General features: G+C 37.5%; 2 protein-coding genes across 3 annotated transcripts in view; one reads left to right on the top strand and one right to left on the bottom strand.

The window, feature by feature from the left end:
- The first annotated feature begins 767 nt into the window (after positions 1–767).
- Positions 768–40,956, top strand: LOC121369417 (dynamin-1-like protein). 2 transcript variants are annotated; one of them, XM_041494517.1, is made up of 12 exons: positions 768–911; positions 3,085–3,189; positions 4,750–4,863; positions 7,209–7,300; positions 11,578–11,698; positions 15,105–15,251; positions 21,071–21,163; positions 21,852–22,022; positions 32,248–32,433; positions 33,178–33,235; positions 34,785–34,993; positions 35,366–40,956. In XM_041494517.1, the coding sequence occupies exons 1-12, from the start codon at positions 801–803 to the stop codon at positions 35,420–35,422; spliced, it is 1,464 nt and encodes a 487-aa protein (XP_041350451.1). In that variant the 5' UTR covers positions 768–800; the 3' UTR covers positions 35,423–40,956. The 2 variants fall into 2 exon arrangements, with proteins under 2 accessions (XP_041350451.1, XP_041350452.1); XM_041494518.1 differs by lacking the exons at positions 34,785–34,993; positions 35,366–40,956 and adding an exon at positions 34,355–34,416.
- A 6,510-nt stretch (positions 40,957–47,466) lies between these two features.
- The window catches only part of LOC121367145 (solute carrier family 26 member 6-like), a 75,427-nt gene continuing 61,394 nt past the window's right edge, over positions 47,467–61,499 (bottom strand). The window contains exons 15-19 of the mRNA XM_041491290.1: positions 59,953–60,144; positions 55,100–55,154; positions 52,134–52,255; positions 48,582–48,671; positions 47,467–47,645 (exon numbers count right to left, since the gene is read on the bottom strand). Coding sequence (XP_041347224.1) covers positions 48,585–48,671; positions 52,134–52,255; positions 55,100–55,154; positions 59,953–60,144 — 456 coding nt within the window. The 3' untranslated portion in view covers positions 47,467–47,645; positions 48,582–48,584. The remainder of the gene's footprint in view (positions 47,646–48,581; positions 48,672–52,133; positions 52,256–55,099; positions 55,155–59,952; positions 60,145–61,499) is intronic.

Here is a 61,499-nt window from a genome sequence, read left to right as displayed (position 1 = left end):
GTTATGTTACAGATGTGATTAAAGGGACATTCCTGAGTTTGCTGCATGTTTTAAGATGTTATCGACTAACAAAGACTTTTTAACGATTGTAATTACATATCAAATATATTTTTCTGCATAAAATATTAGTGGCTGTATATTAAACATGTTTCTGATCATTCTAATATTTGTACTAACTTTATGTTAAATTTCATTTTATTTCCAAAAATATAATTTTTTCTTACATATGAAATTATTTGAAGACAAAATCCAGTTTGGGCTTCTTACAAATATTAAGATGACCAGAAACACATTGACTATACAGACACTGATATTCTAAACAAGAAAATATATTTAATATGCAAGTTTAATCTTAGAAAGATTGTATTAGTCGAAAACATCTTATAATGCATTTTATAATGTCCCTTTAAAGGCCCTTCACAATTATGTGCTTCCATCTTATAATGTCCCTTTAAAGGCCCTTCACAATTATGTTCTTCCATGGTTTGCATCAAAGATCGACAAAACAAAAATATATTTATATGTCTGGTTTCAAGAGGTTTCATTGTGATGTACTAAAATGATTAAGTACCATGAATCATCAGGAACCCATGTCACATTGTACATCATCCATCAATAACATGTTTTGTTTGTTCTGTTTCAGTGTTTGTAATGAGTATATTGGTCACTTGGTAATGTTCAAATGTTAGTAATGATAAATATAAATTAAAAGTGAATTGTTTGATGTCACCTTTGACGCTTGTTTTGTTGATTGTTTGTCAGGCCGTCGAACCCTTGCTGTGATTACGAAGCTTGACCTGATGGATGCTGGGACTGACGCGGTGGATGTGCTGTGTGGACGGATCATCCCGGTGAAACTCGGAATCATCGGCGTCATCAACAGAAGTCAGGCCGATATCAACAACAAAAAGGTTTTAACTATAGTCCGTCTCAGCCTCCTACCAAAATGTTTCTTGTATATAGTTTAAGTTTGATTTGAAGTAAGAAGAAAAGTCAAAGTGTTTTGGAAATTTAAGAAAAAAACACCACCTATTTTTTTTTGCACTTTAGAAAACAATCGGCTGAGAAATTATTAACTTGTAGTACAAATATCATGTGGGAAGGACTATAAGTTTGTTGTCATCCGGCTTCACATGTTGCAGCTGATATTAACAATAGAATCGTTTTACTGCCTTGCTCTGTTGCAGTCGAAAGGCGAGATATTATGTTACTTTTTCGATGATGGCATCAACTTTTGTATCACAAATTGAGTTTTACCATCAGAGCAGAAATGGTGAAACGGGTATTTGATTCTGTAAAACTTATCATTGACATACACCAGTGGTCATGTACAACAAGTTATTCAATTATTTTTTATGTTTTTATATATAAATAATTTAAAAACTCAGTTCATTAACAATTTAATTTAATGTATAATTCTATTGAGTTGAACATCTATGAGTGACACTAATGTATCTAGATATGTTGATACTATCACATTGATAATTACATTCAATTTCATAACTGCTTCATAGGTTTATCAATCAATGATGTATCCATTACACCATAGGTTTATCAATAAATGATGTATCCATTACACCCTAGGTTTATCAATAAATGATATATCCATTACACCCTAGGTTTATCAATAAATGATGTATCCATTACACCCTAGGTATATCAATAAATGATGTATCCATTACACCCTAGGTTTATCAATAAATGATGTATCCAGTACATCCTAGGTTTATCAATAAATGATGTATTCATTACACCCTAGGTTTATCAATAAATGATGTATCCATTACACTCAAGGTTTATCAATAAATGATGTATCCATTACACCCTAGGTTTATCAATAAATTATGTATTCAGTACACCATAGGTTTATCAATAAATGATGTATTTAGTACACCATAGGTTTATCAATAAATGATGTATCCATTACACCATAGGTTTATCAATAAATGATGTATCCATTACACCCTAGGTTTATCAATAAATGATGATGTATCCATTACACCCTAGGTTTATCAATAAATGATGTATCCAGTACACCCTAGGTTTATCAATAAATGATGTATCCATTACACCATAGGTTTATCAATAAATGATGTATCCATTACACCATAGGTTTATCAATAAATGATGTATCCATTACACCCTAGGTTTATCAATAAATGATGTATCCATTACACCCTAGGTTTATCAATAAATGATATATCCATTACACCCTAGGTTTATCAATAAATGATGTATCCATTAGGTTTATCAGTAAATGATGTATCCATTACACCCTAGGTATATCAATAAATGATGTATCCATTACACCCTAGGTTTATCAATAAATGATGTATCCAGTACATCCTAGGTTTATCAATAAATGATGTATTCAGTACACCCTAGGTTTATCAATAAATGATGTATCCATTACACTCTAGGTTTATCAATAAATGATGTATCCATTACACCCTAGGTTTATCAATAAATGATGTATCCATTACACCCTAGGTTTATCAATAAATGATGTATTTAGTACACCATAGATTTATCAATAAATTATGTGTTTAGTACACCATAGGTTTATCAATAAATTATGTATTCAGTACACCATAGGTTTATCAATAAATGATGTATTTAGTACACCATAGGTTTATCAATAAATGATGTATCCATTACACCATAGGTTTATCAATAAATGATGTATCCATTACACCCTAGGTTTATCAATAAATGATGATGTATCCATTACACCCTAGGTTTATCAATAAATGATGTATCCAGTACACCCTAGGTTTATCAATAAATGATGTATCCATTACACCATAGGTTTATCAATAAATGGTGTATCCATTACACCATAGGTTTATCAATAAATGATGTATCCATTACACCCTAGGTTTATCAATAAATGATGTATCCATTACACCCTAGGTTTATCAATAAATGATGTATCCATGCAAATAATAGCAGAAACATTACAGTGCATTGATAAGAAGTCTGGGGCCACTTTATATTGTGTTTACTGTGTGTTATGTCCCCATTTAATTCATGGTATTCATAGCAGTGTATATTTATAAATATAATATTTTTGTTTTCTTTAAGGAACTGTCGGCAGCCTTGAAAGATGAAGCGACATTTTTACAGAAGAAATATCCATCAATAGCTAATAGAGCTGGAACCCCATTTCTTGCCAAAACACTTAACAGAGTAAGTTGAGTTATCACAATACACTTAACAGAGTAAGTTGAGTTATCACAATACACTCACTTAACAGAGTAAGTTGAGTTATCACAATAACTTAAGATAGTAAGTTGAGTTATCCTAATACACTTAGCATAGTAAGTTGAGTTATCACAAAAACACTTAACAAAGTAAGTTGAGTTATCACAATACACTTAACAGAGTAAGTTGAGTTATCACAATAACTTAAGATAGTAAGTTGAGTTATCACAAAAACACTTAACAAAGTAAGTTGAGTTATCACAATGCACTTAACAGAGTAAGTTGAGTTATCACAATAACTTAAGATAGTAAGTTGAGTTATCCCAATACACTTAGCATAGTAAGTTGAGTTATCACAAAAACACTTAACAAAGTAAGTTGAGTTATCACAAAAACACTTAAAGGGTCACTGACACAAGGTTTTGGAAATCTTGTATTTATGTTTTGGAAAAGCTATGGAAACTCATGTCTTCACATCTGTATGAACCATGAGTCTTTTGTGTTGGAAAGATGCTAATCAGGACCACCAACACATACTGACACTTTAAGAAATGAAAAACATGTAATTTTAGAATTAATTAAAAACTGATATTCCTGCTAACTGGGGGCAGCTATTTACAGTTTTTGTATTAAATTTCTTTAAAGAAAACAATCTGAATTGAAAAAAAAGCAAAAATAATCAATTTTAAATCACCAATGAATTAAATGATGAGGTATGTATGTGCACATCAGTTTTACGGTTCATACTTGCATGAACCAAAAATTAATTGCTGTCAGTTCTTAAATATTTAGTGATTTTCATTGTTGGTAAAACGGTCCGATGTATTATCAAATTAGCTGTCACAATCGGCTATCAATTCCTCAAAATGACCATGACATCTCATGTTTTGTAGTTTATTTTGTTTAACGAGCACATTGATTAATCAGTTATCGGCTTACCAATTACACTTTTCCATTTGTAGCAAGGGATCTTTTATATGCACTGTCCCACAGACAGGAAAGCACGGCCTTTGACAATTTGTGGTGCACTGGTTGGAAAGGGAAAAAAAAACAATTAGTTGAATTGATCCACCAAGGTGGTTCTATCCTATGACACATACACCTCAGGCAAGCACTCAAACAACTGAGCTAAATCTTGCCTTGCCATTGCTGTCAAGTGAAAATATGTGTGAAAAACTCTATTTTCAATGACAAATTACCAGGTAATTCTCACAGAAAACCAATAAACATAAAGCAGCCACTCTATGAAGCTATTTCTTAATCTGTTATTATTTCTGGCCAGTCGTGCATGCAACATGGTGGGAAATATCACTAAATTAATGCACTGCTTGTGGTATACAATGTGCCGTCTCCCCTGCAGCAGTCGGAGGTTACACTGTTTTCTAATAACAATGTTTTTATGTACAATATTTCAAAAAGCAATTTGTAATTATTTCCATTTTCTGCAGTTTTAGACAACAAGTTTTGTATAAATTCTTAATTGTACATATATTGCCTTAACATAGTTTGTTTCTACATTGCTATAAGTGCATTTTGTTTTGTTAGTTGCTGATGCATCACATTCGAGATTGTTTACCGGAGTTGAAGACAAGAGTTAATGTTCTAATAGCTCAGTTCCAGTCATTGCTGTCATCATTTGGGGAACCAGTCGAGGATAAAGTGAGTAATTGTTTAGTAGACTGGTACCAGTCATTGCTGTCATTGTTTGGGGAACCAGTCGAGGATAAAGTGAGTAATTGTTTAGTAGACTGGTACCAGTCATTGCTGTCATCGTTTGGGGAACCAGTCGAGGATAAAGTGAGTAATTGTTTAGTAGACTGGTACCAGTCATCGTTTGGGGAACCAGTCGAGGATAAAGTGAGTAATTGTTTAGTAGACTGGTACCAGTCATTGCTGTCATTGTTTGGGGAACCAGTCGAGGATAAAGTGAGTAATTGTTTAGTAGACTGGTACCAGTCATTGCTGTCATTGTTTGGGGAACCAGTCGAGGATAAAGTGAGTAATTGTTTAGTAGACTGTTACCAGTCATTGCTGTCATCGTTTGGGGAACCAGTCGAGGATAAAGTCAGTAACAGTTTAGTAGACTGGTACCAGTCATTGCTGTCACCATTTGGGGAACCAGTCGAGGATAAAGACAGTAATTGTTTTGTAGACTGGTACCAGTTATTGCTGTCATTGTTTGGGGAACCAGTCGAGGATAAAGTGAGTAATTGTTTAGTAGACTGGTACCAGTCATTGTTGTCATCGTTTGGGGAACTGGTCAAGGATAAAGCAAGTAAATCTTTAGTAGACTGGTACCAGTTATTGCTGTAATCATTTGGGGAACCAGTCGAGGATAAGTGAGTAATTGTTTAGTAGACTCGTACCAGTCTTTGCCTTCATCGTTTTGGGAACCGGTCGAGGATAAAGTCAGTAATTGTTAGCAGACTGGTACCAGTCATTGCCATCATCATTTGAGGAACCAGTTGAGGATAAAGTTAGTAATTGTTTTGTAGACTGGTACCAGTCGTTACTGTCATTTGGGGAACCAGGCGAGGACAGTGAGTAATTGTTAGTAACATTAAACATGTCGGTGATGATTGTTAAGTAAACATGGGGCATACTGTGTATTACAGTGTAACACTAAACATATTGGTGACAGTTGTTAAGTAGACATGTGGTATACTGTACATTACACTGTAACACTAAACATGTCGGTGACAGTTGTTAAGTATACATGTGGTATACTGTATATTACACTGTAACACGAAACATGTCGGTGACAGTTGTTAAGTAGACTTTGGGTATACTGTATATTACAGTGTAACTCTAAACATGTCGGTGAGAGTTGTTAAGTAGACTGGGTATACTATATATTACACTGTAACACTAAACATGTCGGTGACAGTTGTTAAGTAGACTTTGGGTATACTGTATATTACAGTGTAACTCTAAACATGTCGGTGACAGTTGTTATGTAGACTTTGGGTATACTGTATATTACAGTGTAACACTAAACATGTCGGTGACAGTTATTAAGTAGACTTTGGGTATACTGTATATTACAGTGTAACTCTAAACATGTCGGTGAGAGTTGTTAAGTAGACTGGGTATACTATATATTACACTGTAACACTAAACATGTCGGTGACAGTTGTTAAGTAGACTGGATATACTGTATATTACAGTGTAACTCTAAACATGTCGGTGAGAGTTGTTAAGTAGACTGGGTATACTATATATTACACTGTAACACTAAACATGTCGGTGACAGTTGTTAAGTAGACTTTGTGTATACTGTATATTACAGTGTAACTCTAAACATGTCGGTGACAGTTGTTATGTAGACTTTGGGTATACTGTATATTACAGTGTAACACTAAACATGTCGGTGACAGTTGTTAAGTAGACTTTGGGTATACTGTATATTACAGTGTAACTCTAAACATGTCGGTGAGAGTTGTTAAGTAGACTGGGTATACTGTATATTACAGTGTAACACTAAACATATCGGTAACAGTTGTTAAGTAGACTGGGTATACTGTATATTACAGTGTAACACTAAACATGTCAGTGACAGTTGTTAAGTAGACTTTGGGTATACTGTATATTACAGTGTAACTCTAAACATGTCGGTGACAGTTGTTAAGTAGACTTGGGGTATACTGTATATTACAGTGTAACTCTAAACATATTGGTGACAGTTGTTAAGTAGACTTTGGGTATACTGTATATTACAGTGTAACACTAAACATGTCGGTGACAGTTGTTAAGTAGACTTGGGGTATACTGTATATTACAGTGTAACACTAAACATGTCGGTGACAGTTGTTAAGTAGACTTGGGGTATACTGTATATTACAGTAACACTAAACATGTCGGTGACAGTTGTTAAGTAGATTTGGGGTATACTGTATATTACAGTGTAACACTAAACATGTCGGTGACAGTTGTTAAGTAGACTTGGGGTATACTGTATATTACAGTGTAACACTGTGTATTCATTGATATGTTTATCATTACAGGGGCAAGTTTTGCTTCAGATTATAACCAAATTTGCATCGGCCTACTGCAACACTATTGAAGGAACTTCCAAATATATTGAAACATCTGAACTGTAAGTGAACTATTTTTCTGGGGGTTTTACATGCAGTGAGTAAAAACCAAAAATACCTGTCTATTTTAATTATTGTTTATCATTAAACACAAATAATAATAATACAGTGTTTATCTTTAAATACAAATCACCATTTAACTTTAAACACAGATAATAATACATGTTTATCTTTAAACATAAATAATAATAGTGTTTATCTTTAAACATAAATAATAATACAGTGTTTATCTTTAAACATAAATAATAATAGTGTTTATCTTTAAACATAAATAATAATACAGTGTTTATCTTTAAACATAAATAATAATACAGTGTTTATCTTTAAACATAAATAATAATACAGTGTTTATCTTTAAACATAAATAATATGTTAAACACAGTTTATCTTTAAACACAAATAATAAGTTAAACACACTGTTTATCTTTAACCTTCTGACTACTAGATTAATTTTAGACAAAAACCACGTTTATAACTTTTACTCACTGAAAGGTAAGTACTATTTTCATGGGTTTTTCTAATTTTTATGATATTTTAGATCGGTTAATTTGGTTTAAAAATATGCAAAAAAAATCTATAAAGTCGCGCTTACTTACGCGCAGTTTGGATTAGCTGTTCGGTATTTACAGCCATTATTCCCAATCACTATGTTTTCCTGACCACAATTTTTTTTTTTTTTTTTTTTAAAGGAGACCAGACACCAAAAGACATGTAGTGTGTACTAGATTAAGTTAGCGTCAAATACCGCATTACTCTAACGACCGGCTCACTGCGAGGCACCGGTCAGCTGAGCGTCTTAGGTTTGGGGTAAAAACAGAGTGGGCGGGATTATGCATAGATCTGAACGAAAGCGAGGCAATACGTCATTGGTGAGAGTTACCAAGCAATACCGGTACACGTGTTGATTCTTTGGTTGTGCCTTTTAGTCGTCTTTTTTTTTTGTCTCCAGGTTTATCGGAAGTTTAATTTACAAGATAATTAGTGTTATTATATACTGTCGACGTAATTATATGATGGTTAACTGCGCAGTGTTTAACTTCAACAGTAACAAAATGCATCCCAAGAAACGGCCAACATCATGGTTTCGATTTCCAAAAAAACCCCGAAAGTTGTTTTAAAACATGGACGCATTATTGTCGTCGAATGGGCTTTACACCAACTAAATACAGCAGGTTATGGTACATTTACAATGTGAAAATTAAAACAAGTATGTACTTAAGATATACATTAAATAAAGGTATTGCAATTTGTTCACATACAAATATTTAAACTTCACATTTATTTACCTATAATTACCAAATTAATTTTCACCAACAGCCCATAACGATTCCATACTAACGTCTATTGATCTAGTTGGTTTGTTAACCTCATAACAAAACACCTTCAAAACGTGAATTATTACGTTAGTTAACAATGTTTATCGTCAGTTCAGTATATTGTCATTAAAATTAAAATGCTAACACTTTGGCAGGAACAACATCTGTACTCTGGCCAGAAGGAATGATGGTTAAATCATTTTAAAGCTAATGTCGATTATTAAAGCATAATAAAATTGTACTTTTCAATGCGTTCTGTATGTCATATTAAAAATACTCTACACCAAATAATTATTTTAATACCTACCCTGGGTTTTTGCCAGAGGGTGTGGCGGGTAAACTTACATGTATGTACTGAAAAATCTCAGAAATTAATGTATATATATATATAATGTTTTATTTTTTCGATAGATTATAGTAACATATAATTGCTGTTTAAAATTTATAAAAGTGCATGAAATAAAATGTTCAATAAAAAACACATTTCAAACCTATAACCACCCAATATACTCCTTTGAATATATTTAGTTTTGACAGGCCCGTAGGAATGACTTGGGGGGAGGGGGTGGGGCCCTGACGGACCGGGTATAAACTCTACATCAGATTTTGGTTACAATGGCAAAAATGAATGTGATAAAGAAAAGCTCACAAGTGGGGGTACCCCTCCCCCCCCAGTTCCTACGGGCCTGTTTTATTACGTACCCTCAAATTATTTTCTAGCAGAAAACCTGGTACCTTTGGCAGAGGTTGAAACAATTGGTCGTCTAATTTTCGACTGTTACCATAAAATAATATAATTAATCACTTTTGGCATCTAGCAGTTTAAAGCAAAATTAACAATAGTTACCACATGGAATAAGCATCATATATTATTTTGTTTTACCTATAATATATTTGACCTGTAATATATTTTCAACAGGACTTCCTTCTTCCTCCATGAATGATTAAAGAAAATAACTCTGGATATATTGTAATTATTTTTAATTTCATTCCAATATATAACAAATATGTTTTATGTCAGTATGTGGAGCAAACTACCTGAAACAGTTGGTTTGAAATCATGTTTACAAAATCCTAAAGATAAAAGGAACTGGTTCCTAACTTCACCCTTTACATATTATCTACATTTGTATAGGCCTGTAGGAACGGTATTTGAAGTGTGTGTGTGTGTGTGTGTGGGGGGGGGGATACAGTCTCTAGTGAGGGATACAAACTAGATTTTTATCTTTATATCATCTTTATTTATGCAAAGTAGTGAAAATTTAAAACATACATTTTCATCCTAGAGTGTGTGGTGGAGAACAAGCCCCTAGGCCCGCCCCTCCCCAGTTCCTACGGGTCTGTTGTATTTTATATTAATAAATGCAAAGACTACATAATAATATTGTCGATAAGACATATTAGTTGTGAAGTGATTGTCAGTATGTGACAACAGTATAATATTTTCCAACATTTCTGTGTTTCTGTACCCGGCTGTGGACAGTTTCGGCAGACTGGTAACACATTTTTTTAATAATTAAAAGTACACAGTTTAACCAAACACATTAAAACTAGGGTAACTAGTTAAAGAGAACAAAGTTTTTTGTTAAATTATTATATCCTGCTTTGGTGAGGAGGGGACGCTTTTTGCAAATTTGCGAAATCGGCCTCTGGAATATCCACTGACGTGTCATATTTACATCTATGCTGAACAAGATTTATGATGAAATATTATTATATTTTGTGTGCTTTTCTTCTAATTAGGTCATTTGCTTCAGTTTACATTAAAAATGTCATAAAAAATTGTTTAAAAAAATGTTTGCATGCTAGTTTATGACCGTGTGGCTTCCTTGTCTTCGTCGGCAGTTGATTCATCCAAATTTTCGTCTAAGACAACATTTCCAGGATTAGGGACAAAGTCTCTGATAAGTGGTTCAAATTGATAGGTTTGATGCCATTAGCACAAGCTGGACACAATTCTTCGTCACTCGAATCGCTAAGTTCGTCCATGCTGCTTGGTTGTTTCTTCAGTTTTCCTCTCATCGATGACGTCACGGGTCTAGCTCATCAATTGTCGACAGTTTCCGGAAAACATCGGAGATCGGCGAAAACCCCCTCCCAACCAAGACTGGCACGCTTAACTTAGTCAATAAGGGGAGCGCGGTAGTTGCGAGTTGTGGTTTATGACGGCAAACAATTCATTACGCCGTATATATATGGTTTGGTGTCCGGTCTCCTTTAAACAAACTACTATTAATATCCTAATATTCTGTAAATTTCATTTTAGTAAAACTATCAAATGTATTATCAAATTAACTGTCACAATCAGCTATTGATTCCTGAAAATGACAGCGACATTCCGACATTGTTGTCTAGCGAAAATGCTTGCCGAGAACCACTTTTTCAAAAAAAGCTGCCATATTGAAGCTGCCATACTCTCAATTAATCTATTTTCTGTTGTTCCATTATTATTTTCGGTGAGTGCTGTGTGCAAAATGGCGGGAAATATGAATGTATACAATGTACAGTGTTTCGACTTGTGTGATGTCGGGCGAGATATTTCGCCTGCATTATCCAGAAGGTTAAATATAGGTGCAAATACAGCATCATCAAAATAAGTTGTATTGTTACTTGGGTATAAACAATGTACTGTTATTTCTATTTAATTATAAATACTGTATTATTATTTGTTGTTAAAGATAAACACTGTATTTTTGTTTCTTGAAACATTGTATAAGTATTATTTGTTTAAAGATAAACACTGTATTTTTATTTGTATTTAAAAATAAACTACTATTATTGTTATTTGTATTTAAAGATTTGTGTTTGTAAACACTGTATTATTATTTGTATTTAATGATAAACACTGTATTATTATGCGTGGTCAAAGATAAACACTATTGTATTTAAAGATAAACAATGTATTATTGTTTTTATTTAAAGATAAACTGTATTTACTTATTATTATTTGTGGTTATTTTCAGATGTGGTGGAGCTAGGATTTGCTACATTTTCCACGAGACGTTTGGTCGTACGCTGGAATCTGTCGACCCGCTCGGGGGATTGTCCACCAGAGATATCCTCACAGCTATTAGAAATGCCACTGTAAGTTCACATATCTTAGTGAATCGCAGTCTAACCTTACCCACAGCTATCAGAAATGCCACTGTAAGTTCACATATCTTAGTGAATCGCAGTCTAACCTCACCCACAGCTATCAGAAACGCCACTGTAAGTTTGCATATCTTAGTGTATCACAGTCTAACCTCACTCACAGCTATCAGAAACACCACTGTAAGTTTCCATATCTTAGTGAATCACAGTCTAACCTCACCCACAGCTATCAGAAACACCACTGTAAGTTTCATATCTTAGTGAATCAGTCTGACCTCACTCACACTGTGACAGCTATCAAAACACCACTAAGTTTCCGTATCTTAGTGTATCAGTCTAACCTTACCCACAGCTATCAGAAACACCACTGTAAGTTTCATATCTTAGTGTATCACAGTCTAACCTCGCTCACAGCTATCAGAAACACCTGTAAGTTTCCATATCTTAGTGAATCACAGTCTAACCTCACCCACAGCTATCAGAAATGCCACTGTAAGTTTGCATATCTTAGTGTATCACAGTCTAACCTCACTCACAGCTATCAGAAACACCACTGTATCTTTCCATATCTTAGTGAATCACAGTCTAACCTCGCTCACAGCTATCAGAAACACCACTGTAAGTTTCCATATCTTAGTGAATCACAGTCTAACTTCATCCACAGCTATCAGAAATGCCACTAAGTTTTATATCTTAGTGAATAGCAGTCTAACCTCGCCCACAGCTATCAGAAATGCCACTAAGTTTTACATCTTAGTGAATCGCAGTCTAACCTCACCCACAACAGCTATCAGAAACGCCACTAAGTTTTATATTGTAGCGTATCACAGTCTAACCTCGCTCACAGTTATCAGAAACACCACTGTAAGTTTCCATATCTTAGTGAATCAGTCTAACCTCACTCACAGCTATCAGAAACACCACTGTAAGTTTCATATCTTAGTGTATCACAGTCTAACCTCGCTCGCAGCTATCAGAAACACAACTGTAAGTTTCCATATCTTAGTGAATCACAGTCTAACCTCACTCACAGCTATCAGAAACACCACTGTAAGTTTGCATATCTTAGTGTATCACAGTCTAACCTCACTCACAGCTATCAGAAACACCACCGTATCTTTCCATATCTTAGTGAATCACAGTCTAACCTCGCTCACAGCTATCAGAAACACCACTGTAAGTTTCATATCTTAGTATATCACAGTCTAACTGCACCCAATCACCAATCCTCTCCAGACAAGGGCTTAAATAATTAATATTAAGTAGATTATGAGATAATGTTCTGGTTGCCCGTTCAAAATTTGGTGTTCAATTTATAGGTATTTAATTTTATATTATATGTAATTAAATAATAAGTTTTGGGATTACACCAAATAAAATATATATATTTTTGTAAAGTTGTCCCCATAATTATTTTATATTTTGAGTAAATATCTAAATTGCCCGTTAAATTTCTGGCCCGGAGCAGACCCCTGGCTATCCAGGACTCGGCCCCGGGGCAGACATGCTTGAAGCTCTAGTGGCATATAAGCATGTAAAAATTTACAACCAACCAGTCTAACCTCGCTCACAGCTATCAGAAACGCCACTGTAAGTTTCATATGTTAGTGAATCACAGTCTAACCTCACTCACAGCTATCAGAAACACCACTGTAAGTTTCATATCTTAGTGAATCACAGTCAAACCTCACAGGTATCAGAAACACCACTGTAAGTTTCCGTATCTTAGTGAATCACAGTCTAACCTCACTCACAGCTATTAGAAACACCACTGTAAGTTTGCATATCTTAGTGAATCACAGTCTAACCTCACTCACAGCTATCAGAAACACCACTGTAAGTTTGCATATCTTAGTGAATCACAGTCTAACCTCACTCACAGCTATCAGAAACACCACCATATCTTTCCATATCTTAGTGAATCACAGTCTAACCTCGCTCACAGCTATCAGAAACTCCACTGTAAGTTTCCATATCTTAGTGAATCAGTCTAACCTCACTCACAGCTATCAGAAACACCACCATATCTTTCCATATCTTAGTGAATCACAGTCTAACCTCACTCACAGCTATCAGAAACACCACTGTAAGTTTGCATATCTTAGTGAATCACAGTCTAACCTCACTCACAGCTATCAGAAACACCACTGTAAGTTTGCATAGCTTAGTGAATCACAGTCTAACCTCACTCACATGTATCAGAAACACCACTGTAAGTTTCCATATCTTAGTGAATCACAGTCTAACCTCACTCACAGCTATCAGAAACACCACTGTAAGTTTCATATCTTAGTGAATCAGTCTGACCTCACTCACACTGTGACAGCTATCAAAACACCACTAAGTTTCCGTATCTTAGTGTATCAGTCTAACCTTACCCACAGCTATCAGAAACACCACTGTAAGTTTCATATCTTAGTGAATCACAGTCTAACCTCACCCACAGCTATCAGAAACACCACTGTAAGTTTCATATCTTAGTGTATCACAGTCTAACCTCGCTCACAGCTATCAGAAACACCACTGTAAGTTTCCATATCTTAGTGAATCACAGTCTAACCTCACCCACAGCTATCAGAAATGCCACTGTAAGTTTCCATATCTTAGTGAATCACAGTCTAACCTCGCTCACAGCTATCAGAAACACCACTGTAAGTTTCCATATCTTAGTGAATCACAGTCTAACCTTATTGTGTTATATTTTTCAAATAATATCCACAACATATTTTATCATTTACTTTCTTTTTCTTCTGTTGGTATGTTTCACACTGGATAACTGTAAGAGAAATTTGTGTTCATGAGTTTCATATTTCTGCAGGGAGCATTGTATTGCACAGTTTTGTTTTTTGTCTTTGAATAACACTTGCTAAGAAATACAGTTGTTATTAGCAACCAGCTAAAATATATTTTCATATTTTGTGGAATTCTTCAGTCACACCTTAGATCACAAAATTATATTATATGTTTGACACTTGGCCATTGCTGACTAACAAACAGAAACTTTCCTGTCCATATGTCACAAACAGAAACCTTGCCTAGCAGAGTTTCACAGGGTCACAGTTGAATCAGTTTGTTTAGCCAGTCACACAGTGATGTTGTTATGTGTCAGGGTCCGCGACATGCTCTGTTTGTTTAGCCGGTCATACAGTGATGTTATTGTGTGTCAGGGTCCATGACCTGCTCTGTTTGTTTAGCCAGTCACACAGTGATGTTATTGTGTTTCAGGGTCCGCGACCTGCGCTGTTTGTTTAGCCAGTCACACAGTGATGATATTGTGTTTCATGGTCCGCAACCTGCGCCGTTTGTTTAGCCAATTACAGTGATGTTATTGTGTTTCAGGGTCCACGACCTGCACTTTTTGTTTAGCCAGTCACACAGTGATGTTATTGTGTTTCAGGGTCCGCGACCTGCTCTGTTTGTTCCGGAAATCTCCTTTGAGCTGCTTGTGAAGCGCCAGATCCGCCGTCTGGAGGAGCCGAGTTTACGGTGCGTGGAACTTGTCCACGAGGAGATGCAGAGGATGATACAGCACTGTGGAACACACGTCAGTACAATGTTATAGCACTGCGGGAAACACGTCAGTACAATGTTATAGCACTGCGGAACACACATCAGTACAATGTTATAGCACTGTGGAACACATGTCAGTACAATGTTATAGCACTGCGGAACACACGTCAGTACAATGTTATAGCACTGCGGGAAACACGTCAGTACAATGTTATAGCACTGCGGAACACACGACAGTACAATGTTATAGCACTGCGGGAAACACGTCAGTACAATGTTATAGCACTGCGGGAAACACGTCAGTACAATGTTATAGCACTGCGGAACACACGTCAGTACAATGTTATACCACTGCGGAACACACGTCAGTACAATGTTATAGCACTGCGGAACACACGTCAGTACAATGTTACAGCACTGCGGAACACACGTCAGTACAATGTTACAGCACTGCGGGACACACGTCAGTACAATGTTACAGCACTGCGGGACACACGTCAGTACAATGTTACAGCACTGCGGGACACACGTCAGTACAATGTTACAGCACTGCGGGACACTCGTCAGTACAATGTTATAGCACTGTGGAACACACGTCAGTACAATGTTATAGCACTGCAGGAAACACGTCAGTACAATGTTATAGCACTGCGGAACACACATCAGTACAATGTTATAGCACTGCGGAACGCACGTCAGTACAATGTTACAGCACTGCGAAACACACGTCAGTACAATGTTATAGCCCTGCGGAACACACGTCAGTACAATGTTATAGCACTGCGGAACACACGTCAGTACAATGTTATAGCACTGCGGAACACACGTCAGTATAATGTTACAGCACTGCGGAACACGTCAGTACAATGTTATAGCCCTGTGGAACACACGTCAGTAAAATGTTATAGCACTGCGGGAAACACGTCAGTACAATGTTATAGCACTGCGGAACACACGTCAGTATAATGTTACAGCACTGCGGAACAAACGTCAGTACAATGTTACAGCACTGCGGAACACACGTCAGTACAATGTTATAGCACTGCAGGAAACACGTCAGTACAATGTTATAGCACTGTGGAACACACGTCAGTACAATGTTACAGCACTGCGGAACACGTCAGTACAATATTATAGCCCTGCGGAACACACGTCAGTACAATGTTATAGCACTGCGGAACACACGTCAGTATAATGTTACAGCGCTGCGGAACAAACGTCAGTACAATGTTATAGCACTGCGGAACACACGTTAGTACAATGTTATAGCACTGCGGGAAACACGTCTGTACAATGTTATAGCACTGCGGAACACACGTCAGTACAATGTTATAGCACTGCGGAACACACGTTAGTACAATGTTATAGCACTGCGGGAAACACGTCTGTACAATGTTATAGCACTGCGGAACACACGTCAGTACAATGTTATAGCACTGCGGAACACACGTTAGTACAATGTTATAGCACTGCGGGAAACACGTCTGTACAATGTTATAGCACTGCGGAACACACGTCAGTACAATGTTATAGCACTGCGGGAAACACGTCTGTACAATGTTATAGCACTGCGGAACACACGTCAGTACAATGTTATAGCACTGCGGGAAACACGTCAGTACAATGTTATAGCACTGTGGAACACACGTCAGTACAATGTTATAGCACTGCGGGAAACACGTCAGTACAATGTTATAGCACTGCGGGAAACACGTCAGTACAATGTTATAGCACTGCGGAACACACGTCAGTATAATGTTACAGCACTGCGGAAGAAACGTCAGTACAATGTTATAGTCCTGCGGAACACACGTCAGTACAATGTTACAGCACTGCGGAACACACGTCAGTACAATGTTATAGCCCTGCGGAACACACGACAGTACAATGTTATAGCACTGCGAGAAACACGTCAGTACAATGTTACAGCATTGCAGAACACACGTCAGTACAATGTTACAGCACTGCGGAACACACGTCAGTACAATGTTATAGCCCTGCGGAACACACGACAGTACAGTGTTATAGCACTGCGAGAAACACGTCAGTACAATGTTACAGCATTGCAGAACACACGTCAGTACAATGTTACAGCACTGCGGAATGCACGTCAGTACAATGTTACAGCACTACGGAACGCACGTCAGTACAATGTTACAGCATTGCGGAATGCACGTCAGTACAATGTTACAGCACTGTGGAATGCACGTCAGTACAATGTTACAGTACTGCGGAACGCACGTCAGTACAATGTTACAGCACTGCAGAACGCACGTCAGTACAATGTTACGGCACTGGAACACACGTCAGTACAATGTTATAGCACTGCGGAACACACGTCAGTACAATGTTACAGCACTGCGAAACACACGTCGGTACAATGTTACAGCACTGTGGAACACACGTCGGTACAACGTTACAGCACTGTGGAACACGTCAGTACAATGTTACAGCACTGCGGAACACACGTCAGTACAATGTTATAGCACTGGAACACACAGTACAATGTTATAGCACTGCGGAACACACGTCAGTACAATGTTACAGCACTGCGAAACACACGTCAGTACAATGTTACAGCACTGCAGAACACACGTCAGTACAATGTTACAGCACTGTGGAACACACGTCGGTGCAATGTTACAGCACTGCGGAATACACGTCAGTACAATGTTACAGCACTGTGGAACACACGTCGGTGCAATGTTACAGCACTGCGGAACACACGTCGATACAATGTTACAGCACTGCGGAACACACGTCAGTACAATGTTACAGCACTGCGGAACACACGTCGGTACAATGTTAAAGCACTGCGGAACACACGTCGGTACAATGTTAAAGCACTGCGGAACACACGTCAGTACAATGTTATAACAAATGGTAACGTGATATATTAAAGTATAGGTATCATGAAGTTCAACATATAAATGTCACAATGCACTTCGTGACACATGCAAATTGTTTGTAAGGTGGTTTTTAAATTGATTCTTTTAGATTAGCAACAATATTTATTAAATTATTCAAATTTTATGTACATGTATATATAAAATTTCTTTTGGATGTCAGTATAGTTTACCGCACTTTTTGTTTCACAATGCTTCAAGATAGTGAGCTGAAATTTTGTATGCAGCTTTATCAGGTTCTGTTACAGATCAAGTTTCACTTTCAATTTACTCAATTTTAACAGAATTATGGTGCTAGAAGATACGAAAGTTTGTTTTTCAGATGTATGTTTTGGCAATCCCATTAGGAGATATGAAAATGAACTTAGGAGATATGAAAATTAGTTTTTCGGATTTTTGTTTTGCAATGCCTGAAGATATTGAGATAATATTTTTTATATAGCTTTATCATGTACTGTTACAGATGAAGTTTAACTTCATGGTGATTTACCCATTTTACACAGAGTTATGGCCCTTGAATTTAGGTGACACAAAAATGTGTTGGGTCCGGTAGGGGACGTATTGCTTTAGCAGTACTCTCAGAATGTTTGTTTATGTGCGAGTCATTTGTCACAGCATGAAAGACAGGCATCGAAATAAGCTTAGTGTCTGGTAACCCATGAGCAGGTTATCATAATTTACATGCCTGGTAACCCATGAGCAGGTGATCATAATTTACATGCCTGGTAACCCATGAGCAGGTGATCATAATTTACATGCCTGGTAACCCATGAGCAGGTGATCATAATTTATATGCCTGGTAACCCATGAGCAGGTGATCATAATTTACCTGGTAACCCATGAGCAGGTTATCATAATTTACATGCCTGGTAACCCATGAGCAGATTATCATAATTTACGTGCCTGGTAACCCATGAGCAGGTGATCATAATTTACATGCCTGGTAACCCATGAGCAGGTGATCATAATTTACATGCCTGGTAACCCATGAGCAGGTGATCATAATTTACATGCCTGGTAACCCATGAGCAGGTGATCATAATTTACATGCCTGGTAACCCATGAGCAGATTATCATAATTTACGTGCCTGGTAACCCATGAGCAGGTGATCATAATTTACATGCCTGGTAACCCATGAACTACAAGGTTAACTCAGGTTACTAAGAGCTTACCACATGTCAAGAAAGTCAAGAAACATAGTTCTCTACAAACAATTTTCAACAAAAACACCACCACACATACATGTGATATTCTCATCTGTTTCAGTGCCTGGAAACAGTGTGGTCAAATGGTTCTACTAAATGTCCTGTGCTTTTGATTTGCATCAAATATAGTGTGACAACTCAGGAACACTCACCAAATATAGTGTGACAACTCAGGAACACTCATCAAATATAGTGTGACAACTCAGGAACATTCACAAAATATAGTGTGACAACTCAGGAACACTCACCAAATATAGTGTGACAACTCAGGAACACTCATCAAATATAGTGTGACAACTCAGGAACACTCACCAAATATAGTGTGACAACTCAGGAACACTCACCAAATATAGTGTGACAACTCGGGAACACTCACCAAATATAGTGTGACAACTCGGGAACACTCACCAAATATAGTGTGACAACTCAGGAACACTCACCAAATATAGTGTGACAACTCAGGAACACTCATCAAATATAGTGTGACAACTCAGGAACACTCACTTTCACACCCACATAATTACAAATTAAAGTGATATGATTTTCTTATGCTCACACATATCAGATGTTGCTGTTTGTCAGTTTGGTTGTCATTTTGAGATTGGGTTTTTTATAATTGCAATTTTAAGACTAATTAACAGCCTTTGAAATAAGTCATAAACTCTAGATCAGGTCCCGTATTGGTTACAACTCTGGGCTTCTACAATTTTATAACAATTCACTAGCCATGGGATCAGTGATTTTAAAAATATACTAGCCATGATTAAAAATTCACTAGCCCTACTTTAAATAAATATAGTTTTACTAATACATGTAGTAATAATCAGATATGTCACCTAAAGAGGGAGATAGAGCATAAAAACCATTATATTGGGGAGGGAAGAGGGGCAGGATATTAATATTTACAAAATAAGACTTAAATGTGGCATTTGACAAGATATTTGTTTCACTAGCCATCAGGCTAGTTATTTACTAGCCCAACACTGAATATCACTAGCCATGGGAGTGGGGCTACCATAATCTAGAAGCCCAGCAACTTCTTGTTTTCATCTAACCAATAACTCTAGTTCTCAATGCTTGATTATCACCATTGTCTCAAGTTACAGGTTTTCTTGTAAAAAAAATTGCTTTATATCCAAATGAAAGAAAAGATGTTTCTCATTATGTTTATCTTAATGCTTATATGGTGACAACAAATGTATTGACGCCATTTAAGTCGTATTAACTTTCTCACAGGATTTCATCTCATCATAATTCAATGGGTGCTACTAAACTGAAGCTTGGTATTTATGTCATTTGGTACTCTAAACTTATACGAGGATTTTAAATTAAAATATCACACATACACGCACCTTCATACATGACAAAATAATATAAAAACAACCATACAAAGTCAAATAACATTAAAAACACTCTTATTTTCAACCTGAATTATTTGGGTAAAAAGCAATGGGGGTTTTTTGTTTGTTTTTTTAACTTTGAAAATGAGTTATAACCCAACAGGCTATGACAGCAACAATGCGTAACCTACTTATAGATTATGCTGAGTGCTGCACAATCCAGGGATGAATTAATATTTCTTTTGCAAGGTTTCTAATTTTTATTAGAATATTAGTGAGAGGAAATATAATCAATCAGTTTTAATGATTAGTTTGAGTACACAGAGTCTGAAAATATTTACTTTTCTCAGTTTTGTTGCTGGTGTTCTTTCTACTGTAATCAAACTGGTTTTATTCTTCAGCAAGAAATGCTACGTTTCCCCAAACTTCACGAGAGAATTATTGATGTGGTGACCAACCTGTTGAGACGCAGACTTCCTCCTACAAATGCAATGGTGAGTACTGTATCAGTCAGACACAGAAACTCACTCAGTCTGGTTCAGTGTGTTGATATGTCAAATATAGAAACTCACCAAGTCTGGTTGAGTTTGATGATATGTCAAACATAGAAACTCTCTCAGTCTGGTTGAGTGCGATAATGTGTCAAACACAGAAACTCACTCAGTCTGGTTGAGTGTGTTGATATGTCAAACACAGAAACTCACTCGGTCTGGTTGAGTGTGTTGATATGTCAAAGAAAGAAACTCACTCAGTCTGGTTGAGTGTGATGATATGTTAAAGAAAGAAACATAATTGTAGTTTTGACTTGATAGTAATGTCTTGTTAAGAAGACCATTCTCTTGTGTTACATTTGGAGAACATTGTAGCTGTGAGTTGATATTAACGTCTTGTTAAGAAGAGATTTGTCTGATATTGAGTTGATTTTAATGTCTTGTTAAGAAGAGATTTGTCTGATATTGAGTTGATTTTAATGTCTTGTTAATAAGAGATTTGTCTGATATTGAGTTGATATTAATGTCTTGTTAATAAGAGATTTGTCTGATATTGAGTTGATATTAATGTCTTATTAAGAAGAGATTTGTCTGATACTGAGTTGATATTAATGTCTTGTTAAGAAGAGATTTGTCTGATACTGAGTTGATATTAATGTCTTGTTAAGAAGAGAATTCTTTCATGTTACAGGTGGAGAACATTGTAGCCATTGAGCTGGCATATGTGAACACAAAGCACCCAGACTTCACAGAGGCCCACATGGTGCACCGGTCCGTGTTTGAACATCAGCTTGACAACCGACATTTGACCAAGGATAACATTGTCAAGCACACCGAGAAACATGCCGTCACTGACGACAAGGTGTTGTATTTACACTGGCTTGTATCAGAGATATTGTTCAACACTTCACTAGATATTTACACTGGCTTGTATCGGAGATATTGTACAACACTTCAGTAAATACTTACACTGGCTTGTATCAGGGATATCATTCAACACTTCACTAGATATTTACATTGGCTTGTATCAGAGATATTGTACAACACTTCACTAGATACTTACACTGGCTTGTATCAGAGATATTGTAGAACACTTCACTAGATACTTACACTGGCTTGTATCTGAGATATTGTACAACACTTCACTAGATACTTACACTGGCTTGTATTAGAGATATTGTACAACACTTCACTAGATACTTATAGTTATACTGGCTTGTATCAGAGATATTGTACAACACTTCACTAGATACTTACACTGGCTTGTATCAGAGATATTGTACAACACTTTACTAGATACTTACACTGGCTTGTATCAGGGATATTGTACAACACTTCACTAGATACTTACACTGGCTTGTATCAGGGATATCATACAACACTACACTAGATATTTACACTGGCTTGTATCAGAGATATTGTACAACACTTCACTAAATACTTAACTGGCTTGTATCAGGGATATTGTACAACACTTCACTAGATATTTACACTGGCTTGTATCAGAGATATTGTACAACACTTCACTAGATACTTACACTGGCTTGTATCAGAGATATTGTACAACACTTCACTACATACTTACACTGGCTTGTATCAGAGGTATTGTACAACACTTCACTACATACTTACACTGGCTTGTATCAGGGATATTGTACAACACTTCACTACATACTTACACTGGCTTGTATCAGGGATATTGTACAACACTTCACTAAATACTTACACTGGCTTGTATCAGAGATATTGTACAACACTTCACTACATACTTACACTGGCTTGTATCAGAGATATTGTACAACACTTCACTAGATACTTACACTGGCTTGTATCAGAGATATTGTACAACACTTCACTAGATACTTACACTGGCTTGTATCAGAGATATTGTACAACACTTCACTAAATACTTACACTGGCTTGTATAAGAGATATTGTACAACACTTCACTAAATACTTACACTGGCTTGTATCAGAGATATTGTACAACACTTCACTAAATACTTACACTGGCTTGTATCAGAGATATTGTACAACACTTCACTAAATACTTACACTGGCTTGTATCAGAGATATTGTACAACACTTCACTACATACTTACACTGGCTTGTATCAGAGATATTATACAACACTTCACTAGATACTTACACTGGCTTGTATCAGAGGTATTGTACAACACTTCACTAGATACTTACACTGGCTTGTATCAGAGGTATTGTACAACACTTCACTAGATACTTACACTGGCTTGTATCAGAGGTATTGTACAACATTTCACTAAATACAAAGGCTTGTATCAGGGATGAGATATTTTTCAACTTTTTATCAGATGTTGGCTCTTATTTTTTGCATAACGGCTGTAGCTAGGATTTTTTTGTTTCGGGGGGCAAATGAGTATTTAATAGTCTAAAACTCCTTAAACGGTTAAGAAGAGAATTTTCTTTAAGATTCTATAGTGTTTTCCGGTTTTATTTCGGGGGGGGGGCAATTGTCCCCTTGCCCCCCCCCCCCTCCCCTCCCCCTCCCCCTCCCCCTCCCCTACCCGCTAGCTATGCTGCACTGACAGCAACATAACAGAACCTTTCACACATTACTATACTGTCCATCACTAATTGACACCACAAGAAAACCAAAACATTCACACATTGTTCTACTGATTTGCCAAGGGTTGTCTGGATATTTCTTCTTTGGACAAATAACCCATGACTAGCACATGTTGTGCTTTGGACAAATAACCCATGACTAGCACATGTTGTGCTTTGAATTTGGAGGATTTATTATCAAACAAATATCCCTTGTCTCACTGAATAACAAGACGGAAAGAGAGGTTTTTTCAAATTACTTTGTCTTGTTTTTGATGCGATTGTTTGAATATTTTTGTGTAATGTTTTGCATATTAGTTTTTTCAATGTTTCATAAGCTACACAATGTAACTTGTTTACACTGTTTTACACTAATATATCTAGATAAGTATAGTGAATAGTATATGGGTAAAACCAGCGTTATGGATGTGGCATTTTTCACAAAAAATCTGTATATTTATTCAAGTACTATTTAAATATTTTGTTCAAGTTTATTTTGATGATGGATTATGACTATATGATACCTTATGTACAAGTCTGTATAATAATTAATATTGAAGTTCATTCTGTAGTAATTACATTCGTTGATGAAAACCCATTATGGATGTGGCATGTTTCGGAACACATTTTGACCCCAGTGTAACATATCTGTAAAACTCTGCTCTGTTAATGATGACAAAATTTTATAATTATTATTTATGATACTGGGTGTAAGAATAGTTTGCTTTATATAGTAAATAACTACAGTGCTATCCTTGATAATCTGTCTGTCATGGACATGGCATAACCGTTACGGACGTGGCATTATGCAAACTGTACAACAGAATCTATGTCTTCATATGTTTAATTTTTTTATTTATACACTTAAATAAAAGAAAATATCATAAAGTCTTGGTAAACTGTTGTACTAGGTGCTTAAAGGGACTATTGAAGAGTTAGGCAATTATAGTCGACAAATGTAACCTTTGTATTTATTAATATATATATGTATGTATTCATACTGAGAAGCATAAATAACACAATGGGTATTTCACTGAATAATCTCTTATAGAAATGTCAAATCATATATATTAAAAATGGACTAATTTAAAATGAGTATCAGCAAACTATTAAAGCATAACTTGGGAGTTTATTGCAACAACACAGCATTGCATATGAAAATATGTTTGCATGTGCATTGCCTGCTCTCGTCTCCCTATAAAAGTAAATTGTTTTGTGTTTTTTGTCTTTTTTTTAATATGCCACTGTAAGTATGTTAAAAACTTGCTGTTTTATTGCAAAAAAAACAGGTTGTGTTTTTTGTTTAAAACCACATTTTATTAACAAAAATTCCCAATTTGAACAATATCTTCTTTCAGTTACAGTTGTTACCAATGTGTCATTGACAGGCCTTAGGATGTAAAATTTCATAGGAAACACTTTTTCAGTTTCGTGCCTTGTGATTATGGGAACCCATCGGAAACTGGTTTTAGGTTCCGTGAAAACAAGTCATAGGAACCCATTTTAATACCATTGATTTAAATTATTATTATTGCAAAATGTTTTCAAAGAGACATGTTTTTAAACTCAATATAAAGTTGATTTTCGACACGCCCGCTGTTGTGATTTTGACAGCTAAATAAAAATATAGTTTAGGCCTATGTCATTTCTTACCATAAAGAAACTACAGGAAATAGTGATCCGTATTCGATTGCCACCTTCAGTACTCAATTACATGTGTGACATCGACTTTTGTTGACCTCAGTGATAGTAGTCAGAAGGTTAAATATTTTCTACAAAATTATATTTGAATTTAAATACTATTTCTTGATCCCTACATTGTATATGTAAGAGATACACTACCATTAATTAGTGCCAGTAATTTTGGTTCAAATGTGTAAAGCGTTTGATTGAGCAAGTGTTCGAACTCGGATTCAGGTTTAGCTGAACCGGAACACAGCAGTTTGGTTAACACAACAATGCAAATCGGGTCTTGTGATTGTGATGTTAGAAACATAATTTTTAAAAAGAATAATTATATATATGTTATTTTCATTGAATAATCGTATTCGTTATAATAATCATGTAAAACAAAAATTTGGTTGCGTGATTTTATAGACACGGAAACAACCATGAAATCCAAAGGCCTGCATTTGTCTGCAACCCTAATATAGATGACATAATATCTCTATAAGAAAATATCAGCCAAATACTCATTGCGTTATTTATGCCTCTCAGTATATTTAGCTCAGAAAATGAATATCTGTATATTTAATGTATTTCTAATAATTCTAATAGCTCAATATTGATTTCAGTCTACGGTAATGTTTTACATATAAGTTTACTTTTTTCTCCAATAACCAAACAAAATTTGATATAAGTTGTTCAAAGGGAATCCTAAAAATATTTATCAATATGAGGCTTTGTATTTTGACCTTTTAATATAATTTACTATTACCCCAATATAATTATTACAGGCGAGTTGATTAATCCACTGTCTATTTTAATGGCTACAAACTTAGTAGAGTTCTTTTAAGTGAATACTTTCGATGCCAATTACATGTATATATTCCTTTAATTTGTTTCATGTAATTAAATAAAATGTATATCTTAAAAATCACTTTTAAAGGATAAAAACGAGTGTTTGATTTGAAAAATGTATCTTACATATATGTAATTGTGATAATCATTTAAATATGTTTATTTTTTTTAAAATCATATCATCCTCGGTTATCAAGTAGTAGTTGCTTTCACATAATAAATTATGTTATTTCGACTGGGATCCGAACCCAGTACCTACCAGCCTGTAGACCGATGGCCTGCCACGACGCCACCGAGGCCGGTCTACATGCATTGATGTCCACCAGTTTGTCTAACTTCATGTTTACAAGCTGATATTGATGATCTAGTTGAATCTTCCTTGATGAGAGTTGCTAGATAGAAGTTTGCTATTGAGTCATTTAAATTTGAAGGCTTAAAATTCTTTGCTTGTCAAATTTTAAGATGGAAATAAATGCTAAAAATTGAGAAGCAGTTAAAACAATTATTGTAGAGACAAATTTATTTTGTTATGAAAATGAAACGTTCCATATTAAGCTGAAATTGCCCATATACATGTATATAGTTAAATACAGTTAGCCATTAGTATATACCTTGAATCTCCTCTGCTGTTTGTTTTTGAAAGTGTTCTTTATTTTACATATTGCCAGTTTGTTACTTTGTCATTGCAGTGGTGTTTATATGTGGATGGTAATTTGTCACTGAGTGGTGTTTATGTGGATGCTAGTGTGTAAGTGTGGTGGTGTTTATGTATGGATGCTAGTGTGTAAGTGTGGTGGTGTTTGTGGATGCTAGTGTGTAAGTGTGGTGGTGTTTATGTATGGATGTTAGTGTGTAAGTGTGGTGGTGTTTGTGGATGCTAGTGTGTCACTGTGGTGGTGTTTATGTGTGGATGCTAGTGTGTCACTGGTGGTGTTTATGTGTGGATGCTAGTGTGTAAGTGTGGTGGTGTTTATGTATGGATGCTAGTGTGTAAGCGTGGTGGTGTTTATGTATGGATGCTAGTGTGTCAGTGTGGTGTTTATGTATGGATGCTAGTGTGTAAGTGTGGTGGTGTTTATGTATAGATGCTAGTGTGTATGTGTGGTAGTGTTTATGTATGGATGCTAGTGTGTCACTGATGGTGTTTGTGTGGATGCTAGTGTGTAAGCGTGGTGGTGTTTATAGATGCTAGTGTGTATGTGTGGTAGTGTTTATGTATGGATGCTAGTGTGTCACTGTGGTGGTGTTTATGTATGGATGCTAGTGTGTAAGCATGGTGGTGTTTATGTATAGATGCTAGTGTGTATGTGTGGTAGTGTTTATGTATGGATGCTAGTGTGTCACTGTGGTGGTGTTTATGTGTGGATGCTAGTGTGTAAGCATGGTGGTGTTTATGTATGGATGCTAGTGTGTAAGCGTGGTGGTGTTTATGTATGGATGCTAGTGTGTATGTGTGGTAGTGTTTACGTATGGATGCTAGTGTGTAAGCATGGTGGTGTTTATGTGTGGATGCTAGTGTGTCACTGTGGTGGTGTTTATGTGTGGATGCTAGTGTGTCACTGGTGGTGTTTATGTGTGGATGCTAGTGTGTCACTGTGGTGGTGTTTGTGTGGATGCTAGTGTGTAAGCGTGGTGGTGTTTATGTATGGATGCTAGTGTGTAAGCATGGTGGTGTTTATATATGGATGCTAGTGTGTAAGTGTGGTGGTGTTTATGTATGGACGCTAGTGTGTATGTGTGGTAGTGTTTATGTATGGATGCTAGTGTGTATGTGTGGTAGTGTTTATATATGGAAGCTAGTGTGTCACTGTGGTGGTGTTTGTGTGGATGCTAGTGTGTCACTGTGGTGGTGTTTATGTGTGGATGCTAGTGTGTAAGCATGGTGGTGTTTATGTATGGATGCTAGTGTGTAAGCGTGGTGGTGTTTATGTATGGATGCTAGTGTGTAAGCGTGGTGGTGTTTATGTGTGGATGCTAGTGTGTATGTGTGGTAGTGTTTATGTATGGATGCTAGTGTGTAAGCATGGTGGTGTTTATGTGTGGATGCTAGTGTGTAAGCGTGGTGGTGTTTATGTATGGATGCTAGTGTGTAAGCGTGGTGGTGTTTATGTGTGGATGCTAGTGTGTAAGCGTGGTGGTGTTTATGTATGGATGCTAGTGTGTAAGCGTGGTGGTGTTTATGTATGGATGCTAGTGTGTAAGTGTGGTGGTGTTTATGTATAGATGCTAGTGTGTATGTGTGGTAGTGTTTATGTATGGATGCTAGTGTGTCACTGTGGTGGTGTTTATGTGTGGATGCTAGTGTGTAAGCGTGGTGGGTTTATGTGTGGATGCTAGTGTGTTACCGTGGTGGTGTTTATGGTTGGATGCTAGTGTGTCATTGTCGTGGTGTTTATGTGTGGATGCTAGTGTGTAAGTGTGGTGGTGTTTATGTATGGATGCTAGTGTGTAAGTGTGGTGGTGTTTATGTATGGATGCTAGTGTGTAAGCGTGGTGGTGTTTATGTATGGATGCTAGTGTGTATGTGTGGTAGTGTTTATGTATGGATGCTAGTGTGTCACTGCGGTGGTATTTATGTGGATGCTAGTGTGTAAGTGTGGTGGTGTTTATGTATGGATGCTAGTGTGTAAGTGTGGTAGTGTTTATGTATAGATGCTAGTGTGTATGTGTGGTAGTGTTTATGTATGGATGCTAGTGTGTCACAGTGGTGGTGTTTATGTGGATGCTAGTGTGTAAGTGTGGTGGTGTTTATGTATGGATGCTAGTGTGTAAGTGTGGTGGTGTTTGTAGATGCTAGTGTGTAAGTGTGGTGTTTATATATGGATGCTAGTGTGTAAGTTTGGTGGTGTTTATGTATGGATGCTAGTGTGTAAGTGTGGTAGTGTTTATGTATAGATGCTAGTGTGTATGTGTGGTAGTGTTTATGTATGGATGCTAGTGTGTCACAGTGGTGGTGTTTATGTGGATGCTAGTGTGTAAGTGTGGTGGTGTTTATGTATGGATGCTAGTGTGTAAGTGTGGTGGTGTTTGTAGATGCTAGTGTGTAAGTGTGGTGTTTATGTATGGATGCTAGTGTGTAAGTTTGGTGGTGTTTATGTATGGATGCTAGTGTGTAAGTGTGGTGGTGTTTATGTATAGATGCTACTGTGTAAGTGTGGTGGTGTTTATGTATGGATGCTAGTGTGTAAGTGGTGGTGTTTATGTATGGATGCTAGTGTGTAAGCGTGGTGGTGTTTATGTATGGATGCTAGTGTGTAAGCATGGTGGTGTTTATGTATGGATGCTAATGTGTAAGCGTGGTGGTGTTTATGTATGGATGCAGTGTGTTAGTGTGGTGGTGTTTATGTATGGATGCTATTGTGTAAGCGTGATGGTGTTTATGTATGGATGCTAGTGTGTAAGTGTGGTGGTGTTGATGTATGGATGCTAGTGTGTCACTGCGGTGGTGTTTGTGGATGCTAGTGTGTGAGTGTGGTGGTGTTTATGTATGGATGCTAGTGTGTAAATGTGTAGGTGTTTATGTATGGATGCTAGTGTGTAAGTGTGGTGGTGTTTATGTGTGGATGCTAGTGTGTCACTGCGGTGGTGTTTATGTGGATGCTAGTGTGTAAGTGTGGTGGTGTTTATGTGGATGCTAGTCAGGGCTCGAAATGCAGTGTTAGTACATGCACCGGTGCATGCTGATTTTTGCGTGTGCATGTAACTTTTAAAACTGGGTGCACGCGGTGCATGCTAATACTGTGTATTGCGTATACTAGTATCCTGTTGTCTACCAGATTCAGACTCAAGTTGTTGAATTTTTCGTATGCATTTCGTAATCTGTTCACCACATGAAAACGATAACTTTTATATTTCGTATCCCATAATCCTACTTACAACAATGGTTGTTCGGTCATTTCCGTGAAATATATTTGCGAAAATTGCCGGCAATATCTCAGTTATATCTGTGAACGGTATTAGGGAAGGTGGTCAAGACCGACTTTGGGGTATCCACGCGCATAACACAGTTGTCGTCACTGACAAATTGAACTCCGCCAGATCTGTGATCAATACAAAGTACCGTAACTGCCTTGAAAATTTTCGACCTCAGATATGAGCACTTGATCAGATGATTGCGAACGTGCAGGTGCGTTACTCGCGTAGTTGACTCGAAGTCGGCCAGTGATTATTTCAATCGCAACTTCTCGTCGAATTCCGTAGGCTAATTTATATTATACCAACAGATCTTATCGAGTTAAAAAAGTCGATAACTTGCTTAATACAAAACACAACTATTCGTACGTTTTTGTAATAGGCCTATTATAGATTTCTGTAAGGCGTTTACGTTGGGTGAAATTTTCAAATTTGATCAAGAATCAGTAATAAACGCAGTTGTATAACGTTCCGGTACTGTTAATAAATACATATAGGTACTGCCGAATAATTCTGAATACGGAATAGCTTCGTATAAAAAAAAATCAACACTCTAATCAAGGTAATTAAAATAGTATTTTCCTCATTGTTAACAGGATTTACCTTATTTTTGGTGCATGCAGAATTTTAATGGTGCATGTAACTTTTTTTTCAGCATGCACCTGGTGCATGTAGATTTTATTTTTTCATTTCTAGCCCTGCTAGTGTGTAAGTGTGTAGGTGTTTATGTATGGAATGAATGAATGAATGAATGTTTAACGACACCCCAGCACGAAAAATACATCGGCTATTGGGTGTCAAACTATGGTAATGCAAATAAATAAAGTGATGATCAACATGAATATAAAAATTCAAAAACAGTGTAAAGAACTGTGCAAAAACACAAATATCACAGAATTTTACGGATACTGAATATTACTCAAAACTTCAATTTTGTGCTGTATTGGCAATTTTCAAAGAGAATGTTACACCCCTGCACCACGGTGAGGTTACAGCACACGCAGGGGTTTATGTATGGATGCTAGTGTGTAAGTGTTGTGGTGTTTATGTGGATGCTAGTGTGTTACTGGTGGTGTTTATGTATGGATGCTAGTGTGTAAGTGTTGTGGTGTTTATGTGGATGCTAGTGTGTAAGTGTGGTGGTGGTTATGTATGGATGTTAGTGTGTAAGTGTGGTGGTGTTTGTGGATGCTAGTGTGTCACTGTGGTGGTGTTTATGTGTGGATGCTAGTGTGTAAGTCTGGTGGTGTTTATGTATGGATGCTAGTGTGTAAGTGTGGTGTTTATGTGGATGCTAGTGTGTAAGTCTGGTGGTGTTTATGTATGGATGCTAGTGTGTAAGTGTGGTGTTTATGTGGATGCTAGTGTGTCACTGGTGGTGTTTATGTATGGATGTTAGTGTGTAAGTGTGGTGTTTATGTGGATGCTAGTGTGTAAGTGTGGTGTTTATGTGGATGCTAGTGTGTTACTGGTGGTGTTTATGTATGGATGTTAGTGTGTAAGTGTGGTGGTGTTTGTGGATGCTAGTGTGTAAGTGTGGTGATGTTTATGTATGGATGCTAATGTGTAAGTGTGGTGGTGTTTATGTGGATGCTAGTGTGTAGGTGTTGTGGTGTTTATGTATGGATGCTAGTGTGTAAGTGTGGTGGTGTTTGTGGATGTAAGTGTGGTGGTGTGGATGCTAGTGTGTAAGTGTGGTGGTGTTTATGTGTGGATGCTAGTGTGTAAGTGGTGGTGTTTATGTATGGATGCTAGTGTGTAAGTGGTGGTGTTTATGTATGGATACTAGTGTGTGTGGTGGTGTTTATGTATGGATGCTAGTGTGTAAGTGGTGGTGTTTATGTATGGATGCTAGTGTATGTGTGGTGGTGTTTATGTATGGATGCTAGTGTGTGTGTGGTGGTGTTTATGTATGGATGCTAGTGTGTAAGTGGTGCTGTTTATGTATGGATGCTAATGTGTCACTGTGGTGGTGTTTATGTGTGGATGCTAGTGTGTCACTGTGGTGGTGTTTATGTGTGGATGCTAGTGTGTCACTACGGTGGTGTTTATGTGTGAATGCTTTTCTCCAGATGAATCTTCCGGACAACGGTGGATCATGGAAGATCACAAACCTGATTCGTAACAGCAAGCTGGAGTTGTCTGCCGAACGCCTGTCTGAGCATGGCTCGTCCTCTTCACAGCCGAGTAGTGGCGCCAACAGTGCTGCACCTTCTCCATCCCGTGCACGCAAAGGAATTAACCTGCTTCCTGAAGTGGTGTGTATTTGACAGCATGTAGTTAGTGCGCTCTGGCTCGTTAGTTAACACAAGCAACATGATGTTCTCTTTTTATTGTTATCTGGAATCATTAGTTCACCAGGGCCCCGTTCCACGAACTGATCTTAGCCCTAAGATTACTGTAAGCGCATAGCTACCCTATGCACATATGTTGATCTTAGGGCTAAGATCGCTTTGTGGAACGGGGCCCTGGTCAGTATGCTGAGGTTGCTTGTTGAGCCTGACACATTTCTTTATTGGAATGCCTCACAACTGACATCCTGAGGTGCATGGGGAACGTTCACCTAACATGCTGGGTGGTAGCATCATTCCCACACCCACTCTGTGGAGTTGGTTTGTTCATGTCCTGTCTGGGAGATTAAAGGTCATGGTATGTACAGTCCATAATAAAGATCTCTTGGTGCTTTTTTTGCAAGAGTAACCTATGTGGCAGTCAGGCAGTAATATGTTATTGAAAAAGTAATGAAAGTGACTTTTTCCTTCCCAAAGAAACGAGAAAACTTTAATAAAAACATGTTCCATTTTTAAGAATTAGTTGCAGTGAAAACTCTTGATTTATCACTTTGTAACAATAAATGTTATTGGACCTCTGGTAAAATTAGGGATAATAAATCTACAGGTCAAGTCAAATTTCAAGAAGTCAAAATGAAAAATTAATGTTTACATGTTCCAGCTTACTTTTTAAAGAAATAAGTATACTATATTCGCTGATGACTCTTTCAGCCAGAGCAACCAGTTATGAAGTTATCAGCAAGGGAACAAAGAGACTGTGAAGTTATTGGTAAGTGAAGTTATCAGAAAGGGAATAAAGAGACTGTGAAGTTATTGGTAAGTGAAGTTATTAATAATAATAAAAAGTTATCAGCAAGGGAACAAAGATATTGAAGTTATCAAAAAGGGTAGAAAGAGACTGTGAAGTTATTGGTAAGTGAAGTTATCAGAAAGGGTACAGAGAGACTGTGAAGTTATTGGTAAGTGAAGTTATCAGAAAGGGTACAGAGAGACTGTGAAGTTATTGGCAAGTGAAGTAGTTTTCATCTGGATGTTTTGGGGCAGGACATAGCTTAGTGGTACAGCATTCATCTGATGCATGATCGATCTTGGATCGATTCCCATAGGTGGGCCTCTTGGGCTTTTTCTTGTTCCAACCAGTGCTCAACAACTGGTGTAACAAAGGCTGTGGTATGTACTATCCTGTCTTTGGGATTGTGAATATAAAAGATTCCTTTCTGCTAGTCGAAAAGAGTAGTCCATGAAGTGGCAACAGCAGGTTTCCTCTCTCAATATCTGTGTGGTCCTGAACCATATATCCGATGCCATATAACCATAAATAAAATGTGTTGTGTGTGTCATTAAATAAAACGTGTTTTTTTTCCTTCCTTCATTCCTTCTTCCAGATGTTTTTTTCACAATGCCTTGAGATATTGAGCTTAAATTTTGTATATAACTTTATTGTGTTCTGTTACAGATCGAGTTTGACTTTCATGACAATTTACCCATTTTTCACAGACTTATGGCCCTTGAACTTAGGAAGTATGGAAATTTGTTTCCCAACCTTTTATTTTGCAATACCTGAATATATTGAGATGTAATTTTGTATATAGCTTTATTATGTACTGTTGCAGATGAAGTTTAATGTTCATGGCGATTTACACTGAGTTATGGCCCTTGAATTTAGGTGACACAAAAATGTGTTGGGTCCGGTAGGGGACGTATTGCTTTAGCAGTACTCTCATAATGCTTGTTGATGTGTGAGTCATTTATCACAGCATGAAAGACAGGCATCGAAATAAGCTTAGTGCCTGGTAACCCATGAGCAGGTTATCATAATTTACAAGTCGTATTTCCTGAGAACATTTAGGACAGTATCCCCAAGTCGATCATATCCTTGTTTTTACAGAGCGTTTGATCAAGTCGTATTTCCTGATAGTCCGTAAGAACATCTAGAATAGTATCCCCAAGTTGATCATATCCTTGTTTTTTCAGAGTGTTTGATCAAGTCGTATTTCCTGATAGTCCATAAGAACATCCAGGATAGTATCCCCAAGTCGATCATATCCTTGTTTTTACAGAGCGTTTGATCAAGTCGTATTTCCTGATAGTCAGTAAGAACATCCAGGATAGTATCCCCAAGTTGATCATATCCTTGTTTTTTCAGAGCGTTTGATCAAGTCGTATTTCCTGATAGTCCATAAGAACATCCAGGATAGTATCCCCAAGTCGATCATATCCTTGTTTTTACAGAGCGTTTGCTCAAGTCGTATTTCCTGATAGTCAGTAAGAACATCCAGGATAGTATCCCCAAGTCGATCATATCCTTTTTTTTACAGAGCGTTTGATCAAGTCGTATTTCCTGATAGTCCGTAAGAACATCCAGGATAGTATCCCCAAGTCGATCATGCACTTCCTCGTGAACCACGTCAAGGACAACCTTCAGAGTGAGCTTGTCAGCCAGCTCTACAAGAAGGAGGAGGTAACTCTTCTGGAGGAATCCGAACACATCGCTGCCCGCAGGAAGGAAGCTCAGGACATGTTACAGGTTTGTTGTCATGACAACAGCGATCAGTGTTAACTATAGAAACAATAAGTAGTTTAAGCTGTTGTTAGTCTAATTGCCAAATACGAATAAATGTTGAATTCGGCAAATATATTTCATTATCATTTTACCAAAAAGCTAATTTGAAAATTGTGTTTATCTATGCTGTTTGTACATTTGTTTTCATTGGCTAATTGAACATAGGGGAGTCATACTGTGTGCTTTTTTTTTTCTTTAAAGTTGCAGTCAGTTCTTAATTACCTGATTTTTAATGAAGCCAGTTTCACTACGTCAGATTTTAGTCAAGTCAATTGAATTAATATGCAGTTTGTATGTTAGTGAGGAGGTGTGAATATTTTTATTCTTTTCTTTCAGGCTCTTCAAAAATCTAGCCATATTATCGGCGAAATCCGTGAGATCCACTTGTGGTGATATTTACAGTCAGGTGTACATTTATTGCATTCTCTTCTTTCTGGTGGTTCGTGTTGCCATGCTAACCAATACAGACATCGGGGAAAAAAATAGTCCAATTTGGCTGATCACCAGTAAAGGCAGATTTCTTTAGTTAATGCACTACTCTGAATGAAGTTGAATACAACTGTTAGTTGTTGATTTATGCCACTGTTAATCTCGATGTGTGATAAATTCTATATGACATACTGCGGAGTCTGGTCATTAGATATGGCTTATAAGAGTGACAACCCAGCAGATTGCTGTAGTCAAGGTTAGGCCAGGTTTGTGACCTGATCTGTCCTAGATGTGTAATTTGGTCATCTTAAAGATCAGACTCCAGCCTATAGTGTGATAGAAGTGACTGGTAGAATGTCTGATAGAAGCGACTCATAGTGTGTCTCATAGAACTGTGTGACAGTGACCCTTTCAGGCTGATGTGTGTGATAACTATGTTGATCTCTGGATGTGATGATGTCTATGAGAACCCTGCAGAGTTGTGTATTCCTTTGTTGAGCTTCACCCACTTCTAATAGTGACCGAAGACTGGGAAACTGACATTGTCGCTGCTACACCAAACAAGGTCGTTTTCAATGAAAGCAGTGTATTTTACTGTGCTGGCTTCATAGTGCATAAATCACTGAATGTGAATAATGGCGTGTTGCATGCCAGGAAAGCTGTGCTTAAGGGTTTTTTTTTGTCACAAACTAGTGGTGGCCATTTCGTTAATGTGTCTACTTTTGCTAATAGTATAAAAACACTGAAATAATTCATTAAAATATTTTATTTCATAATTTTCTTTCGCTTTACAATTACACAAATAACTTTTAAATGGTAATTGATTTTGTTGGGTACATTCAGATCACTTCGTATAACAGTATACATGTAGTCTTGTGTTTGGGTGGGCATTTCCTTGAAACGGTCACTCTTTTAATACATTTATCAATCAGAATGACAAAACAAGTATCCATGATCAAAACCACATCTCTGCACAATGCATTTTGTAAAATAGTGGTTGCTATCTAGTGCCTCATCAGGACAACTACTCCTGAGGAGATCCTTGATGATACATACTTCCTGCACTGTTCAAAGAGGACTGCAACTCCCAGAATAATTTACTAAATCATAACTAGAACAAGACCGAGCTGATTGGAATAAATATAGCTGTTATGACATGAACTACTGAATTGCTGACAAAACAGAGATGATATCAGGTGTTTAGGAAAGGTAAGCATACCCTTTCCCAACAATGGCACCCATCAGGATTAGTGCCACCCATCAGGAGTACTGCCACCCATCAGGAGTACTGCCACCCAACAGTACTGCCACTAATCAGGAGTACTGCCACCCATTAGGAGTACAGCCACCCATCAGGAGTACTGCAACCACAGCTGTTGAGTCAGTCACTTTATGCTAACCTTAAATAATAGATACCATTTTATGCATAAATGTATCACAGTGGCCTTTAATAAGAAATATTTATAACACTTTAGAAAAGAACATCCAAAATATGGGACTACACCTTAAAATTTTTGTAACTATTGTGATACATAAACACTGAACTTGTGGACCAGAAGATACCGTTTCCAGTTTGGTCAAGAAATGGGTTATGTGCACTAAAATGACTGTTGGGTTTTATTCTGTCCTCTATTAAATTGTCTTAAAGCGATGATTGGGCAAGGCTTTTGAACTGGTATGCATGTTCAATGATATTTGATGCATATTATTGCTGAATATCAACAAGTATATTGTATATTAAATTAATAAAATTGTACAAATGTGACGGCTATTATATATAGCACAGCCATTTAGTTCCACCCCAGTGAATCTGATCCTGGTGAGCAGGTGCTTACTGAATACTTAAAGCGTTACACCAGGTATTTGTCTGAACTACTGAAACAAAGTACCAGTCTCTGCATTTTTGAGTGATGATGAAACAGGCATATGTTGCAATGTCCTGTAATAATATCCATCCCAGTAAGCCTGATAAGTATATATTTTCCTATACAAAATCAACCACTGTTGTAAAACTGGCTACAAAACAAATCGAAATAACTGTCCAGTGATGTATCATGTTTTTTCCATGAAACAGCGGTATACTGAAATGATAAAATGACTGTTTACTTAGTTAATTGATATATTCTGTTGCCTCCACATGTGATTTCTGTTTTCCAGGACTTGGTGTGTATTTGGTGCCGTTGTCTGGGAACAAAAGGAATATGTATCGATATTATTAACAATTTAAAATCATATATATATATATATATTAGTCTTTGTTTAATTGTAAGGGGAAAATGTAGGCACTTGTGTTATTAGCATGTTGTGGATCATGACTTGTCACCCTATTGCTGAAGAAAATTAAAACGTGCTTTAGCAAATAACGTGTAACCCCAAAAATAGTAATGGACATTAACAACCAACAAGGTATGTTACTGTAAATAATTCTCTAATACTATTGATTAAGTAGACAGTCCCATCTAAAATCACAGAACTGACCAATCACGTACATACAGTAGTTCCAAAGAAAAGAAAATTACCACTTGGTTAATTATCTGGGCATTTATGTTGTTTCACAAGTTAGGCTGATCAAAGGCATGCGCCTTGTTTAATTACTGCATTTGTTTACTCTGTGCAGACAGCAGCAGTTTACTGGAGCTGACGTCACTTCCCTTCCAAGCTAGAGTGCCGGAGGCGACAAAAAAGAAACAAAATGGCTGCCCCCAGTTAAAAGGAATATCGTGTTTTTTTAAAAATTAATTCTAAAATTACACATTTTTCATTTGTTAAACTGTCCGTATGTGTAGGTGGTCCAGATATGCATTTTTCCAACACATAAGGCTCATATTTGACCTGAATATCCCTTTAACTCACTTGTGAATATTCTGTACACATTTTAGTTTGAAAAGTACTATGTGGCTAACACATAAAATCATGCAAATGGCAAACTGAAGACTGGACCTTCTTGCTCTGACAGGTTGATGTGCCACATATATTCATGTCTCGTATCTCTTAAGTCGGGGTCAAATCTTGCTAGCAAAATGGTACGCTTTTTATTTTGTTAGCCCAAAAGTTCAATATCAGTTATTGTAATATATTGGATCTCATTGAAGTCGCTGACTTGTTTCTGGTCGTAGTTAACTTAGCAACCAGTCAGTCCCTTATTTATTTTAGCATGAGATCTGTCATCAACTCACGTCACACTGGTTCTCGGCCAGATTCATTTCAGTAATGCAAAAAATACTAATTGTTACGTTCAATGGCACATTAATTATTAGTTTCTTAATAGTATCATGTTGTTAAAAAGAAAATATTACGATTTGGTCTGAGTTCAATTTTTGGAACCTTTTTGAATGAATGCGAAACATGATAAAACACTTTTGCTAATGGAGAAGTTACTTGTACTGTTCAGTCTTAGATTAGTACCTGTGATGTAACTGACTTGTTAATAATATTTATTTACGTTTTTCAGTTTAGAATTTAATTGTGCACAATGAAAATATCCAAGTATAAGTATACATGTGTGTATGCACGCACGCACTCGCACACATTTATATACATGTACACATACAAAACAGGCACGAAAACACCGTCAGATGTATATATAAATAGATAACTGGTGTGAATGTTGATAATGTAAATATTTCTTTTCATGACATGTACAAAAACATCTAGATGCGTTGTTGAGTGTGTAGGATGATAGACTTTTAAAACAATAGCTATTGTAGACCGCTAGAATATTGTATGTAAATTGTTTGGTTTTTGTATTTAATGTCGTGTTTGTCACTAAGAATGAGGAGTGTCACATTTTATATTCAGGTTTGTGTAGCATCCCATTTGTGTTTTTATCATGGCCATCTCTGCTAATGAACTGTCGGTCACTGAGAGCACCACAGGCCTGGGACTAGCTAGAGAAGGAATTGTTAAAAACTGCCTTGTCATAGAATTACATTTAAACCGGTTTCACGCCACTGGTGTTGGCAGGGTTAGGATGATTTTGACATTCCAGCTCCAACATTAACCAAGACTGTACGATTTCAGATGCAGTCAGTAAGGATATTCATACTGACTAGCTGCTGTGATGTTCACATGTGTTACCAGTGACGTCAGGTTGTGACTAGTGATCAGTGATGGTGTTTGATAGTTGGTGTTGTGTCGATGTGTGATGTATGATGTGCGAGCGTCTGTTACATACCTACTTAATCTTACTATAGTAATAAAGACATTGTGACCTGTATAGCACATTTTTTGTTTGTTATTGATAAAGGATTTCCACTTTCATGATGTAAACATTTTATAATGTCTGACTGAGCATCTTCTAAGTGAAGTACTAGAGAGGGTCAGGGCGGACTGATTTGATGTTGATCAAGAAACTAACAAGCGACTGACTACACGTGGCTTCTCTGTGGTCTCGTGGACAGTTAATGGCAATACACTTAACGTGCGATATTATCGCTATACTGATATTTATTGTTTTAAAGAATAAATGAAACTTATTACGATATACCTTACTTCTACCTATACACGCATTTCTGTATTTCAGCGTCATTGTCAGTTGGAAAACTAAGTCACTTGAGATGCCACTGATTTTGTTGATGTAATAAAAGGAATGATCCGACATTCTTTAAAACAAAGCTTTAGTACACCTAAGTGATTCATATAGTTAATGTTTTATATATTAAAGTTCAACTTGTGATTCTTTATTCTCTTAAATTTTTTCCTTAAAATCGGTTGACAGTACTATAAATAATATATTATGATATACATGTGATACAGAAAACCCATATCGCAATATAATATTTTCATAATACTCATTCCAATTGATAATGATTTATGGGAGTAATCATGATGTCATCTAAATATCCTTTTGACTCTGTCTTGTGTAGGATTCTGAAAAAGTTGAACAGTTTTGGTCAGTTTTTATTAACCTAATTTTATTACAGTAATAAATATAGAATATCATAGAACTTGAATTTGATCAGTGCTTGCTCTTATTCTTCAACACAATAAATGTGCAATAAATATGAAGGTATAAAGCCCCACCTCAAAGAGACGAAACGAGATGGATAGAAACAAGGACATTTGCATAATTATGAAGTTGTGTATATTTATTTATTCGGAAGTACTTGATGATTTGGTAAGTACTTATGGCAGTGTGGCTGTGTATATGTATAAATTCTCACTTGTCTTGTACACTGAATTCCTGTTCAAATGTAATGGAGCTTCGTATCCTATTTAGTATATTAGTCTGATGCGTCATATAAACCAGAGCCAGCAACCAATCCATTATTTTGTAGGCTATTTTGTATTGCCGGTGTAGTATTACACAGGTTCTTGTATCTTCACTACTGTATTTTGTTCTAGGCAGTGATTTGTTTTGTACTACAATGTACCGTACAGCATATCTTGCTTTACTAATATTGTCTGTATTCATATAGTTTCAGTTTGTATTTGTTTTGTGTAGTAATACATTTTTACAAGAAAGTGTTTGATATCGGTGATTAAAGTTTCACATACTTTTCCTTTGTTCTTCATTTCTAAACTGCATGGTAATAGAAATGTAATAGCACTTCGGAAAGCAACAGACTAACCCTAAACCAGAGGACACAATATTTTAAGAGTAAACATGCTAACGTTTGTCATATCCTGAATAAATCATCTAGTGTAGTAAACCTTACATTCTGACACATCGCTGGACCAAAACGCAAGTAACAGGTTGCCCTGTTGGGCTCCGTGTATGCAAATGTCATGTGACCAACCTCTGATTGGATAACACCTAAGTGACGTGACGTCATGGGGATACCATTGTCTCTAAGCGTTTTACTACTTAACTGGGTTAATGACTTTTGCAGCTGTCAAGGTTTAGCGTGGGTATCTACCAATGGATGTCTGAGGGAAATTGGCGAGGGGATGATGTGGATAGCAAGAGGTGTGCTGTCACGGAACGTGCCCAGACTTAGAACGATCAATTCGCTTAGTTAAGGTGGCGGGACGTAGCCCAGTGGTAAAATGTTCGCTTGATGCGCGGTCGGTCCAGGATCGATCCCCGTCGGTGGACCCATTAGGCTATTTCTCGTTCCTGTCTGTGCTCCACAATTGGTGTACCAAAGGCCGTGGTATTTACTATCCTGTATGTGGGATGGTGCATATAAAAGATCCCTTGCTGTTAATCGAAAAGAGTAGCCCATGAAGTGGCGACAGCGGGTTTCCTCTCTCAATATCTGTGTGGTTCTTAACCATATGTCCGATGCCATATAACCTTAAATAAAATAAAAGCTACTAGAGAGAAAGTACCCTCCAGATGGGATCGGAATATTCGATAATGGACAGCAGCAGCCCATGTGGATTTCTATTTCCTGTCTGTATGTCCTATCAGTTGATGTCAATGAGGAAGTCCATATCACATGTCTGTTTTAGTATACTGTAGTATATAGCAGGATGACAGAGTACCGTCCATTGATTATTCAAGAGAGTTAGAAATTTCTGAAGATATTAAAGTCGCTTTCATACTTCGATCTATGCATAGAGATTCAAAGTGATTCTGGTCTCCAAACGAAAGTGTATGACAAAAGAGATGACTTGAACATTCCAATGGTCAATTTTTATTTTATGTCTAGCAATTTACCTTCTGTTTTAGCTTTTGGTGCCTTCAAATCACAACTTGTAACATACCTTAGGGCATGCTGCAGGGTACCCACGGGACAGTGAAAATTGTTTTGAAAAATTATCTCTAGGGAAAACAGGGAATTTAAAATTTTGGTCTGATTCAGGGAAAATACAGGGAATTTTATTTGGGTGTAATGGAAACTGGAAAAGTATCAGGGAATTTTATTGAGTTCTGTATTGTGGATATGTATTCAAAATCATGTAAAAATGTAATAACCTAAGGTTTTGGATTCATTGTCTTTTTTATACGGGTATTGAATGATAGCTGCTGGTGAATTCTAGTGTATGTTTCAAAAACTATCTTTTTATATTTATTGAGAAATCATCCGATCACTATATCATATTGTACCACCAAGAAAAATGTCATGTTTATATGATCTACATATAGCACCCAAAACACTAGAAGTCAAAACGGAAATAAGCGACCATTGCTCCAGAGCTTATTCTATGTATATCAGAAATGTTGAGTCATTAAATTTCGTTATGCCATACTAATGTATTGTTAACAATGACATGGTGTAGTCTTAAATCTGCTTTTCTAACATTTCTGCTATACATAATCATCTTCAATGTGGAGACTTATCTTTGTGAATATTAAATCTAAAACAACAATTTTTTTTTTTTATTCTGATCTAAAGCCTTCATTCTCACTTTATAAGGCAAGATAAGTCTCCACAGCTATGAATGATTCTAGGACATTTTAATCTTAGTTTAAAATGTCCATGTATGTGTTTGCTTATGTATGCTATCATTTCAGGTGGAGGTTTCTATCAAGCTCAGGGCTTCTAGAATTTTATAAACGTCCAATAGCCATAGGATCAGTGATTTAAAACATTATTAGCCATGATTATAAATTCACTAGCCCTACTTTAATAAATACAACCGGATACAGGTATGTCACCCAAAGAGGGAGATAGAGCTTAACACCTTCGATTTTTGGGTAGGTGGGTGGACAGAAAAGTCATATTTACAAACAAACATAAATGCAGCATTTGACAACTTTGGGTTTTTTTACTAGCCGTCGAGCATGATGATAGTAGTTTACTGTTACATGATCTCAAAGAAACACCAGCAATGTACAAACAAAAAGAATCTTGTGGGCATAGCAGCGTTCTTTAACAATAACACATGTTTAAATACAACTACTGTGTCTGCTGTGGGACCACGTGTGTAATGAATCATTACTAATTTTCATTAAGTGAAGATATGTCACAGCTTTTCAGGACAATGTTGTATGACAGCAATATAGCTAAAAACTACAGTTGTATGACAGCAATATAGCTAAAAACTACAGTTGTAGCCGCACCAAAATGGCATACTTTGTAACATTTGGTATCGCTCCAGCGTTCAAGGACAATCTTGTGAAGACGGTGAGGGAACATGATGTATACGCCATTTCTTCAGCTGGACCAAATAGACTTTGTTGTTCGATTTTAGCACGCAAATGTGGTTGAAAGCAGGTACCTAGGGAGCCAGTTCATCAACCACACAAGGACAGAAGCCTTTAAGAAAGGGATGGCAGGGCTCGATATGGCCAAGCTAGTCCAAGTAGGTAGGGAGGGATGACTCAAATGTCAATGTAAAAATGGGTCAGCTACTAACTGAGGATAGGAAAGGAATTGACCCAGATATTACTGAGTTGCTAGAAGTTGAGGTTCGCAACCTCCATGTTCTTCATGGTGCAATGAAAACAAGATTCAAGACAACAGGATGGGAGTTAGAGAAGCTAACTCCCACGATTCCTTTGGGAGAAGAAGGCAGTACACAGAAATCACAAAGTCAACTGTCTTTCCAATAAAATTTTGCGCAACCTGTTGGACAGAGAATGAACCAGTTGCACAGAGGGCTATCGAGATGCTGCCGAACATCAAGAAGTACGTAGACGAAACCCTGAAGAAAAAGAAATCGAAAATCCCTAATTGTGCATCATTCATGATTGTGAAAAAAGCTGTTGAACGACAAGCTTTTAGTAACAAAGCTAAGAATTTTTTGTATTTGTTGCAACACTACTAAAACTACTAAAGGACTTCTTGACCAAGTACCAAAAGGAAGAGCCACTGATCGTATCTCTTGCAAAGGACATAGCTTTGCTACTGAATGGTGTGTTGGAATTGTTCGTCAAGCCGACAGTATTAGAGGCAAACGACAGTGGCTGCAAGCTAACAACACTAGACGTTACAAAGGCAGACTCACTTACCAGCTAAACAACTGAACCTTTGGAATGGCACCAGAGAATCCCTGCAATCTGCTGGGGTATCACCGCTGCGGGTACTCGAATTCATAAACCAGTGTCTTGGAGTGCTTAGTGCCTTATTGACAAAATTCCAGGAATGGTTCCCTCTAAAGTATTCATTTGTTCGGTCCTTGCAAGCACTTGACCGCAAGGCAGTCATCGCAGAAGCAGATTCTGTCCAAAGGAGCTTTTCGTCCATTGCCAAGAAGATGTTATCAGCGAAGTTTAAGAGTGCTGCACAGTGTGATCGGGCAGATATCGAATATAGGAGGATGTTGAGGGAGAAAACAGAGGATATTCGACAGTTCGATTCCAGACAGCACTGCCCTGATCAGTTCTATTACAACTTTGTCAATGGTAAGGAAGAGTACAAAGAGCTGTGGAGCATTGTGAAGAGGGTACCTGTAATCTCCCATGGGCAGGACGAGGTTTCTCAGTCAATGAGGACATGCTACAGCCAAACATAAAGCAGGAAACTGTAGTTGCATTGAGATTGATATATGACACCATGAAGTCGCTGGACATCAAAATACACAACTTCCTCATATCCGATGAGTTATTTCAGTCCTGCAATCATGCAAGAGCCAAATATGAACTATACCTCATGGACCAACAGAAAGCTAAACTTCCGGAAGAAATAAAGAGGAAAGCTAATAAAATTGAACATACCTACATTAAAGAAAAGAAGAGACTGGAGAGTTTAGAGCAATAAGCTGTGACAGAATCGGACAAAAATGCAAAGGAAGCTTTGAAGAAACAAGACTTCAAACTCCCAGTCTGTTGCTGAGAAGGCCGGTAAAATGAGAAAGAGATAGCAGATCAGATGGAATTGGTGGAAGATTTAAAGTCAAAACTTGGATAAAGGTGGGTATCACTAACAAACATTTTGAAAGTAAAAGGACACACAAAGACTTATTTTGACTATTTTACTGAAGCTTTGTGTTCTATATACATGGACAGACACGTTGTTTCAAAATATAAAGACAGTTCAGATGTTTGAAATATTATTTGCTAAATAATGTTTGTAAAATCTATTAATCTGTTGCCCATCTTTATGATTGCAGTACTAGTACAAATTTAAGCACAGACGGGAGTAGAAGGTTATACCAGACTTAATCTATATACAAGTATTGTTATATTTGTAAACCATAATCTTTTTATTCAGAATGTAGCTTTTACATGTAGTGATCATACAACATAATGCCTAATGTTTTCCCCAAGGGCCACATTTGTAGTTTTTATGGCCAGACAATATTAATAGTAACTGGAATACTGGAAAACAATTACTGAATTGAAATGTATACACATGTATATATTGTCACAATATGTTGATTATGGTATTTGGAGGTGGTGGTGGCAGGAGGCCTTTGTATACAATACAAAATATCATGGATATCAGACAGGGAAAAATCTTTTACGACAAGGAAAATTCAGGGAAAATACACGGAATTTTAATTTGAAAATTTTGTAGTACCCTGATGCTGATCGTACGACCAAAATGAAGACTGATTATTTGAACCTTATAGTTTCTTTGGCAAACGTTTGCACAGATCCCCCCCCCCCCCCCCCCCCCCGTAGCGTTTTAGATGAAGTGACGGACTTGACGGCTGTAGTGGCAGTACTCTTGACGAGTGCAAACTGAGATCATCACTGCTTTGACGGTGATTCATGAGTGAATGTCATCAGTGCTATATTTATTCCAATGAGCCCTGCTTTGTTTTGATTCAGTAAACTGGTCTGGCGGTGCAAGAAGGATGTATTATTCACCCATATAGCCACATATCTCTGAAGTGGCTGTGCTATAGACAAGGCACTAGAATCAATCACTATTTTGCCAAATGCCGATTCAGCTTTGCATTGTGCAGAGATACGGTCTTCATCGCAGATAACGGTTTGGTCGTTCAGATTTTACAAACTGCAAGCTGACGGCAAAGTTCAATATGGTGGACGAAGACAGCTCAGTGTGGATTGATGTTTGAAACTCTACGATCTGACGTGGAAGAAAGAAAAAGAGGAACAGAACCAACACGCCACCAAACGTACTGCAACAATACATAGCCGACAAAGCCAACACCAGAGATGTACGGGTTGAATAGATCCGAAACGAAAGAGACAAACATTTATTAAAAGATAATAGAAGGAGCCACGCGGGTCAAATATCGTCCTTTCACCTTGAGTCATCATGCAGAAGACGTTCAGAATATGGCTTCACATTCTCCAGGAGAGATGTAATTTTCATCGAAAATTAACTAAAGATTTACCACCACCACCATCACCACCATAGCAGCCCCTTAGGTTGCTACATCCCTTCACAAAGCAATGGAAGAAAAGTGGGAGGAAGACGTTTTTAAAATATGAGCAATAGGGTATTTCAGACCCCCCCCCCCCCCCCCCCCCCCAAAAAAAAAGAGAGGGCCAAAATCCGAGGTGAAGAGAAGTTTTTTACTACAAGATATGAAAATATTTCTGGAGAAGCCCTTATCAAACAAATCATTCAAATTCAGTGTCATCCCAACAGGGCAAGAGGGCAACAGGGCAATCTTCAAACCTACTAAAACCAAAGTATGTCAATATGGGAGGCACTTCAGGCGAGAATTTACCCGGTAAATATGATGAAAACGACTGATACGGAAAGACTCATATTTGTTTTCACATACACCTCGCATGCCATCACTACCAGAGGTTTGTTATCTACGGAAACATCTAGAACTAGTTGTTGGTATACCTCTCCCTCGCGTGTCATCACTATCACAGGTGAGTCATAATGTTCAGTGAGGTGTACTCTATACATGAGCTGACGTGTCAGAATGTTCAGTGAGGTGTACTCTATACATTATGTGACATGGTGTCAGAATGTTCAGTGAGGTGTACTCTATACATGATGTGACATGGTGTCAGAATGTTCAGTGAGGTGTACTCTATACATGATGTGACATGGTGTCAGAATGTTCAGCGAGGTGTACTCTATACACGATGTGACATGGTGTCAGAATGTTCAGTGAGGTGTACTCTATACATGATATGACATGGTGTCAGAATGTTTAGTCAGGTATTGTAACACCAACACAGGTCAAATTTAAAAATGTAACAAGAAACACATTTACATTTTACATGATCATGTATTTACAAATGAAATGAACTGTTATAAAACACTATCATGATAGTAATTTCAACGAACATCACAATTCATGTTATATATTTACAAGTGAATTGTTTCAAAGCAGTCGGCAGTAGCAAAGAATGCGATTGGCACTACAGTCCATGTGGTTGTGTCCCCTTCATGGTGTAGTTGATGGGAGTTGGCAGCAGCTGAAATAGAAATGCAGAAATCATACTGATAATTAATATGAAGGTGAAAAAAGCTGGACCCGTTAGTGTATATTTAATAAGAAGAAAAAGCCACATACACTACCTACTATTTTGGCACGTTCCCAAAAACAAAGGGTTTTTTTTAAGGCATTAGACATCTCTATATTTTAAAATACAAATATTTTTACAACCAATATGCTATTGTTCAAGAACGAAAAAGAAAATCAAAATAAATAATGAACTTGTCTGTGTTATTATAAATAAGTATGTTTCAAATTTAATTATAACGATTGTGTTATTTCTTTTAGATTCATCTGGGAATGGGTTTATTGGGGGATTGTGTGTGTGTGTGTGTGTGTGGGGGGGGGGGGGGGTGTATTCTGCGGCAGTTTCGTTTCTCTGTAGACCAAATTTCCAAGTAATCATGTGTTAACACAAATAAGCTTTAATGTAAAATTGTTCAAAGGAGAATATTTATGATGATGTTAAATATACAAATGTTATAACACACACTATGCTGATGGCAGTACAGCTGTTGTAAGTTGCAAACTGTGCTAATACACAACTAAACTGTTGTATATAACGAACTGTGCTAATACACAACTAAACTGTTGTATATAACCAACTGTGCTAATACACAACTAAACTGTTGTATATAACCAACTGTGCTAATACACAACTAAACTGTTGTATATAACCAACTGTGCCAATACACAACTAAACTGTTGTATATAACCAACTGTGCCAATACACAACTAAACTGTTGTATACAACGAACTGTGCTAATACACAACTAAACTGTTGTATATAACGAACTGTGCTAATACACAACTAAACTGTTGTATATAACGAACTGTGCTAATACATAACTAAACTGTTAACTAAACTGTTGTATATAACAAACTGTGTTGACAGGAATCAAGTGTTGAAACTCACAAATTATAAATATGAACCGGCGTCGTCGTCCTCAGGAAGGTCAACAACGACCACGTCATCAGCGGTAGGTGTGGAGGTGCTGGCGAGCGTCTGCAACAAACATCAAACACATGTATGTATTAAATACAGTAAAAGTTTATCAATTAACAGCATATCGAACACACATGTAGACCGATACATTAACAAGCATACAAAACACGTGGTTATATTAATCATACTGGAGAAAGGTGTATAGCTTAGCAAGAATATGAAACCAACAAGTATATATAAAACATATGTATTAGCGAGCATATGAGACACACACACACACACACACACACACACACACACACATATAGTAGTATTGGTATAAAGTGTTCCTACTTGCAGTAGCTAGTGGGAATTTCCCTATTAGCTCATTTTGGTAGAGCGCTGGATTCTCATACTGAGAGTCCGTGCGTGGTTCGAACCCCTTCAGTGGATATATTAAAAACACCGAACACGTGTCTACAGAACTGGACGAGTAGGTGTAGGGGTACTCACATCTAGAGCCATGGACGTCTTAGGTGTACTTATGTCTTGCATCAAAGGCTATCCTGTTTGTAGGTTGGTGTACATAAAATACCCTTGCTACTGATGGAAAAATGTAACAGGTTTTCTCTCTAAGACTACATGTTATGTCCAAATGACTAAATTGTTTAATCCCATAGTCAACGAGTAATAAATTAATAATCTCTAGTGGTATCATTAAAGAAAACAAACTTTAACGGGTTTTTATACTCACGTCTAGAGATGAAATTGTTAGGTGCACTCACATCTAAAGAGATGGGCTTGCTAATGTACTCACATCTGGATATGGGCTTCCTAATGCACTCACGTCTGGAGATGGACTTGCTAATGCACTCACATCTGGAGATGGACTTGCTAGTGCACTCACGTCTGGAGATGGGCTTCCTAATGCACTCATGTCTGGAGATGGACTTGTTAGTGTACTCACGTCTGGAGATGGGCTTTCTAGTGTACTCACGTCTGGAGATGGGCTTGATAATGTACCCACGTCTGGAGATGGACTTGCTAATGTATTCACGTCTGGATATGGGCTTCCTAATATACTCACGTCTGGAGATGGACTTGCTAGTGTACTCACGTCTGGAGATGGACTTGCTAGTGTACTCACGTCTGGAGATGGTCTTGCTAATGTACTCACGTCTGGAGATGGGCTTGCTAATGTACTCACGTCTGGAGATGGGCTTTCTAAAGTACTCACGTCTGGAGATGGGCTTGCTAATGCACTCACGTCTGGAGATGGGCTTGTCAATGCACTCACGTCTGGAGATGGGCTTGCCAATGTACTCACGTCTGGATATGGGCTTGCTAATGTACTCACGTCTGGAGATCGGCTTATTAATGTACTCACGTCTGGAGATGGGCTTGCTAATGTACCCACGTTTAAACTTTAACATATTAGGTGTACTCATGTCTGGTGAGAAGGACTTGAACAATGTGCTTATATGTCTAGAGAGTAAGACTTGTGAGGTATTCTCACAGCAAGAGAAAAAGACTAGTGAGGTGTATTTTTTACTCAAAGCTAGAACGAAAGACTTGACAGGTGTGCACACGTCTAGAGAGAAAGACTTGTGAGGTATACTCACGACTAGAGAGAAAGACTTGTGACTAGAGAGAAAGACTTGTGAGGTATACTCACGGCTAGAGAGAAAGACGTGTGAGGTATACTCACAGCTAAAGATAAAATCTTGTGAAGTATACTCACGACTAGCGAGACAAACTTGTGAGGTATACTCACGGCTAGAGAGAAAGACGTGTGAAGTATACTCACAGCTAAAGATAAAATCTTGTGAAGTATACTCACGACTAGCGAGACAAACTTGTGAGGTATACTCACGGCTAGAGAGAAAGACGTGTGAGGTATACTCACAGCTAAAGATAAAATCTTGTGAAGTATACTCATGACTAGCGAGAAAAACTTGTGAGGTATACTCACGGCTAGAGAGAAAGACGTGTAAAGTATACTCACAGCTAGAGAGAAAGACTTGTCGGGTGTACTCATGGCTAGAGAAGACTTGTGAGGTATACTCACGGCTAGAGAGAAAGACTTGTGAGGTATACTCACTGCTAGAGAGAGAGACTTGTGGGGTATACTCACTGCTAGAGAGAAGGACTTGTGAGGTATACTCACGGCTAGAGACAAAAACCTGTGAGGTATACTCACGGTTAGAGAGAAAGACGTGTGAGGTATATTCACAGCTAGAGAGAAAGACTTGTGAGGTATACTCACGACTAGAGAGAAAGACTTGTGAGGTATACTCATGGCTAGAGAGAAAAACTTGTCAGGTGTACTCATGGCTAGAGAGAAAGACGTGTGAGGTATACTCACGGCTAGAGACAAAGACTTGTGAGGTATACTCACAGCTAGAGACAAAGACTTGTGAGGTATACTCACTGCTAGAAAAAAAGACTTGTGAGGTATACTCACGGCTAGAGAGATGGATTTGTGAAGTATACTCATGGCTAGAGAGAAAGACTTGTTAGGTATGCTCACGGTTCGAGAGATGGATTTGTGAAGTATACTCACGGCTAGATAGAAATACTTGTTAGGTATGCTCACGGCTAGAGAGACAGACTTGTGAGGTATACTCACGGCTAGAGAGAAAGGCGTTTTAGGTATGCTCACGGTTTGAGAAAAAGACTTGTGAGGTATACTCACGGCTAGAGAGAAAGACTTGTGAGATCTACTCACGGCTAGAGAGATGGATTTGTGAAGTATACTCATGGCTAGAGAGAAAGACTTGTTAGGTATGCTCACGGTTCGAGAGATGGATTTGTGAAGTATACTCACGGCTAGATAGAAATACTTGTTAGGTATGCTCACGGCTAGAGAGACAGACTTGTGAGGTATACTCACGGCTAGAGAGAAAGGCGTTTTAGGTATGCTCACGGTTTGAGAAAAAGACTTGTGAGGTATACTCACGGCTAGAGAGAAAGACTTGTGAGATCTACTCACGGCTAGAGAGATGGAATTGTTAGGTATGCTCACGTCTAGATACATTGACTTGTTAGGTGTACTCACGTCTAGATACACTAACTTGCTAGGTGTACTCACGTCTAGATACATTGACTTGTTAGGTGTACTAACGTCTAGATACATCGACTTGCTAGGTGTACTCACGTATAGATACATTGACTTGTTAGGTGTACTCACATCTAGATACACTGACTTGCTAGGTGTACTCACATCTAGATACACTGACTTGTTAGGTGTACTCAATCTAGATACACTGACTTGTTATGTGTACTCAATCTAAATACATTGACTTGTTAGGTGTACTCAATCTAGATGCATTGACTTGTTAGGTGTACTCAATCTAATACATTGACTTGTTAGGTGTACTCAATCTAAATACATTGACTTGTTGGGTGTACTCAATCTAAATACATTGACTTGTTGGGTGTACTCAATCTAGATGCATTGACTTGTTAGGTGTACTCAATCTAAATACATTGACTTGTTAGGTGTACTCAATCTAGATACATTGACTTGTTAGGTGTACTCACGTCTAGAGAGATGGACTTTGACCTCTGAGCACACATGACTGCGTGGTGGATGGTGGCACAGACGTGTCGGCGGTGAATGTGTTTGTAGATCCCCGACTTCTCCAGCATCACTCTCACATCAGCTGTTCATACACACAAACAAGATTACAATCACGGTAACTGTTTATATACATAGTGAAGATTACAATCGTATAACTGTTCATACACATAGCAAAATATAAAATCACCTTAACTGTTCATACACATAGACAACAGTTTAATCACGTTAACTGTTTATACACCGATAAACTAAAAATAACGTTACCTGTTTATACATATAGATAATATTACAACCATGTTAACTGTTTATACACATATACAAATTAAATATCACGTTAACTGTCCATACACATAAACAAGAAATACAATCACGTTAACTGTTCACATGTATAGACACTATTTCATCAAGTTAAATGTTCAAACACATGGACAAAATAAAAATCATGTTAACTGTTCATACACATAGACCACATTTCAAGCACGTTAACTGTTCATACATATACACAAGATTACATTCACGTTATCTGTTTATACACACAGGCAAAATACAAATTACCTTAATTGTTCACACACACATAGACGAGATTATAATCACGTTAACTTATCATACACATATACAAATTAAAAATTACCTTAACTGTTCATACACATAGACAAGATTTTAATCTCTATAACTGTTCATACACGTAGACAAAATAAAAATCACGTTAACCGTTCATACACATATATATTTCAATCATCTCACTGTTCATACACATAGACAAAGTAAAAATCAAATAAAGTGACAGAACCTAGTTTTTAAACACTACAGTATATTGTTTATTATTAGAGCCGTTTTTGATAACTGAAATAACACTTTACTTAGATTTTATTGTTTACAATATCCATTTCTGTCCATCCGATGTGTTTCAGGTCATAAAAAAAAACAACAACAAAAAACACAAACAAAAAACAACAACAACCGCACGTGCGTCTGAGAAGTTAGGGAATCGAGTTTTAGTCTATTTTAAAGGGAATTTCCCCATTTCAACGTCACAGACTGTTGTTTCATCGTGTTGTTACTTTATCCAAATTTGTTGCAGGTTTGTAGATTAACTAAATTTAATGTCAATTTTCATGGGTTGAAACTAGGGTCTGCGACTGTAACTTCTGATACACATAGACAAGATTTCAACCCCTTTAACTGTTCATACACATAGACAAGATTTCAACCCCTTTAACTGTTCATACACATAGACAAGATTTCATCCCCTTTAACTGTTCGTACACATAGACAAGATTACAACCCCTTTAACTGTTCATACATATAGACAAAATTACATTCATGCTAACCGTGCATAGACAGATACAAGATGACATTCAACCTGTCTATATACATAAACAAGATTTCATTGACGTTAACTGTTCATACACATATATAAGATTACAATCGTGTTAATTGTTCATACGCATAGACACGATTACAATCATGTTAACTGTTCATACACATAAATTAGATTGATAATTGAAATTAAACATTACATGTACTTGTATTTTGTTATTTATATTCTAAAACAAAACCTTTGAAGTTAAATATTGAAACATTGATATCATTGTTTGACTGTTATATCACATGTATTGTATGTTATGCTTCAGAAGTGTGGGGATCTTATAAAGGAGATACTGTTGAAAGAGTACATCTTAATTTTTGTTAAAAAACACTACTTGGGGTTAAACTATCTACTAATATGCTGAACTCGGCCGCCTCCCATTACACACTAATAGAGTATTTAACATGATAAAGTACTGGTCTAAGCTTCTGAACACAGATAATTACATTCTCAAAAATTGTTATTTATATATATTTGTACGATTGTGTTGAAAATAAAAATAAAAACAACTGAGCATATCAAATAAAACACGAACTAAACATGCTAGGATTTAGTGATTTATGGACCCACCAACAGCTAGACCCAATGCATTTAACACTTATTAAACAGAGAATAATAGACCAATCCCAACAAGTCAGAGCTCAAATCTCAGATTCCACAAAATGTACACATTACTTACATTATATTGCTATTTATGCTTTGCAATATTACATCCCAGAGCGATTTAGGTAAGCTATAACAAGATACCGTCTATCATCACACAATCTAGCTATTGAAACTGGCAGATACAATAATACTGACAGAGCAAATAGATTGTTTAATTTGTGATAAAGATATTGAAGATAAATTTCATTTTGTACTGGTATGTCCGTTTTATAGTGAATCAAGAAGGTAATATATTAAACCCTACTATTAGAAAAACCCATCTGTTTACAAATTTATTCAACCATTCTCTATTAATAACAGTAAGCAGTTACGCAATTTAGGAAATTATCTGTATCAAGCTACATAGTTAATAACCAACACTATGTATTTATTTATTTTATTTATTTATTTAGTTACTTATACAAATTATTATTTATTTATTTATTGTTTACTTACTTTCCATTGCACATTATTTCATTATGTGTCACCATTGTTCACCTGTGTATTTGTGTATTTATGTATTTATATGTTTTCTTGATGTAACTTATGAGCTTTATAGCTCAAAGTGTATAAAGAATGAATGAATATTATTCATTTCCATACACACGAAATGTTTCTGTTCATCCTGGCGTTTGTAATACCACGATATGTATTTTTAAAATAATTTATAAAACGCACGTACCTCTGAGAAGTAACTGTTATGGTGTCGAGCTCTGATCTATTTTAGAGGTCTTCCCCCGTTTCAACGTCACATACCTCGTTCTATTCTATCGTAACTTCATCCAGGTGCATTACATATTAACCAAATTTAGTGTCATTTTTCACGCATTAAAATAAGGGTCTGCGACTTTAAAGGTAAATCTGTATTAAAGCTGTATTCTAATGAAGACACATACGCTACTGTGAGCTTACCCTTGCACTCTGCGAGATACACGTCAATATCGACAGTTTTGTACACCTTGATGATCTGAAACAAAGAAATCAATATTCTAGTGTAGTATAATGTACGTACACGGCCCTCGGAACCGAGTATGGGGGATGTAAACACGACAGGACAAGTATATATTTGAAATGTTCCCAACATTGTACAGGACATAGTCTTCCTGCGAACTAATGTTCCATGACGTTACACAACCGTTTCATCTTGACTAATTAGCAAATATGACAGAAGAACATGTTAAATAAGGTATTTTTTCAATTCTCTGACGTCCAAAGAAAGAATAGGAATAAATGTTGAGTCAAAAATCTGTTCGATGCGCCCACAGCATTTGTCAAAACCACAAACAGTCAAAATGGTAATTCACAAGCAGGGTTGTCTGATGAAATCACAGGGTCAGTAGCGCGTATGCCCTCCATGTGTACCCACAACATGCAAGACAACGCCTCCTCATCGACTGCCTGATGCGTGTAAAACTGCATTAGGGATACAGCACCACTGTTCCACTAATGAGGCATCAAGTTCCTGCAAAGTCTGTGGAGGGTTCCTGAGAGTGCGCAGGCGTCTTCCCAGCACATCTCAGACGTGCTCAATGGGATTCAGGTCGGGCGACCGCGTTCCTCAGGTAATCCCTTGTCAAGATGGCCGTGTGGGGTCTGACGTTGTCATGCTGAAAGATCAGGCCTGGACCATGAGCTGCCATGAAAGGAACCAGTTCCTGGGTCAGCACCTGGTCGCGGTATGCAGCAGCGTTGAGGATGCCACGGATGACAAAAAGTCGAGAACGTCCATTTCCACAGAAAGCATACCAAACCATTACACTTCCTCCTCCGAATCTGTCAACTTCACTGACAGAACACTGAGCATGACGTTCACCACGTCTTCTCCAAAACCTCTGCCTGCCATCGGCAAATATCAGTGTGAATCTTGATTCATCGCTAAACACGACTCTGTTACATTCCCTCTGAGTCCATCGCAAGTGCCCACAGTTGACATTGAGGTCGATGGAATTGGGTCAAAATGGGTGCAACATATGGGTGCCGTGCGTAGAGGTGAGTAGTTCGCAGCCGATTTCGAATCGTTTGCGCGGACAACCGACGTCTGAAAAGTTCATTACTGGTTGCTGTAGCTGTCATGAAACGGTTGCGGAGGTGACGTAACACAATATGACGGTCATCTGCCTGTGACGTCGTATGTGGTCTACCCGGTCGGGGGCGATCAACTGTGGTGCCCGTTTGTTGTACTCGTGTTCACAGATCATAAATTGCCCGTCGACTGCAACCCAACGCCCTTGCAACGTCAGCTACTGACCTTCCCGCGTGCAACATGCCGATGGCACCTTCACGCTGCACATGTGTGAGGCGTGGCATCGAAACAGGTCGTAACAAATATCGTTTTGATGTATTTTTTCTTTGTGTCAGACTACTGTGAGCAGGTAACGATGAAAACACGTGTGTTATTGTAGTCACGTGACCAGTGGCACGTGCAAAACCACTTTTGCCTCAATGGTGCTGTGCACGTGCTATAGATCGGGTCACGTGGGCTGTGATGGGCTTAAAATGGAGTGTCGACATTGCCATTACAATATTTATTCGTGAAAAAATACCTGCTTTCAACACTCATTGACTTTATTTAAATTTTAGATTGTGAAGTTTTTAATTTGACTCAGTTTATATACAGCGAATTCTGTTTTCTAAAATATGCAACTCATAATTATATTCTATGAATCTTTCTCTAAGATATGTAACTTTAAAAAAATGCAAACAGGGACTCATTTCGCCACGACTCTAATAACATATGTAGCTAAGAACTATTTTGTCTAATGCAATTAATGTATCATTTTGCCATGACATGAATAAGATATTCCGCTGAGCTCTATGCCGGGCAAGTTTAGCTTTTCTAATTTTAGCTTTTTTAAGCTAGACTTGGGAGTGACAGTCGTCTTATAGGCGGTGCAGGACGAGCACGTGATAGTGGATCATGGAAACAATCACAACGTTGCCTAAAACATCATTTTGACCCTGCCTTGTGCAGAAATACGATCCTGATCACAGAATGCAGTTTTGTTATTCAAATGAATATGGCACGTAGCCGAGAACTATTTTCTTCAATGTATCTAAGGCCTCATTTCGTCATGACACTAATAAGATATGTAACTAAGAACTATTTTCTTTAATGTATCTAAGGCCTCATTTCGTCATGACATTAATAAGATATGTAACTAAGAACTATTTTCTTTAATGTATCTAAGGCCTCATTTCGTCGTGACATTAATAAGATATGTAACTAAGAACTATTTTCTCTAAAGTAATTAAGGCCTTAATACACATAGACATTAGTAATATTCGAGAACCGTTCTATGTAATTCTCTACGTTAAGACTATGTGTTCCTTTTCTGTTTGCCATTATCCAGAAACGTTTTCTACACATCCTATTTCATCTACATGAGGACAGCCAGACTACAGGATTTACATTCTATTTCATCTATAAAAGGGCAGCCAGTCTACAGGACTTACATCCTATTTCATCTACACGAGGACAGCCAGACTACAGGACTTACATCCTATTTCATCTACATGAGGACAGCCAGACTACAGGATTTACATCCTATTTCATCTACATGAGGACAGCCAGACTTCAGGATTTACATCCTATTTCATCTATAGAAGGGCAGCCAGTCTACAGGACTTACATCCTATTTCATCTATAGAAGGGCATCCAGTCTACAGGACTTACATCCTATTTCATCTACACGAGGACAGCCAGGACTTACATCCTATTTCATCTACATGAGGATAGCCAGACTACAGGATTTACATCCTATTTCATCTATAGAAGAGCAGCCAGACTATAGGATTTACATCCTATTTCATCTACACGAGGACAGCCAGACTACAGGATTTACATCCTATTTGATCTACATGAGGACAGCCAGACTACAGGATTTACATCCTATTTCATCTACATGAGGACAGCCAGACTACAGGATTTACATCCTATTTCATCTATAGAAGGGCAGCCAGTCTACAGGACTTACATCCTATTTCATCTATAGAAGGGCATCCAGTCTACAGGACTTACATCCTATTTCATCTACACGAAGACAGCCAGGACTTACATCCTATTTCATCTACACGAGGACAGCCAGTCTACAGGATTTACATCCTATTTCATCTACATGAGGACAGCCAGACTACAGGATTTACATCCTATTTCATCTATAGAAGGGCAGCCAGTCTACAGGATTTACATCCTATTTCATCTACATGAGGACAGCCAGATTACATGATTTACATCCTACTTCATCTATAGAAGGGCAGCCAGTCTACAGGATTTACATCCTATTTCATCTATAGAAGGGCAGCCAGTCTACAAGATTTACATCTTATGATGTACACCCTACATGTATTTCATCTATAGATCAGCTTTGACAATACGCCACACACAGAACAGTGTCAGATTCAGAAAAATCCATTTAGAGGGACCTCAGTGACATGTGGCCGAAGGCTACAAACATTCACAAAGAGATTCATCGGATTCTCCAATGTAAAAAAATAAAAACAATACAAATATAAAGGTCACAAAATTTAAAGGGGTTGGGGGTGAGGAGTGGGCCATGATTTCCCCCTTAGATCCGCCATTGAAGAACAACAAAACCCTAACTGCAGTCAAAAACCTTAACTGCATAAAGCAGTCTAAAGGACATTTTGACAAGGTCATTTGTTTGAATATAGAATGACGTCATATATCATTCCTAATTCGTACCTTCATGAGGACTGCCACTCCCCAGTACGTTGCCATTCCTAATTCGGATCTACACGAGGACTGCCACTCACAATACAAAGTCATTCATAATTCGTACGTGCACAAAGACTGCCACTCCCCAGTATGATGTCATGTATAATTCAGACCATGAGAATGGCTACTCCCAATACGATGTCATTCATAATTCGTACTTCCATGAGGACTGCCACTCCACATTATGATGTCCTTCCTAATTCGTACCTCTATGAGGACTGCCACTCCCAATACGATGTCATTCCACATTCGTACCTCCACGAGGACAGCCATTCCAAATACAATGTCATTCCTAATAAGTACCTGTACGAGGACTGCCACTCCCTAATACAGTGTGATAGTACCCATTCATGAAACACTGTTCAACAGAGGTATCAGGTATTCACGAATAAAGTATATTCTGTTTCCAAACTGTCAAGATAGTTGGGGTTTTCCTAAGTGTTTGCAATATTTTCACTGAAAAGATGAAAACGTATTTACAAGATCAAAATAGGGTCTGTTTAGTCTAGTGTCCAGCTAGCTGTGTGTGTTTAGTCTCGTGTCTAGCTAGCTGTGTGTGTTTAGTCTCGTGTCTAGCTAGCTGTGTGTGTTTAGTCTCGTGTCTAGATAGCTGTGTGTGTTTAGTCTCGTGTGTATTTAGCTGTGTGTGTTTAGTCTCGTGTGTACTTAGCTGTGTGTGTTTAGTCTCGTGTCTAGCTAGCTGTGTGTGTTTAGTCTTGTGTCTAGCTAGCTGTGTGTGTTTAGTCTCGTCTCTAGCTAGCTGTGTGTGTGTGTGTGTGTTTAGTCTCGTCTCTAGTTAGCTGTGTGTATTTAGTCTCGTGTCTAGGTAGCTGTGTGTGTTTAGTCTCGTGTGTACCTAGCTGTGTGTGTTTAGTCTCGTGTCTAGCTAGCTGTGTGTGTTTAGTCTCGTGTCTAGCTAGCTGTGTGTGTTTAGTCTCGTGTCTAGTTAGCTGTGTGTGTTTAGTCTCGTGTCTAGCTAGCTGTGTGTGTTTAGTCTCGTGTCTAGCTAGCTGTGTCTGGTTTCTCTCACCTCCAGCAGGATTCTGACCGTCATGGAGTCCACGTACTGGATCGTCGACCCATCCAGGATGATGGCATATGTCACCTCCTCCGTCTGGTCATCAGCCAGCACCTGCAGCTTCTGTTTCCTAGCAACCAGGTTGTCGTGCACGTGACCGTCACATGGCTGCTCCGACCACGTGTCTGTCGCTGCCAGACACACCTGAAAATACAATTACAACATTAGACCTGTTGAAGGAATCGCACCAGCACTGACACTGTGACAGTCTCCACATAATGCTCGTTAAAACATAACGTTGTCCTTTCTTCATTTGCATAAATACCAAGTGTTATGTAATAGTATTCACATGGGTCTGCTTACTTCCTTTCTTCTACCAGTCAATTAGTTAGCTAATTAGGTAATTAATATGATTTATTTATTAACATGTTTAGGTAGACTTTGTAAACATTAATTCTGCTAACACAAAGTGATGAAAAACAAAAACTGTTTACATAAGCATTAGGCCTACGTGTACACATATATTAATGCTTCATCATCATTATCATCATCATAATCATCATCACATATTTATCATCACGCTGTGAAATGATTGGCGATCCAAATAAACATATTCGTATCCGTATTTCGGTTTGTTTTCGGATTTTTGGCACCTCAACAGAAAATAGCTTGCAATACATGCATATTTACATTATATATATATATATATATATATATATATATATATATATATATATATATATATATATATATATATATAGATAGATAGATATAGATATAGATTTTTAGATTTAGAGATAGAGATAGAGATAGATAGATAGATAGATACAGACCCATCACCCAACCCATCTCCAAAACATATACCCACCATTCACTCATCCCCCAAATACACAACCACCATCCAACCCATCCCCAAAATACAAACTACCCACCAACCCATCCTACAGATATTGACCATCCACCAACTCATCTCCCAAATACATACCACCCACCATCCACCCATCCGCCAAATACACACCCACCAGCCAGCCGATCAACAAAATCCAGACCACCACCAACGCATCCCCCAGGTACAGACCTCCCACTAACCCATCCTCAAAATACATACCACCCACCAAACCCATCTCTGAAATGTAGACTTCCACCAACCCATCCCCCAAATACATATGACCCACCAACCCATCCCCCAAAGACAGACCTTCCACCAATCCATCCCCCAAATACAGACGACCCACCAACCCATCCCCCAAATACAGACCTTCCATCAACCCATCCCCCAAATACAGACGACCCACCTAGACCTTCCACCAACCCATCCCCCAAATACAGACCACCCACCAACCCATCCCCCAAAGACAGACCTCCCACTAACCCATCCCCCAAATACAGATGATCCACCAACCCATCCCCCAAAGACAGACCACTCACCAATCCATCCCCCCAAGACAGACCACCCACTAACCCATTTCCCAAATACAGATGTCCCACCAAACCACCCACCAACCCATTTCCCAAAGACAGACCTCCCTCTAACCCATGCCCCGGATACAGACCACCCA

This window comes from Gigantopelta aegis, chromosome 3 (assembly GCF_016097555.1).
Source record: "Gigantopelta aegis isolate Gae_Host chromosome 3, Gae_host_genome, whole genome shotgun sequence".
Classification (NCBI taxonomy): domain Eukaryota; kingdom Metazoa; phylum Mollusca; class Gastropoda; order Neomphalida; family Peltospiridae; genus Gigantopelta; species Gigantopelta aegis.
This window is presented reverse-complemented; position numbering and strand designations above follow the sequence as displayed.

Excerpts from the sequence above, each read along its gene's own strand:
- LOC121369417 (XM_041494517.1), top strand. The coding sequence starts at position 801 with ATGGATGCTGGGACTGACGCGGTGGATGTGCTGTGTGGACGGATCATC. Across the intron at positions 3,190-4,749 it reads TTGCCAAAACACTTAACAGA|TTGCTGATGCATCACATTCG; the intron begins GTAAGTTGAGTT and ends TTGTTTTGTTAG. Across the intron at positions 34,994-35,365 it reads AAGCTCAGGACATGTTACAG|GCTCTTCAAAAATCTAGCCA; the intron begins GTTTGTTGTCAT and ends CTTTTCTTTCAG.